The sequence below is a fragment of the Triticum urartu genome, chromosome 2A (assembly GCF_056163025.1).
Source record: "Triticum urartu cultivar PI428250 chromosome 2A, HENAU_Tu73, whole genome shotgun sequence".
Lineage (NCBI taxonomy): Eukaryota > Viridiplantae > Streptophyta > Magnoliopsida > Poales > Poaceae > Triticum > Triticum urartu.
The window spans coordinates 417,450,595-417,522,683 of NC_141874.1; the positions used below are offsets into that span (position 1 = coordinate 417,450,595).

Here is a 72,089-nt window from a genome sequence, read left to right on the forward strand (position 1 = left end):
CAGATGGCTCGAAAGGCGCCACAGTCGAAGCCGGCCCAGGGACTGCAGTACCCGGCCCGGGGACTGCGGCGGCGGGCTCGAAGACTCTAGAACTCGGCCCAAGAGCCGCGCCAGTCGGCCTGGGGACTTCATTAACCCAGCAAGCGGTTGTTGACTCCAACCTGCCGCCTCCCAGCCCAGCCGCCCTCGTCCAAGTCGCAGTTCTCGCAGTCGAAGAAATAGCAGCACCCTCATGGGCCCAGCCCATCCTCAAATTCCTGGTGAGCAAAGAGCTGCCGACTGATGAGACCTCAGCTCGGCAAGTACAACGCCGAGCGGCAGCCTACACCATAGTCAACAGAGAGCTGGTCAGGCGCAGCGTCACTAGTGTCTACCAGCGCTGCGTAGAGCCAGAGCAAGGCCAAGAAATTCTCAAAGACATTCATCAAGGCGAGTGCGGCCACCATGTGGCTTCAAGAGCACTCGTCGCAAAAGCCTTTCGACACGGTTTCTTATGGCCGACTACCTTAGAAGAGGCCAAGGAATTGGTCCAAAAATGCAAAGGGTGCCAGAAGTTCAGCTCCAAGCCGCACCAGCCGGCTTCTGCACTCAAGACCATCCCCATTGCCTGGCCTTTCGCAGTTTGGGGTCTAGACATGGTGGGACCATTCAAGACGGCACGAGGTGGCTTAACTCACTTACTTGTCACAGTGGACAAGTTCACCAAGTGGATAGAAGCAAAGCCAATCAAGAAACTCAACGGTCCGACTGCCGTGACTTTCATCTCCGATATCACAATTCGGTACGGCATACCACACAGCATCATCACCGACAACGGCACAAATTTTTCCAAAGGCGCTTTGGCCCGTTTTTGCGCAACACAGGGCATCGGACTGGACCTAGCGTCCGTCGCCCATCCACAGTCAAACGACCAGGTGGAGCGAGCAAACGACCTCATCATGTCCGGCATCAAGCCCCGGCTGGTCGAGCCTCTGGAGCGCTCGGCTGGCTGCTGGCTCGACGAGCTGCCAGCCGTCCTATGGAGTCTGCGCACGACTCCAAACAAGTCAACCGGCTTCACGCCTTTCTTCCTCGTCTATGGTGCCGAAGCCGTCATCCCAACGGACATAGAGTTCGACTCCCCGCGAGTCACCATGTACACCGAGGAGGAAGCAGAAGAAGCACGTCAAGACGACGTCGATCTGCTGGAAGAGGGCCGACTGTTGGCACTCAGCCGGTCCAGCATCTACCAGTAGAGCCTGTGCCGATACTACAACAGGAAGGTCAAGCCAAGATCTTTCCAAGAAGGCGACCTTGTGCTCCGGCTGATCCAGCGAACAGCCGGCCAGCACAAGCTGTCGGCACCTTGGGAAGGCCCTTTCATCATCAGCAAAGTGTTGGGCAACGACTTCTACTACCTGGTTGACACTCAAAAGCCCCGAGCACGCAAGAGGGACGACCCCGGCAAAGAGACAGAGCGGCCATGGAATGCAAATCTCCTCCGAAGATTTTACAGTTGATGCAGTATGTACCACGCTACCTTTTATATTAAAGTACCAAGACTTCGGGCCCCCCGAGACGAGCTCGGGGACTGCCCTCTTTTGTCTATATGATAAAAGTTATGCCTACGAGTATGTTACTCTTTGATTGTCACTTGGCACCGGGCTCGACAGGTCAGCCCGGGGACTTGCCGCCTTGCACTATGAAATTCTTCCTGTAGCCGGACAAGTAGTGTGTGGCGCCTAAGCCGCCTGTCAGAAGCCACAGCTCGCAGAGCGACTGTACGATGGGCAGGAGCAAGGTAGAATGGGCGTTCACATGAAAAATGGCTAAGGACTCAAAGCATAAAACATAGCTTAAAGCCGGCTTCCAGCCTTCCTTTTTTCTTTTCGCAAACCGACTATTAAGCAGTCGGTTCACCGCCTTCTATTCAACTTGCTAAAAAACTCTAAAACGGCTAAGTACTTGCCTTCCCAAAGTAGCCAAGCATTTGATCCAACGGCAGTCCACAGAGCGGTTGTCCAACTGGCAAGACAGGCAACTAAGGGAAGGCAGCAAGGAAAAGCCAAATGAGCAATGAGCAAGAAAAGATAGAATTCAGATAAATATTTACATAGCATAGGCCCTTGGCCGAATCTTTGAGCAGAAATTCAAAATACACCCCGCGGGTGGAATTGTGCAAATTAACAAGTTCTTTAAAGACTACTAAAGCAGATAAAATAAAGATAAGGCGGCAGCCTAAGATGCGGCAGACGGATTCGGAGGGTTGGAGGAGACGGCAGCGTCAGGCGTTGGGGCGGCCGGCTGGGCAGTCTCGACTCGATCGCCTCCCGCGGCAGTCGGCTCGGTCGCACGCGGCTCGTTGCTGGAGGCACGGTCGAGCTGAGGCTGGCCGTCCGCTCCGTCTTCTGGTTCTTCCGTCTCGCCTCCGTCCTCCGCCTCGCCTTCCTCCTCGGCGCTGGAACCGATCACCTCCGCCGAGTCCTCGCCGTAGTCTGGGTTCATCCCAAACCACTCCGGCGGTACCTCCTCGCCGTCTTCAGACCGCTCGGGGACGAAGATGTTGGTGTCGGTGTACTCAGCGATCGCCGTCGCACGCTTGACGAGGGCGTCTTCCGCAGCTGCCAGCTCCGGCCGGGCCTCTGACCGAAGTGTGGCCAGCCGGTCTAGGTCCAGCCCCGGAGACCATGCCTTGACGAACTCCAAGGCCCGGCGCGCTCCATATCAGGCCGAGGAACCTTTCCAGGCTTCAAGACGACCAGTCGCGACCTCCAGCCAGTCGGCAGTCCGACTGGGGGTGCGTGGAGCCTGCATGTCCGGCCACAGGGCAGCAGTCGCCTGGGCGCCGACACGTTGAAGCCGGCGCAGCATCCGATGAGTCGGCCGAAGGCGAGCCTCGATGCTCAGGATATGCTCATCAAGGGTTCGGGGGGCGTCGGCGGCGATCTCTGCACCTTCCGCCCTCCGACCTTCACGGTCAGCCTCGATGGCTTGGATGGCGGCCTGCGAGTGCCTAGGGAAGAAGTCTGCCAAGACGGAAGAAACGAAGAAACAAGTCAAAAACCGGGAGTCGGAACGATTTATAATCGGCAGCTCGAAGAAAGAAAGTAAAGAAACTCACCATCAATAATGAATCTCATGGAAGCCGGAGGCCAGCATTGCCTCTTTGTCAGTCCAGGAGGAGCGCTCGCTCGCGAACTCGGTCAGGAGGGCGGTTTCCGCCTCTTCCGCCTCCTTTTGCGTCTTCGCAAGCAGCTCCCTCTGCTCTGCCAATTGAGTGGCCAGCAGATCACGCTCTGTGGCGAGCTTGCTGCACTCCTCCCCCTTGGCGCGCAACGCGGAGTAGGCTTCGCTCAGCTGCTGTTGAAGAACAGCGTTGGCTTCTGAAGAGAAGGAAGAAAGAAGGCGTTAAGTCATCAGTAAAGAAGGTCGCCGGGAGATCTGGCCCGACTGCTCAGCAGTCAGCCCGAATCTCGGGGACTACAGCCCGCGGGTGCGCCAGCGCGCCCCCGCAAAGAAGAAAAAGGACTCACTCCAGCTCCCCGACAAGTCAGCGGTCCGCTTGCCCAGCTCTTCAACGTTACGGTTGAAGACAGTAACACGGAGGTTGTGGTAGTCTTGCGACAAAATATTTCAGACAAAAGTAAGTACCCGGAACTCACCAATTGGAGTTCCAGGCCGCCTGCTCAGCAGCCGGCCCGTAACTCGGGGACTACACCTAGTGGGTGCGCTGGCGCACCCCACAGAGAGGAACAAAAACAAGAAGAAAAAAAGAGGACCAAAGAGAAAGCATACCCGGACGGCTGCTCGCGACACCAGGTATGCCTTGGTGCAATTCTGGATCGCGTCGCCCTCAGCTCGTAGCTTCGTCTGGACGTCCAGAAGCGCCTGGTTCAGCGGCCCTGTGCCGCCTCCTCGCACCCACCAAATGGGCGCGGCGCTCGTCGCTTCGGCGTCGGGGATCGCCGAGCTGGCGGTGCCGGTCTCCAGGGGGCGTGGCGCCGAAGTCGCCTTCTCAAGACGGCGACGCGTTGGCGAGCCGACTTGAAGGAGTAGCCTTGCCGCGGCCTCATCTTCAGTCGGCGGCACCGACGGGTCCGCCGGCTGTTCGCCTTGCGCGCCCCCAGACAGCGGCGGAGGTGGCGGCGGAACGATCACATCCGGCGTGGAGGAGTCGCCGCCTTCCCTCTCCAGGATGGGGTTCTCGCCGTCGGCTTCCCCAGTCTGCCCCGTGAACTCCGGAGGCGGCGGCGAAGAGTTCAGCGGGGTGACAAACATCGCCGATTGGTGGTGCGCGGCCTCCTCAGCCTGCCGCTTCGTCGCGGCGATGACTTCGGCCTCGGCCAGTTTCTTCTTGGTGGAGGCCTCCGCCTTATCGGCCTCCACCTTCTCCAGGCGGGCAGCCTCTTCCTCGTTGCACTTCTCCTGCGCATTCTGCTCCATCGCCTCCCGGAGGTCGGCGGCGGGGTCAATCCGCTGAGTGGAGGCGGATGTCTCCGCTGACCCCATGACGGAGGCGGCGACGACCCTCTCAAGAGTGAGGGGAGCCCTGAAGCAAGGGAAGCAAGTAAAAGACTCAGACAAAGCCACAAAGAAAGAATAAAGCGTTGAGACGGAATACTCACGCGGAGACCAGTGGCGGCTTCTTCACTTCCTTACGGAAGCGGATGGCCTTCGCAGCCGTCTCGTCCCGCCGGGTCGCCGCAGCCGAACTCTTGGGCTTCTTCGGCCGACTACCGAACAAGGTCGGCACGGCCCTATGCTTATTCCCGCCGCCTGGAGCACCCGGCGCGGAAGAAGAGCCCGCGCCGGGGTGGCTGGCTCCTGGCCAATGGCGGGGGGCGACCTCCTCATCATCATTAGGCCAGTCCTCTAGGCTGGCCCCGAGCCGCGGGCCGCCTCCTCCCTCCGCGTCGTCTTCCAAAGCCGCCGCTCCCAGATCGGGGTCGTAGACGTCGCTCTCTGCCCGGTCGGCAAGGAACTCGTGGGCCGGCCCCGTGGTGCTGGATGGTGGACGGATGAGGGGATTCTGACCAAAGCCGACTGGTCAGGCCGCGCAAAACAAACTCGGCAAGAAAGAAGACAATCCAAAGAAAGAAAGAAAAGGCAACTCACTGTGGGTGGGGGGTTGGCGCGGGAGTACGACTCCTTGCCAAACCGCCAGTCCTCCAGGAGCTTGCTGTCCGAGAGGTAGTTCACCATGTAGGCCACCTCCTCGTGAGGCATGTCCTTGGTGCACATCTGACTCGGGTCACGGTGCCCACTCATTTGACATATCATGTGGGGGCGACCTTGGAGCGGGAGAACTCGGCGCGCCACGAAGGCGGCCAGCAGGTCTGGACCAGTCAAGCCCTCCGACTGCGCCAGCACTCGGAGTCGCGCGACGGCACCGGCTCCCGCAGGCGTCAGCGACTTGGCCCGGTACGACCAGTTGGGCAGTCTCCTAGCCGGCGGTCCGGCTTCGAAAGCCGGCAGGTTGACCCAATCGCCCCTCGCAAAGATGCTCTTGACGTAGAAGTACGATTGCTGCCACATCTTCACCGACTTTATTAGCTTGATGGTGGGGAAGGGGTTGTTGGCCCCCGATCTCCGCCCGGCGATGAACGCGCCGCATTGAGCCAACACGCCTGCAGCCTGGGTGCCTTGCTTGGAGTAGAAGAACTCCCCCCAGAGCTCGAGGGTGGGGAGGACTCCGAGGAAGCCTTCGCACAAGGCCACGAAGGCGGACAGCAGCACCACCATGCTGGGCGTGAGGTGGTGTGGCTGGAGGCCGTAGAACTCCAGAAAAGAGCGGAAGAAGCTGCTCGCCGGCAGCCCCAATCCGTGCAGGCAGTGCGAGCGGAAGATGCCCCGCTCGCCCTCCTCCGGCGCTAGGGAAATCTCCACCCTCGGCGCAAGACGCACCCGCACGTAATCTTCGCTGGGGAGCCGAGGAGTCTTGCGGAGGAACTCGATGTGGTCGTCGTGAACTTCGGAGCCGTCCCAGGTGACGGAACGCACCGAGGGAGGCGCGGCGGCAGAAGAAGAACTCATCATGAGATGATCGCCGCGGCATTTGTCAAAGCTTGGGCGCACGGCGGGGCGAGGAAGAAGAAGAAGGAGAAGAGCAAGGAGTAGTGGGAAGGAGGGGCGCGCGTGCTCTGCCGCGCCCCCTCCTCCCCCTACTTATAGCCTCATGGGCTGCGAAGCCGAGGGGGCGGTCGTGGGATTTACTACGCCCATGACCCCACGACCCCCACGTTTCCGCGACAAAGTTACTGCGCGTAGTAACTTCACAAGAATCCCAACCGTCCGAACGGGCCACAGCGGATCCGCTCAAGCGCTGAGGTGCGGTAATGGCGGGCCCCTCCTACGGGCCTGTCCCGTCACGCACATAGGCTGGCAGACTGGCCTGGCCGCGCGTTGCCACGTGACGGGCCTGGAACGGGCGGTGGCCTGGAAGCTTAGCCGGTACGCTACTTGGATCCCGCCATGACGTTCGAAATACTGTGCAAGTCAGAGTTCGGCGGGTCCGACTCCTAGTCGGCCCGGTGGAAATCAAGCAAGAACCATGTGTCAAGCACCCGGAAAGAGAAACTGCTGAGGCTTCTCGGCCGATCATCTGCGGCGCCTCATCAGCTTCGGGGACTATTATCAGAGTAATGGGCCACGGGTAGGCTAACCCGAGCCCCAGAACCTTTCAAGACATCAGGGCAGGCTGCGCCCCTCAAGATCCCAGGACACGGAGCCGCCTTTAGAGAAGTCGGCGGCAAGGCAACCGACTAGCCACTCGCGGCCGAGTCCCAGGAACGACTTCAGGATAAGCCGACTCCTGACTGCCGACTTCCCAAGAAGCCGACCTTGGGGAGTCGGACCGCAACTCCAACAAACCCCATATCCTCATCGGGAGGGACAGGACCGGGGAGTGGCTACAGTAAAGCCTGCTCCCGCCCCTTACCAGGGGCAGGCATGGCCACAACACGTCGTACCCGGGGAGATCTCCGTGCGGCGTGGCACTGTTGCCGTGCCGGCCCTGACATCAGCGCCGAAGGACCGAATCCTGCGCCCACGACAGCTTGTCTGTACGACCCTGGGGCGGCGGGTCCCACCAGCTAGTGGGACCCCAGGAGACGGCAAGTGCGCCATCAGTCGGCCCCCGAGAGTTGGCCAGACCCTCCCCCGGGGCCCACGCGCCATTAATCAAATGTGACGGAGAGTGGCAATAGTGATCGCCCGCCAGGCGGCGGGGCTGTTGCCACGACTCCATGACCAAGGCCGCATCATCAAAAGCACGGCTACAGTAATCAGCAGCCGGCAAGACCCGCCCACGGCGGACGCGCCTGTCGACTCCGTACCTAGCCAGTCGGCGGGGCCCACCAGTCGGCGGGCCCCTGCAGTCGGCGGAGAAGACGGAGGCCGAAGGCACTGACGGCTGGGCCCGCGTCCAGCCGGATTACCATTGTACCCCTGGGGGGTAGGCCTATATAAACCCCCCAGGGCACCCATGCAAAGGGTTGGAAACCATTATCTCTAGACCAGATCATATAGGAGGGACAGAGCTAGCCTTGCCCTCTCCTACCTCCAGGAAACAGCTCAAGGAGCAATCGTGTAAACCCTTTGCCATAGTGATCATGCGGAGACCCCGTAGAGCAGCAGTAGGGGTATTATCTCCCCGGAGAGCCCTGAAGCTGGGTACGATTCACCGGCGTGCATGTCTACGCCTCATCCCGTTTCCAGGCACCGGCGATGTTCTACTCGCCCCCACCATGATAAGCCATCATTTGGCATATATCGCACCCAACCCTGACAAGTAGCCCTCAAGGTGTGTATTGGTCTAAAACCCGAGATGCACCTGAAGGATGACGCAAGACCGTTGATCCCAGTAGCCACTGAGACTTAGGTTGATTTGCAAAATCGGCCTAAGGATCAAGTCCTAGCTCGGCAGAATACTTCGGGACACAAAAAGCGGCGTGCTCAGTCCTCGAGACTTAGGTTGGGTGCGGCCGACCAACCTGAGGATCAAAATCTCGTCGGCAACTATATTGCACTTTTTTTTTGCATTGAACATGCAATGCAATAGTCGCCGAGACACTGGTCGGGTGGCAACACCAGATCAGGGGATCGATGTGTCCCTTTAATATTTTTAAATAATAAGCCCGAAGCCCAGTAGCCCCCGAGCCTTAATGCGGGCACGGGTGGCCGAATTAAGGATTCATATCCATAGTAAAATCACAATTTATGTGTAATGACTCTGTGTATCCAAGTACTTTACATCATTAATGCTCGGATCCGCATTGTACAAAACTTTGTTGACCGACCATCGGCTTCCACCTCCTCAGCTAGTAGCCGAGGAGTGTTTGTCCTACTTTATAAAGCCTTTATGAGGGCAAAGATTTACGACAAACAAGGCAATCTGGCCATACGGTTTTATAAACAATGGTACGCAGAGAGATATGTTATATTACAGTTTAACATAAGAAATGTCTTCCAAAGAAAATAGTCCCGCTATTGGTTCCTTTTTTTGGGTTGTCATGCTAAGCATGATCATAAAACCTCAGCTCTAATGTAAGAGCAAAATATCGAGGATTTAGTTTGGGAGGCAGTTAATAGCCCCCGGTAGTGTTCGGCGACAGTCGAGGTCAAGCCGTGAACACTTCGGCCATTGTTATGAATGACCCATCATTTAACACAGTCATCGGATCGCTGACCAGTTGACGCTTATTGTGAAAGTTAGTTTTTGGCTTTCTCCACTGAGGTGCTTAACCATGTGAGCTAGAAGCACAATCGCAGTGGTTCTCCCTTTGCACACCTAGCCGAACAAAGCGGAACGTAGGAAGCAAGTGCAGGAGCCGGGCGACCCAACTATTGACCGAAGACACAATTCGAGACTGATGCATATATAGCAATATCCGAGAATGTTTTGCCGAATCTCTAAAGGTGTCCGGCGTTGCACTGCGAGACTTGTGCTGAAAACACACAAATAGTTTAAAAGTGCCATAAGCTTGGAAAACAAAAAAAACGTCAGTAAAAACATGACGTCCGAACAAGATCAAGTGTTCGGTGCCAATCCGAAAATTGGCCTTAGAAAAAAATGCTTCTGTCGTGCTTTAACATGACACATCCTATCTCAAGACTTCAAGCGGGCCAGCCTACGGCTTCAACCTCCTATCCTGAGGGCGGAGTACTTCTCATTAGGTCAGTTTAGCAAACAAAACTCTAGCGGCTTTGAGAGAGAAATTAGGCTCCCCGGCTAGTGACCACACGCTCGTGTCGAAAAAAGGAGTGATAAATAATAATAGTAATAAAAACTTTGCAACGACTAAGAAGAAGAACACTTATTATAAAACGGCTCATATAAATTTTAGAGCCCCCAAGTGACTTGGGTAAAAGAATTTTATGTATAATGATTGTATGTACCGAAGTACTAATATCATATCTTTGTTCACCCGAACTTTAAACACGTCTTAACCGACCGTCGGCTTCTCCCCCTTCGGTCAAGGACCGAAAAGTGTTATGTACTCCACCTGTCGAAATATCGACAGTGTTTCCGATAACCAGGCAACCGGGCCATAAGGTTGTAACAGACAAAGCGCGCTTAGGGAACTTATGCTATATTATAGACGAAGTGTAAGAAGGATCTTCGAAGAAAATAGTACCCCCACCGATACCTTTCTTCGGTGCTCATTATTACTATGAGACTTGTGCAATAGATTTTTTGTACTCATGGGTTCTGTTGTGTGCCGACCATGATTGAAAAAAAATAAGAGCGCTAGCTTTCGCCTTCACCCAGTCTGAGGTCAGAGCTCGGAGGATCCGGTCGTGACAATCGCAGAGGTGCACCCTTTACTCCCTAGCCGAACAATCGGGAACATAGGGGTAAGCACAGGAGCCAGGCAACCCAGCTTGCAAATCTCTTAAGTCAATATGGTGCATATTGTGGCGTAATACATGAACAAGGAACAAAGCCGTACAAGTATAATCATATGCAAGAGGAAAAGCTTCATAAAGGAAGCCCCCAAATAAACGGGGTATTTGAATTTGTGTGTCACAAACAAAGTTTGGACAAGGAAATTTTTTACAAGCAACTTTTTTCCAAAAAAGTATAATTCTTGGTCGAACCGAACACAAGTTAAAAATTTAAAACTTTGAGCATGAAGGAAACTTAGCTGGTTAATGTGTTCGGTATTGATGACGCAGCCCGAGCTTGATGCGGGACAAGGTTCCATCCCCCAAGCCGGCCCCAAGGTGGCAGAGCAAAGAGCTCGGCACTCCGAAGTGGTGACATAGCACGGTCAATGCAGGCCGACAAAGTGATGCCGAAGTCCCCGGCATGGGGTAATGAAGTGTTGACGAAGCCCCCCGTCCAGCCGAGGTGACGTGGTATGTCAGTACGCTGAGTTGACGATACTGCCCAACCTGGATCATTTTCCTGTGCACAAAAAATAGTGCAAAGCGGAGATAATAGCAATGATAATAATTATAAAAAATGTTGCATAATAAATAATTTATGCGAAGTGAGTAATAAAAGAAATATGGCCTGGCACCGAAGTCCATGTCGATGCAGGGCGTCGGCGTGATGCGGTAAAGGTGTGGCAAAGCCTGAATTCACAGGTCGGTCCGAGTTCCGGATGCGGAGTTTTCCGGACTATGTACGGAAACTGACCGAACCACCACGCGACCGTCGTTAATGCGGACATCATTCGATAGACCTATGTACAGGAACAAACCAGAGTAATAATTTCTTGGGAAAAATAAACTCCAACAAGCAAAAATTACTAGGATTAATAGCACTTGGTTTATTTGTTGTAGCAATCCAAAGAAAGGTGACTCCCAAAATTGGGACTCGATCCGCACACCCATTGCCTGATGGGCGATAAAGCGACGGCATGGCGATGTAGGCAAAGGTTGGCTTGCGGAGGCAAAGCCCTCGGTCCAGCTAACGTGACGAAGCTGGTCGGCTAGTGACGCTGAAATCTCCGGAGTAGGTTGATGAAGAGATGGCGAAGCCCCCGGTCTAGTCGAGATGTCGAAGCCTCGATGTCAGCCGATGAGTCGAAGTAGATCGGCATGATGGACATCAGCTTGAAGAAGCAATAGTGTGGCCCTGCCGATGCCGGTCGTGACGTGGTCGATGCCGGCTTGATGAAGTGACCGTGCGGCTATGCCGGTGTGCCCGCTCCGTGTAATCTATGGGGCGACGATGTTGGTGATGATTTATCCTTCGCGATGCCGGACTCTTGTTTGGCTTGCCGAGATGATGATCCGAAGAAGTTGAGCTTGGCTCAACAAAGAGACGACGTGTCTAGCGCAGGTCAGTAGCCATGGAGCAGCATTGCCGGACTGGTTTGATACCAGCATGATAGTGAAGATTACCTCAGATGAGGCTTAAAGTTTTAAGGGCACGTGTTTAAAAACAATGCACAATACCCTAGGAGAAAATTCCTTTAAGAAGATTGTCCCATATCACGTTCATAAAGAAACATGAATTCGGGTCGGATCCGTATTCGCGCAGAAAACAGACCCGAAAAGTGATGCACTAATCGGAAGGTTCCCAGAGTTTGGACGGTCGGATCGAGCTGAAATTGTGAGGGGTGTTAGATATAGGAATTCCGCAGCCGATCAACGGTTGGATTTTCCAAAGGACGTCCGAGCTACGTGCTGGAGACCACGCCCTAAACTCGTCCAGATTCCCATCCAGATTTGAAAGGGCTCCAGTATATCGTAGATGGCCGGAGATTCCTCCATTGGAACTCGACGAAATTTTGCATGGTTGTTGTAGACTCAATTCCGCACAATTCCACAAAAGGGATCGTCAAAGTGACGCTCTAAGAGGTGGTGGCAGCAGATACAAGTTCGCTGTTCGGAATAACAGCACGGTCGCCCGAGGGCAATGTTGACATTGAGCCCCCGAGCTCCATGGATGATTCCTCCATGATCTTGATAGAGATTGGAGTTGATGTTGATGAAGGCACTCATCTGAACATAATGATCGGAGGCAGGGCACAGTCCTCGGTCAAGTCAAGGTGACCAGTCGAGTCGGTGACGAAGATGTCGACGTCGCAGTTGATCTGCAGACGAGCCATCGATCCTTTTGCCGACCACACAACGGAACTCTCAATGAAAGCACCAATGTCGGTGTCAAAACCGGCGGATCTCGGGTAGGGGGTCCCGAACTGTGCGTCTAAGGCGGATGGTAACAGGAGGCAAGGGACACGATGTTTTACCCAGGTTCGGGCCCTCTTGATGGAGGTAAAACCCTACGTCGTGCTTGATTAATCTTGATAATATGAGTGGTACAAGAGTTGATCTACCACGAGATCAGAGAGGCTAAACCCTAGAAGCTAGCCTATGGTATGATTGTTGTATATGATCTATCGACTAGCCTGGCCTCGGTTTATATAATGCACCAGAGACCTAGGATAACAAGAGTCCTAGCCAAATACGCCGGTGGGGAGGAGTCCTTGTCTTGATCACCAAGTCTTGTGGAATCTTCCATGTATGCGGTAGCTGTCCGAACTAGCCCATGAGTATACGACCATGGGGGTCCTCAGCCCAATCTAACTGACCGGGAGACAACATGGTGAGTACCCCCTAGTCCAGGACACCGTCAGTAGCCGAACCAGTGAACCCTCGTACTCCTCTCCGCGTGGGCTTCCACTGCCGCGTCTTCCCCGGCTCCGCGTCGTCCCCTTCCTAGGCCTCGCCGTCGTCCACCACCCTGGTGCTCTCGGCACAGTGTGGTCAACGTGGTCAAGGAACGACTTCCATCGGAAGAGTACTATACGTGGAGAGGCTGACAGCTGGGTCCACGGCAACAGCAAGGAAGTGCCTCCTTATTACGTGGAAAATAATTATTCCTCCACCTGACAGCAGGGACCCACTAGACGGGCCATCGTATTTCGCAAAAAATATGTTTCCCCCTGACTGTTGGGACCCACCAGCTACATCTTCGCACACAAGGAAGTGCGTCCATATTACGGGCAAAAAAATGATTCGCCCCTGACTGCTGGGACCCACCAGCTATATCTTCACACACAAGGAAGTGCCTAACAGTCGGGACCCACCTGGTCGAAGCGTACGGAGCATTGTCATTCTGGTCGCGAACGTGTACGTACATACGATCGGTCTGTTTGCAGGCTGCAGCGATGAACCGTGGCCGTGTAAGGAAGGGCACGTGTCGTACTATAGGCACACACGTGTCGTACTATAGGCACACACGTGTCGTAGTAGAGGCGCGCACGTATCATGTACACGTATGTATAGCCAGGGTGCAAGAAAGTAAATACGGCCACGTACGTACATATGGGCGGGGTCTCGAATGCCTACTCGCGCATACGTACGACCATGGCTCGTGTACATGGCTGGGTCGGAACGGAGAAACTGTGTCGTCTCGTGTTCATGGGGAGGCAACGGAATGCATCGTGTTCATCGGGAGGCAACGGAATACGTCGTGTTCATTGGGAGCCAACCGACTTGGACGGAACAGCCGATCGAAACGAGGCCTGGCATACCGCAGAACGGAGGAAACGGCCTTGTGTTCGACCGGCCATGGTCGAAACGAGATCCTATTCATCGAGAAGGGTCTGCCGTACCACAAAACAGAGGAAACAGACTTCTCTTGGACCTCCTACGGTCGAAACGGGGTCTTGTTGATCGGGAGGGGTGTGGCGTATCGCAAAACGAAGGAAACAGACTTGTGTTGGAGTGCTACGGTCGAAATGGGGGTCCTGTTCATCAGGAGGGGTGTGGCGTACCGCAAAACGGGACTCCACGGGATACTGTTCATCTCCACCGTCGACCTCCTCCAGCCTCCACGGGCTACTATTCATCCACCGTCGACCTCCTCCAGCCTCCACCTACGACTGTTCATCCACGGGCTCTTGTTCATCCAGCCTCCACCGCTCCTCAACCGGCTACTGTTCAACCAGCCCTCTCCACGGGGTCCTATCCAACCACCCCTCCACAGGCTACTGTTCATCCAGCCCTCCACCGGGTACTATTCAACCAGCCCTCCCCGGGGTCCTGTTCATCCAGCCCTCCACGGGGTCCTGTTCATCCAGCAACAACGACCTCTACTACCATAGGGTCCTGTTCATCCAACCCCCCACCGGGAACTGTTCATCCAACCCCCCCCCCCAACAACGCTCAGTGTTCATCCAGAGGCAGCATCGATCGGCTTCAGTTAGCAGCAGTAGCGAAGGAATCACTCGGGTTCAGTTAACAGCAAGGGATCGATTGCTCGGGTTCAGTAACGTAGCTAGTGCAATCGCTCGGGTTCAGTTAGAGCCCAACGCCTCGCTCAGGTTCAGTTAGAGCGCAATGCCTCGCACACACACGCATATGTGTCCGAGAGAAACGCGCATCACTCGGCCCCCGACCACCCACCGTAACTGGAAACTCCCCGATATTTTCCTCGCCCTCGCTTCTACCATGGTTTTTTCCGCCATGGATGGCCCACAGAATGTCATGCAGCTGCGTCTCCGGCTCGCCCAGGACGAAAAGCCCATTTTCTATCATAGAAGTAGGAGCCCACCACATCTATGATGATACCGGGTTTTGTCACAATTATCGTCATAGAAGTGTCATAAGCATGACAGAAAAAAATTCCGTTCGGCCCAAAATGTCACAGATGTGTCTTTTTTGTAGTGTGAACAAGGCCATTCAGGTTGAGACTGGTCTGCAGGAACACCAAGGATCTCTCAAGCGCAAACATGACGCTGGCTCATCTTCGGTCCCATCATCGCAGAAGTGTAGGATATGGATTCCCCACAGCATGTACCGCCCAGCTGCCCTTGCACCAAGACAGTCCTATGTTACACCTCGTCTGCCTCCTCCACCATCGAGGCAGCCTCTTCGAGCTGCACCACCCCAAGCTCCTGTTCCCAATCCCAATGATGGTATGTGCTTCAAGTGTGACCGTCCAGGTCACCGTGCCAGGGAATGCTATCAGAACCAGAACCAGCTTGCACTTCCTCCAACTGGCCATGGTAACAATTAGCCCTGCAATAACAATGCTAGACCTTATGGTCGTGGTCAAGCTAACAACATTGATCTGAATGAAGCTCAAGACTAGCCTGCTACCGTGGTGGGTACTCTCCTTGTTAGTTCAGTACCAGCTTTTGTTTTATTCGATACAGGAGCATCACATTCTTTCATATATATCAGAAGATTTTGCATTCATGCATGGCATTAAATACAAAAGGATGCATATTCCATTAGTGGTAAACACCCCCGCAGGCCAATGTCGAACCACCATGGTTATCCACAACGTTGCCATTGAAATTGAAGGGTTAGAATTCCATGCCTCTCCCATTATTCCAAAGTCTTCCAATATTGACCTCATTCTGGGAATGGATTCGTTGAAAGCGCATACTGCTTCAATAGTTTGTGCAATTAAAACCTTTCACCTCCTACATCCTTCTAATGAGATAGTAAGCTACCATGCTCATCTTGTTCGAAATGTCGAAGCCCGGATTTATCTATTGAATCCATTGAATGCAACACCTCTTGAGGGAATTGAACACATTCCAGTCGTTCGCGACTTCCAAGATGTCTTTCTAGAAGAACTCACAGGGATACCTCCTGTCTAAGCTATCGAATTCATCATCGACTAGAAACCATGCACCATCCCTATTGCTAAACGACCCTACAAGATGCTGCATCATGAACTACTTGAGATTAAAGAGGAAATCGACAAATCTCTTTGCAGTGGATTCGTTCGTCCTAATTCTCTACTTGGGAGCACCTTCTCTCTTTGTCAAGAAGAAGGATGAAATGAACCGTTTGGTCCAAGACTACCGTCCTATCAACCAAGCAACAATTCAGAACAAGTATCCCCTTCCTTGGATCAATGATCTTTACGATCAACTTGCTGGATCCTTGGTCTTCTCTAAACTCGACTTGAGGTTGGGTTACCACCAGATCCGATGCGTGAAGATGATACTCCCAAGACCGCCTTTCTTACTCGCTATGGTTCATATGAGTGCACTTAGGGATGGCAAAGAGTACCCATTACCCACGTACCCTGCGGGTAAAAACCTATTAGGGTAAGGGTATGGGACAGAATGTTACCCATGGGTATATAAATAGGTAAATCTCAAACCCATCAGGTAGAGCGGGTACGGGTATGGGATCACATAACCCATACCCGCGTACGCATGTACCCTTATAAAATCTAACAAACATGGATAAATTACCTCTAAACTTTCTCGTGAGTTTCTCAACTTAAAATGTATGACTATGTCCTACTATTTATGACTATGTGTTGATGTTTTGTTTAAAAGAAAATGTTTGATTTTTATGGAATGTGTTGCTTTTTAGGATGTGTTGTTGTTTATAAGTACGTGTTGTTGTTTATAAATTATGATTATATGTTGTTTATAATTAAGTGATGCTTAAATTAATGTTATTCAAACGTGGGTATTTTTATTCATGGGTACCCATTTACTCTGTCGGGTGACGGGTATGGAAAAAAATTGTACCCACTAACGGGTATGGGTATGGGTGACGCGTAAGCTCAAATGGGACGGGTAAGGGTATGGGGTAGCTCCACCCATACCGAAACTCTGCGGGTGCCATCCCTAAGTGCACTGTTATGTCTTCCGTCTTAACCAGTGCTCTAGTGACATTCTCTCGTCTGATGAACTATATATTCATGGATTGCCTCGACAAGTTCATCGTGGTTTATCTGGATGATATCCTTGTATATTCCAAGAATAAAGAAGAACATGCTGAACATCTTTGTCTTGTTCTGGAAAAGCTTCGAGAGCATCAACTTTATGTCAAGTATTCCAAGTGTGCATTCTGGTTACCCGATGTAACTTACCTAGGCCATTTAATCTCCAAGGATGGTATTGCCGTCAACCCCAAACGAGTTTAGGCCATTCTTGACTGGACTCCCCTGAAGAATGTCAAGCAAGTCAGAAGCTTTCTCGGACTCGGTAGCTATTGTGGACGTTTTGTCGAGTACTTCTCCAAGATCACCAAGCCGCTGACTAATCTGTTTCACAAAGGTGTTAAGTTTGATTGGACTGGAAGTGTCAGCAAAGTTTCGAGGCACTCAAGGACAAGCTGACTTCTGCCCCGATGCTTGCTCTCTAGATTCCCAAAAGGATTTCATCATCTATTGTGACACATCTCATCAAGGATTAGGTTGCGTCCTAATGCAAGAGCGTAGGGTGATTGCTCATGATTCTCGTCAAGTGTGCCCTCACGAAGAGAACTACCCAGTTCATGACCTCGAGCTTGCTGCGGTTATCTATGCACTGAAGCTATGGCGACATTACCTTCTCGGTAATCGTTGCGAGATCTTCACGGATCATCAGAGTCTGAAATATCTGTTTACTCAGCTAGATCCGAACCTCCATCAGCAGCGATAGATGGAAGCTATTGCTAACTACAACTGCCATATATCGTTTACCCCTGGCAAGGGTAATGTCATGGCCGATGCCCTGCGCCGCAAGTCTTATTGTAATAAGCACATGGTTCATAAAGATCAACCATGCCTTCGTGAAGAACTTTGCAAATTGAACCTTCAAAATTTCCACAGGGTTCTCTAAATAACCTTGTTCTAGAACCAACTCTTCTGAAAGCTATTAAGTCCGCACAAGCCAAAGATGCTCACGTTGATCAGATGAAAAGGGATCTTGCCTTAGAGAAATCTAGAGATTTCTCGCTTGATGAAGATGGAACCTTGTACTTTAGGAATCACATTGTGGTTCCTCGGTCGAGCTTATGATAGAGAAGGTGACAAAAGAAGCACATGACACCCCTCTCTCTATTCATCTGGGAAGTACCAAGATGTATCTAGACATCCGTCAGAAGTATTGGTGGTCTAAGACGAAGCAAGACATTGCTTGATATATTGAAGAATGTGACATTTGCCGTCACGTCAAAGCAGAGCATTAGAAGCCGGCTGGACTTTGGCAACCACTCCCTATTCCTAAATGGAAACGGGATAAGATTTAGATGGACTTCGTCACTGGCCTTCCCAAGTCACAAAACGGTAACGATGCTATCTTTGTCGCCATCGACCAATTCTTGAAAGTTCCACACTTTCTGCCAGTCAAGGAGACAATCACTTCTAGTCAATTAGCAAACTTATATATCTCCAGAATTGTGACTCTCCACGGCATTTCGAAGGATAAGTTCAGACTGGGCTAGTATTTTCACTTCGAAGTTCTGGGATAGTTTCCAAGAGGCAATGGGAACTCATATAACCTGGAGCACTGCTTATCATCCCCAATCCCAAGGCCAAGTCGAGTGAGTCAATCAAATTCATGAAGACATGCTTCGGGCTTGTGTTATCTCCATTGGCAAGAAGTGGGAAGAATCTCTCCCTTATGTTGAACTCTCCTATAACAACAACTATCAGGCTAGCTTGAAGATGGCACCCTTCGAAGTGCTATATGGACGTAAGTGAAGAACACCTTTGAATTGGCCAGAAACAGGGGAACAAATGCTCATTGGTCCAGACATTATCCAACAAGCTAAAGAGAAAGTCTAAATTGTCCGGGATAATCTCAAGGCGGCCCAGCCCCGCGAGAAGAGCAATTATGACTGTAAACACTAGGGTTCAACTTATCAACCTGGTGAACAAGCTTATCTGCGTGTCACCCCTTTAAGAGGCACTCATCGGTTTGGTGTCAAGGGCAAGTTAGCTCCTCGCTACATCGGTCCCTTCCGTATTCTTGCCCATCGTGGACTTGTGCCATATCAATTGGAATTGCCACCTCAATTCTCTCACGTCCATGACGTCTTTCATGTGTCGCAACTGTGTCGTTACTTCAAGTACCTACACCGTGAAGTGGATCCAGAATTGATAGAAGTGCAAGATGATCTCACTTACAAAGAGCATCGGGTCCGCATTCTTGAAGAAGCTGAACGTCGAACCCGTCAGAAGGTTACCAAGTTCCTCAAGGTGCAATGGTCAAATCATAATGAAGATGAAGCCACTTGGGAACGTGAGGATAATCTTCATGCGGAATACCTCGATCTTTTCCCTTCTACCTCTTAATTCTCGGGACGAGAATTTATTTTAGATGAGGAGAGTTGTAACACCCCTGGTTAATGAGCTACGGTAATCCTCTGTGATTAAGCTAATCATTTGGCTAAACAATGCTTAATCACCTTTGATTCCATATGTCTGTTCATCATTCCACTTTGAATTCAAATTCAACTAATAAGTGAAATATATAAATTCACAAACATGAAAACTAAAATTTTCATCATGTGGCAAATAATCCATAATTAATTATGGTGGTGAACCAACATTTTTATAAAGTGTTTACATGCCCTAAAATAAAAAACAGGGGCTAAAACAATAATTTAATTCCTTTCTAAATTATAAAAATACTAAACTAATTTATTTAAATGCTAAACTTAATGTGGCAGTGGCCTAATTTATTATGCTGTAAGGTGCAAGTTTGATATTTTATAAAACTAAAATACTTTCTTTTAAAAAGAAAATCAGAAAACAATTTAAAAAATAGAAAATAGAAAAAGGAAAGAAAACCCCCCACTCTGCCCTGGGCCTTAGCCCACCAGCCGGCCCAACCCAGTGGCCCACACCCCCGGTCGTCTCCTCCCCCGTGTTCCACCGAACAGAAGCACTATAGGCGCTCGTCCCCGCCGGACCCGCCTCGTCGGCGACGCTCCGACGAGGATAAGGGTGCCACGCCCCTCTCCTCGGGCCTCACTCCCACTCACCCATCGCTCCTCTCCTTCCCCCAGGCACTCCCCTCCTACAGATCCACCGCAGCCAACGTGCCCGTCGCCATGGCCGCCCTTGCCTGTGTGCCCGCCGTCGCCCCGCGCCATGAGGAGGTGTCCACGAGCTTCCCCATCGTCCCCGACCGCCGGTCTGAGCTTGGAGTCCCCACATCGCCCTCGACATCGTCTTCTTCCACCTCTAGACGCCGAGCTCGCCGCCGTCATCTCGCTCCACAAAGCCCCTCCCACCCCCAGAGCCCACTCATGCACATCTTCAGGACCGTGGTGAGCACGCGGATCTTCCCTCGCTCGCTAGCTCGAATTAGCGCCCGTAGCTTGCCCCCGATGCCATGGCTAAACATGTTGCCGCCGATGAGCTTGTTGTCATGGCACACTCGCTGCCGGGCTCATCCGAGCATGGCATCATGCTCAACACGGTCCTAGCAGCCCAGCGTCATCGTCCGCTTGCCGTGTCGTGCCCCGCATCACTGAATCCACCATTGTCTGAACTACGACCCCGCCTCCACTTGTCGCTGGCGGCCTTTCCAGCCATCCCCCAGTGAGCCACCACTACCACGCGATGCGCCTCATCGCGGTCGTTTGAGCAGACCCAATAACACTCGGAACCGCGCCCCCTAGCCAAAACCCGTGGCCTCCCGTGGCCCTTCTGAAGGAAATATGCCCTAGAGGCAATAATAAAGTTGTTATTTAATATTATATTTCCTTATTCATGATAAAGGTTTATTATTCATGCCAGAATTGTATTGATCAGAAACTTAAATACATGTGAAAATACATAAACAAATACTGTGTCCCTAGTAAGTCTCTACTAGACTAGCTCATTGATGAAAGATGGTTAAGGTTTCCTAACCATAGACATGTGTAGTCATTTTCTAACAGGATGACATAATTAGGAGAATGATGTTATGGACAAGACCCATCCGTTAGCTTAGCATAATGATCGTTCAGTTTATTGCTACTGCTTTCTTCATGTCAAATACTTATTCCTTCGACTATGAGATTATGCAACTCCTGGATACCGGAGGAATACCTTGTGTGCTATCAAACGTCACAACATAACTAGGTGATCATAAAGATTCTCTACAAGTATCTCCAAAGGTCTTTGTTGAGTTGGCATAGATCGGGATTAGGATTGGTCACTCTAAGTATCAGAGAGGTATCTCCGGGCCCTCTCGGTAATATACATCATAAGCTTGCAAGCAAATGACTAAGGAGTTAGTCACAAGGTGATGTACTACGGAACGAGTAAAGAGACTTGCCGGTAACAAGATTGAACTAGGTACGAAGATACCGACGATCGAATCTCGGGCAAGTAACATACCGATGGACAAATGGAATTACGTATGTTGTCATAATAGTTCGACCGATAAAGATCTTCGTACAATATGTAGGAGCCGATATGGGCATCCAGGTTCCGCTATTGGTTATTGACTAGAGAGGTGTCTCGGTCATGTCGACATAGTTCTCGAACCCGTAGGGTCTGCACGCTTAACGCTCGTTGACGATGTAATGTTATATGAGTTATATGTTTTGGTGACCGAATGTTATTCGGAGTCCCGGATGAGATCACGGAGATGACGAGGAGTCTCGAAATGGTCTAGAGGTAAAGATTGATATATAGGACGATGGTATTTGGACACCGAAAGTGTTTCGGGACGTACCGGGAAGGAATCAGGTCACCGGAAGGGGTTCCGGGCAGCCCCCCAGCAAGTTACGGGCCTTATAGGCCAAAGGAGGGGACAGGCCAGCCCACAAGGGGGCTGGTGTGGCCCCTCCCTTGTTTGGCCAGCCCTAGGGACGGAAAAGGGGGAGGGCTAGCACCTCCTGTCGTTCCCTCTCATGGGAGAAAGGAAAGGGGGGGGCGCCACCCTCCCCTGCCTTTCCCCGCAATCCTAATAAGGAAAGGGGGGCGCGGCTTGGGAAGGACCCCAAGTAGGATTCCTCCTACTTGGGCGCCTCCTTTGGCTGCTCCTCCCTCCCTCCCACCTATATATATGTGGGAGGGGGGCGCCTTGCACACAACAGAACATTGTCCATGTGTGACGCCCCCGTCCACCGTTTACTCCCTCGGTCATATTTTCGTAGTGCTTAGGTGAAGCCCTGCAGAGATCGCATCACCATCACCGTCACCATGTCGTTGTCCTGCTGGAACTCATCTACTACCTCGCCGTCTTGTTGGATCAAGAAGGCGGAGGACGTCACCAAGCTAAAGGTGTGCAGAACGCGGAGGTGCCGTGCGTACCGTACTTGATCGGTTGGAGCGCGAAGAAGTTCAACTACATCAACCGCGTTGTTAAACACTTCCGCTTACAGTCTACGAGGGAACGTAGACACACTCTCCCCCTCGCTGCTATGCATCTCCATGGATAGATCATTGCGTGTGCGTAGAATTTTTTTGTTTTCTGTGCAACGATTACCAACACCTTCACCATGTTTTCTCGCATCGGCGGCAGGACGCCGGCCGCGCTGACGTGGCACCACCTAGGGCCCACCCATGGGCCACTGACTAGTGGGTCCCAGGGGGCCCAGCCGACCATTGACCCCGGTCAACAGGCTGACTGGGCAGTGCCTAGTCACTGCCAATGGCCCCCATAAATTATCTAATTAAGTTACTTAATTCAATTTAATTAACCTAAATAGTCACTCACTAGTGGGCCATATTAGTTAATTAACTAGTTTAGCTAAAATTAACCCGTTGTTAGTCCCATTGTCAATGACATGTGGGACCCAGCTGTCAGGTTTGACCTGAATCAGTTGGGTTGACTGCTGACATCATGCTAACGCAATAGTTTTATTTTTGAATTAGTTTAAATAATAATTATTTCAAAAAATATTTAAATATTTAAAAAAAATCATATAAAATAATCTATAAAGTCAGATGAAAATAATTTATATATAAAAGTTACTCACAAAAATATAGCGAATCTGAATATGCTATTTGTTCGTCTGTCACATGCCTCTGGCATGATGAACATGGATCCTTCCCCTCCAATTCATCTCTCCGAAAATGCCAAACGCTAGGAAAATATTCCCAGATGTTTTCCCTCTTCGTTTGTATCTGCTAGCACTGCGTTAGTTCACCCCTAGCACTACATATTGCCATGTCATGCATCGTGATGCACTTGTCTGCTTTATATTTATTGTTCCTCCCACCTCTTCTCTCTGGTAGACTCTGAGACCGACGTTGCTGCCGGGATCGACTACACTCCTGATGACCAGCCCCTTTCCACGGAGCTTCCAGGCAAGCAAACACCCTTGATCATTCCGATATCGCCCAATTCCTTATGTCTTATGCTTGCATTAGAATTGTTACTGTTGTTGTATGATCTGATTCTGATGTATAGCTTGCTTTTGTACCTTACCCGCTTATCCTAAATGCTTAGTATAGGTTGGTTAGTGATCCACCAGTGACCGCTCACCTTGTCCCTGTTTCCCCCGCATTGTGATCGATGACTCAATCAACGTGATCGACGTCCAGGGCCCGACACGGCACATCACACCCCCTTAGTTGTATGACAATGGAAGGTTACTATTAAGTGTCGAGGTTGATACCTCGTATAGCACTTTTGATGAGACCTCTGTAGTGTAGTTAATTGGTCGTGGTCTGCGGAGGGTGATTCCACCTTCGCCACTATCCAATAAAGACTCTATCGTACAACCATCAAGAGTGAACCATCGAGGGTGATTCCTCCAAGTTCACCTTGACAGTTACATCAAGTGGAACCCATCGAGGGTGATTCCTCGGACTCCCTTTGGTGTTTTGGACACATGATTACTTTGACTATACCACAGAACCATGATGACATTGGGTCGGCCCCGAGGGGTACCCGCGAGATTAATGTGAAGTCGGGTTGACCTGGAGGGTACCCACGAGATAACTACACGGCACGGCCGGGCACTCTTAGCCCTTGCCGTAAGTCCGTGAGACGAGGCAACGAGACCACACATCGTGGATCATTTATCATTACTGCGCACTCCCAAGACACTAATGGTTTGGACATGTGATCCGAGTAAGCCTCTGGCCTTGTCCCACTAACCACCACGCGGGAATAAGTATGGGCACTCTATGTCGTACATTTCTTCCGAAAGCTCACTAATGTGAGCGGTTTAGCAGCAGGTGCATGGGTGGTCCGCTTAAGCACCTGCTTTTTATAAAGAGGTAGCCAGGACTGATCCCGGTCGTCCTCGCAATGCGCAGGATTGCAAAGGATGATTGGCTCATGACCCCTTCGCATTTAGGATGTAGACCAGCGTGCTGGACTCTCTATTGAGCCTAGGTAGGACTACAGTGTGTCGATCGGCCGAGGCTAGGTATGATCTGATGGTGTTCTCGGCCAGAGTTAATCGAGCGTGTTGGGTAAGTTTGTGCACCCCAGCAGGAAAGTTAATCTATTCGAATAGTCGTGTCCATGCTAATGGGCGCTCGGAGTTGTATCCCGATCGATGCAACTAGAATTGGATACTGGAGATGTGAAATGGATATGATGGCTCCAGGATTACTTTCTTGCAAGGAGTCGAGAAAGGATCTCTGGGTGTGGATACTACAACATAATTATTACTTATGATATGTTACTCTTACCTGTTCTACTACTTCAAGATGCTAGTTGATACGTCTCCAACATATCTATAATTTTTGCTTGTTCCATGCTGTTATATTATCATTCTTGGATGTTTTACAATCATTTTATAGCAACTTTATATCATTTTTTGGGACTAACCTATTGACATAGTGCCCAGTGCAAGTTGTTGTTTTTTGCTTGTTTTTTACTTCGCGGAATATCAGTACCAAACGGAGTCCAAACACAGCGAAACTTTTTGGAGATTTTTTTGGACCAGAAGACATCTAGTGGGCCAAAGAAGTACCAAAGGGGGGCTCCGAGGGAGCACAACCCACCAGGGCGCGCCCAGGTAGGCTGTGCCCACCTCGGTGGCCTCCCACACCGCCTCTTCGCCCAATAAATACCCAAATATTCCAGAAACCCTAGGGGAGTCGACGAAACACAATTCCAGCCGCCGCAAGTTCCAGAACCACGAGATCCAATCTAGACATCATCACAGAGGGGTTCCTCATCCTCATTGGCGCCTCTCCGATGATGCGTGGGTAGTTCATGATAGACCTACGGGTGCGTAGGCAGTAGCTAGATGGCTTCCTCTCTCTCTCTTTTGATTCTCAATACAATGGTCTCTTGGAGATCTATTTTATGTAACTCTTTTTTCAATGTGTTTGTTGGGATCTGATAAACTTTGAGTTTATGATCAGATCTATATCCATGAATTTTATTTGAGTCTTCTTTGATCTCTTATATGCATGCTTATTTATAACCTTGTATTTCTTCTTCGAATCTTTGGTTTAGTTAGGCCAACTAGATTGATTTTTCTTGCCATGGGAAGAGGTGCTTTGTGATGGGTTCGATCGCGCGGTGTTCTTTCCCAGTGACAGAAGGGCAGCAAGACACGCATGTATCATTGCTATTAAGGATAACAAGATGGGGGCTATTCCTACATGATTAGATCTCGTCTACACCATGTCATCGTTCTTATTGCATTACTCCATTTTTCCATGAACTTAATACACTAGATGCATTCTGGATAGCGTTTGATGTGTGGAGTAATACCAGTAGATGCAGGTAAGAGTCGGTCTACTAATCTTGGATGTGATGCATACATATTGATCATTGCCATGGATATCGTCATAATTATTCGATCTTCTATCAATTGCCCAACAGTAATTTGTTTACCCACCATATGCTATTTTCTCGAGAGAAGCCACTAGTGAAATCTACAGCCCCCAGGTCTATTCTTTATCATATTTGCTTTGAGATCAATTTTTATTTGATTTGATTTTGTTTTCAGATCTATTATTCCAAAAACCCAAAAATACCTTGCTGCACTTTTTTGCTATTTATTTTATTTCGCGTTTTATCGAGATCTATTTATCCAATCTATCACAATTTTATCCCGTCAACTTGACAATATCTGGTGCCATTACCCGAAAAAGGGATTGACAACCCCTTATAAGCGTTGGGTTGCAAGTATTTGTTCTTTATGTGCAGGTACCGTTTACATAGTGGTGCTTGATTTTCCTACTGGATTGATACCTTGGTTTCATAACTAAGGGAAATACCTATCGTAGCTGTGTTACATCATCCCTTCCTCTTTTGGGAAGTACCCACGTAGTTCAAGCGACATCAAATGGAATTTATCACGCCATTGCCAGGGAGACATCATCAACATCTATTAGGTTCATAATCACAAATATCATCTCCTTGCAATTTACATTATTTGCCATTTGCCTCTCGTTTTCATCTCCCCCACTTCACAAAAAATTGCCTTCTTTTCCGTTTGCCTTTTTGCATGTTTTCTTGTTTGCTATGTTTTCTTATGTTGCCATGTGCCTTCTATTTGCTTGCATCTTCGCTTGCTAAAAATCTATTGTTATGGATCCTCCTCCACTTGCTAATCTTTTTAAAAGATCCAATTATGATGAACCAATTGCTAGTGATTTGAGTGCACTAGATTGTCTTTATGAAGTTTTGCTTGAGATTCATGAATCTAAAACTTGTGATGAAGTGTTAAACGAATTTTTTTATAAAGTGATTCATGATAACTCCTTGAAAGAAAAGGATGATTGCAGTGGTGTTATTATAAATTCTATCAATGTCAATTGTGCTAATAATATGCAAAACCCCATGCTTGGGGATGCTAATTTTGATATTTCTACTACTCATTGCAATGATCATGATTGAGGTGATAATGTTTCTTATGATCTTGAAATTTATTCAAGCCTCATGATGAATATGATATTGATAATAATGTTTTCAATAATATTGAAAGCGGGTTTGGAAGAGCGTCAACTTTAGGTAAACATAATTCCACATATTTGGAGAGTGTTCAATCTTATGAAATTTTTAATAAAAGTGGGTTTGGAGAGGTCATGACTTTAGTTGATGCTAATCCCACTATCTTGGAAGATTAAAGAACCTTTATGCATGTGGATCATGAAGAGAATATGTTCTACAATAGTTATATTGTTGAATTTGATTATGATCCTACGTGTAATTACTATGAGAGAGGAAAATATGGTTCTAGAAATTTTCATGTTACTAAATTACCTCTCGTTATGTTGAGATTGTTATTGTTTCTTTCTTCTTCCTTGCATATGCTAGATATTTCTTGTCTTGATAATTTGTTTCCGTATAAAATTACTATTCATGGGAAGTATGTTAGACTTAAATGTGTTTTTAACATGCTACATGATGCTCTCTTCATGTTTCAGTTATTATGTTTCATGTGAGCATCAATAAAATCCCAATGCCAAGCTAGTGGCATAAAACAATAGCGCGTGTTGGGAGGCAACCCAATGAATAACTTTTATTTTTGCCTTTTTCTTTCTGTTCTTGAGTGTTTTCATAATTATGCTATTGTTATGATTGTGTTTTTTATTTTTTAGTTAGTGTTTGTGCCAAGTAAAGCCTTTGGGATCATGTTGGGTGATAGTTGATTTGATCTTGTTGAAAAACAGAAAATTTGTGCGTCAGTAGAAGAATTTTGTAAAATCACAGAAGCACGATAAAATCCTGATTTTTGTAACAAGATTTATATAAAAATTGCCTACATTTTCCTAATTTTCAGAATTTTATGGAGTTGCATAACTATACGAAGTTTCTAGATTACTATAGACCGTTCTGTTTTTGACAGATTCTGTTTTCTTTGCGTTGTGTGCTTATTTTGATGAATCTATGGTTTGTATTGGAGGGTATAAGCCATTGTAAAGTTGGAATACATTAGATATAATGCAAAAATAAAATATGAACGGGTTTGCAACAGTACTTAGAGTGGTGATTTGCTTTGTTAAACTAAGGGATCCCACGAAGGTTTTGTTAAGTTTTGTGTGATTGAAGTTTTCAAGTTTTGGGTGAGATCATGATGGATGAAGGAATAAGGTGTAAGAAGAGCCTAAGCTTGGGGATGCCCCATGGCACCCCAATATAATATTCAAGGAGAAACAAGCAACTAAGCTTGGGGATGCCCTGAGTGGCATCCCCTGTTTCTTCTAATGACCATTGGTATTTTACTTGGAACCATATTTTTATTCGTCACATATTATGAGTTTTGCTTGGAGCATCTTGTATTATACTATTCTTTGCTTGTTTTGCTTTTTAGTTTGTCACAAGTATCTTTTCTGGACACACCTATTTGAGAGAGCCAAAATTATGCTATGATTTGTTAGAATTGCTCTTTATGCTTCACTTAAATTTTTTGAGCTATGGAATTGCACTAGTGCTTCACTTATATCTTTTTTAGCATGGTGTGCTTTAATATTTTGAAGAAGTACTCTCATTCTTCACTTATATTTATTTGAGAGTTATTAGATTTCTAAATAAATTCTCTCATGCTTCACTTATATTATTTTGAGAGACGAAAAATTTTATGCTCATGTTCTTCACTTAGATTTGTTTGAGCTTGTCAAAAGCAATTGCAGTATATGAAAGTAGTCCCAAAGTGATGAATATTCAGTAAGGATATAATAAGAGCTTTCATGAAGATCATTGGACAAAATAAACTTGATTCTTTGAAATAGTTTAGAGATATGATGATAGTAATATGTGAGTCATGTTGGTGAGTAATTATGCTTTAGTAAGAATATTGGTGTTCAGGTTTGTGATTCCCTATGCAAGCACAAAAATCAATAGTTATGCAATGAAATTATATCCTACTTGTGGTGCATTATTTGGTGTTAGTTATGCTTAATGCTCGCTTATGTGATTTTTCGTTTCTTGGTTGGTTGCTTCTCAATCTATTTGCTAGCCTCCACTTGTACTAAGTAGAAACACTACTTGTGCATCCAAAATCTTTAAACCCAGTTTTGCCATATGAGTCCACCATACCTACCTATTTGCGGTTTCCCGTGCCGTTCTAAGCAAATTTGTATGTGCCGTCTCTAATTTTCAAAATAAATTTTCTTTTTGTGTGCTCGTACCGCTCATGAAGCGATAGGGGATGGCCAATATTTTCCATCCTAGATGTGTTATTCTCAAGATGAGTGTTTATTAACTTGTCATTGCATGAGAGTACGGCTGTAATAGGGATGCCCAGTCCCGAAATGAAAAAGAAATTTACTTTATGTTGTCAAATAATAAATTTCTTAGAAAGTGTTGGTATGGAAGGCACCCGTGGATACGGCTAGCCATGGATTGTGAAAGAATGGTGGAAAAGGAATAAATTTATTTTCTTTTCGGGAACCACCTAAGATATATCTACCATGGAAAGTGTTGGGTATTACTCGGTCATTTTCGTTGACGGGAAAAGTATGCTTCTCAAAAAACTTAATTTCTCAATATAAGCTTTGAGCTCTGGCACCTCTACAAATCCCTACACCCCTCTGCGAAGGGCCTATCTATTTACTTTATGCAATTTTTCTTTTATTTGAGTCTCCATCTTCTCTTATAAAGCACCAACTAAGGGGCACTATGATCGTACTTGAGCATTGGATGTAGCTAATATGCGAGTGTGATTCATGAATGGATCAAAGATTGAGCATGTTGGGCTAGGTATAACTTTCTTTAGTGTTGATATTTTGAAAGACATGGTTGCTTGTTGATATGCTTGAGTATTGAAATCTTCATATCAAAACTAGACAATTGCTTTGAACCATATAAAAGTCCAAATGTCCATGCTACAAAAGAAAAGAATATGTGATGAACGTGTTAGGCAGCATTCCACATCAAAAATTCTATTTTTATCATTTACCTACTCGAAGACGAGTAGGAATTAAGCTTGGGGATGCTGATACGTACGTCTCCAACGTATCTATAATTTTTGCTTGTTCCATGCTGTTACGTACGTCTCCAACGTATCTATAATTTTTGCTTGTTCCATGCTGTTATATTATCATTCGTGGATGTTTTACAATCATTTTATAGCAACTTTATATCATTTTTGGGACTAACCTATTGACATAGTGCCCAGTGCCAATTGTTGTTTTTTGCTTGTTTTTTACTTCTCAAAATATCAGCACCAAACAGAGTCCAAACGCAGCGAAACTTTTTAGACATTTTTTTGGACCAGAAGACATCTAGTGGGCCAAAGAAGTACCAGAGGGGGGCTCCAAGGGGAGCACAACCCACCAGGGCGAGCCCAGGTGGGTTGTGCCCACCTTGGTGGCCTCCCGCACCGCCTCTTCGCCCTATAAATACCCAAATATTCTAGAAACCCTAAGGGAGTCGATGAAACACAATTCCAGCCGCCGCAAGTTCAAGAACCACGAGATCCAATCTAGACACCATCACGAAGGGGTACATCATCCTCATTGGCGCGTCTCCAATGATGTGTGAGTAGTTCATCATAGACCTAAGGGTCTGTAGGCAGTAGCTAGATGGCTTCCTCTCTCTCTTCTGATTCTCAATACAATGGTATCTTGGAGATCTATTTGATGTAACCCTTTTTGTAGTGTGTTTGTTGGTATCCAATGAACTTTGAGTTTATGATCAGATCTATATCCATGAATATTATTTGAGTCTTATTTGATCTCTTATATGCATGATTATTTATAGCCTCATATTTCTTCTTCGAATCTTTGGTTTAGTTAGACCAACTAGATCGAATTTACTTTCCATGGGAAGAGCTGCTTTGTGATGGGTTTGATCGTGCGGTATTCTTTCCCAATATATTTGTGTTCTTGATCTGATATTGTAAGTTGTAGTCACCTACTACATGTTATGATCCGGCAAGCCCGGAGGGACAATAGTCAGGACACTTCCTGGTGATGACCGTAGTTTGAGGATGAAAGTGCAATCATGCCTTTACATCAAGTTTTGATGTTGATGACAATATACATGTAGGGGACTAACTATGTTTGTCAAGTGAATCTCAGGTGTTAGTCCCCGGTTCATCGAAAGTGTGCGGATCATGAACATACTAAGTTGATTTTACTCAAGGAAGAAGTATACAAAAGATTGCATATTTGTTTTCTTGGGTATAGGATCCCGCACTATTAAGAGGGGATCGGTAGGGTTAGTAAAAGACTTGCTCATGACACAAAACTCCGTCCTCAAGTCTTTGGATCTATCACTATATTCTTATGCTTGTTCTGTCTCTGGCCTTGCCGGATGTCCGTGCTGCATGCCGGATGTCCGGGCCACCTGACGGATATCTGGCCCGCACGCCGGATATCTGGACCCTGCTATCCAGAGATCACTATGTGCTGGTGTCTTCTTCCGGATGTCCGACCCTCCATGTCAGATGTCAGGGCTCTCTAGTCTCGCCGGATTTCCGGGCATCCATGCCGGATGTCCAGCTCAAGCTATCCAGTAAGCGTTTTCAATTCTGTAAACTAGCCGGATGTCCGGTCACTTGCCAGATGTCCGGGTCTTACAATCACGCCGGATGTCCGGCCCTCTGTCTTGTACTCTCTTTTCTATTTCACTTCACATATACTAAGCTAGGTTGGATGTCCGGCCCCTGTCCCCGATGTCCGGCCTACCCTGTCACTTACACTACAATGGCCATATTTGCACCCATGCTATATATAGCACTCTTCCCCCGCAGGAGAGGGTTGACCAGTCACTTTGAGCAAACCGTAGAACACATTTCACTCTCTCTCTCTCACTCTTCCACACCAAATCTTAGATTTCTAAGGGATTTGAGAGCAATTGAGAGAAGTTGTCCGTCCAAGTGATAGATCCACTCCTTCCCCTTCTTTGCACCTGTGGCGCCCCCGATTCAATCGTACACTAATCATACATGCAAACGTGTACGATCAAGATCAGGGACTCACGGGAAGATATCACAACACAACTCTACAATTAAAATAAGTCATACAAGCATCATATTACAAGCCAGGGGCCTCGAGGGCTCGAATACAAGAGCTCGATCATAGACGAGTCAGCGGAAGCAACAATATCTGAGTACAGACATAAGTAAACAAGTTTGCCTTAAGAAGGCTAGCACCAACTGGGATACAGATCGAAAGAGGCGCATGCCTCCTGCCTGGGATCCTCCTAAACTACTCCTGGTCGTCGGCGGCGGGCTGCACGTAGTAGTAGGCACCTCCCGAGTAGTAGTAGTCATCATCGACAGTGGCGTCTGGCTCCTGGGCTCCAACGTCTGGTCGCAGCAATTGACTATAGAAAGGGGGAAAAGAGGGAGCAAAGCAACTATGAGTACTCATCCAAAGTACTCGCAAGCATGGAGCTACACTACATATGTATGCATTGGTATCAAATGGAATAAGGGTATCATATGTGGACTGAACTGCAGAATGCCGAAATAAGAGGGGGATAGCTAGTCCTATCGAAGACTACGCTTCTGGCCACCTCCATCTTGCAGAATGTAGAAGAGAGTAGATGGTAAGTTCACCAAGTAGCATCGTGTAGCATAATCCTAACCGATGATCCTCCCCTCGTCGCCCTGTGAGAGAGCGATCACCGGTTGTATCTGGCACTTGGAAGGGTGTGTTTTATTAAGTATCCGGTTCTAGTTGTCATAAGGTCAAGGTACAACTCCAAGTCGTCCTGTTACCGAAGATCATGGCTATTCGAATAGATTAACTTCCCTGCAGGGGTGCACCACATAACCCAACACGCTCGATCCCATTTGGCCGGACACACTTTCCTGGGTCATAACCGGCCTCGGAAGATCAACACGTCGCAGCCCTACCTAGGCACAACAGAGAGGTCAGCACGCTGGTCTAAATCCTATGGCGCAGGGGTCTGGGCCCATCGTCCATTGCACACCTGCACGTTGCATACGCGACCGGAGAGCAGACCTAGCAACCTCCATTACAAAGGAAGTTGCGTTACGCGGTCCAACCCAGCGCGCGCCGCTCAGTCGCTGACGCCACGAAGGCTTCGGCTGATACCACGACGTTGAGTCCCCATAACTGTCCCCGCGTAGATGGTTAGTGCTTATAGGCCAGTAGCCAGAGTCAGATCAAATACCAAGATCTCGTTAAGCGTGTTATTGTGAAATAACCACGGACGCCAACCAGGGCCAGGCCCACCTCTCTCCTAGGTGGTCTCAACCTGCCCTGTCACTCTGCCACAAAGTAACCGTCGGGGGCCTTCGAGAACTCAGGCCCACCACTACCTGGATGGAACCACCTGCCCCTTCAGCCCCCATCTCTGAACTATAACCTAAGTATGTAAAAGTATATAGTATTTGTACCCGTGATCACCTCCTGAAGTGATCACGGCCCAGTAGTATAGCATGGCAGACGGACAAGTGTGTAAGGCCACTGATGATAAACAAACATCCTATACTAAGCATTTAGGATTGCAGGTAAGGTATTAACAACTGTAGCAACAATGACAGGCTATGCAGCAGAATAGGATTAACGAAAAGCAGTAACATGCTACACTACTCTAATGCAAGCAGTAGAGAGAAGAATAGGCGATATCTCGTGATCAAAGGGGGGGCTTGCCTGATTGCTCTGGCAAGAGAGAGGGGTCGTCAACTCTGTAGTCGTACTGGGTAGCAGCAGCGTCGGTCTCGGTGTCTAGCGAGAGAGGAGGGGGGAAGAAATAATAAATATCAAGCAAACAGATGCATGACAAGACAAAGCGTGATGCTAGGTGTGCCCAAACGCGGTATGAGGTGGTACCGGTGAAGGGGGAAAACATCCGGGAAAGTATTCCCGGTGTTTCGCGTTATCGGACAGATGAACCGGAGAGGGAAAGTTGCGTGTTCGCTATGCTAGGGATGCGTGGCGGACGAACGGGTTGCGTATCCGGATTCGTCTCGTCGTTCTGAGTAACTTTCATGTATGAAGTTTTTCCATCCGAACTACGGTTTATTTTATATTAATTTTCAAAGTTTAAATAATTTTCTGAATTTATTATTAATCCGAATTACAACAGTAAGTTGCTATGGCTACCCGTTATGGACTAGTCACAGTGGCTTACAGGTGGGGGCAGTGGGCCTAGTTGACCCAGTCAACAATTGACTGGTCAACAGGTGAATAGTAACAGTGGGTCCCGCATGTCATAGGCTTGGCCATTTTCAATTAGATTTAACCTTCTAATTATCAGCAGGGTCCACAGGTCATAGGGTACAACTAAAACAAAACTAAAATAGTCTAACAGGAGCTTGTTTTAGTAGGGGATTAGCACCTAATCTAAACAAAGGGGCCGGCCCCAACGTGCATTAGCCAAAGGCCATGGCTGTGACACACGCACGGGCACAGAGGCCACGGCGGCCAAAGCTAGCAGTGGCAGTAAGCTAAGAAGCAGCAATGCTAGGAGCGACGATGGCGTTAGCATCAGAAGCAGTCCCGGCAGTAGCGGCAAGGCAGCAGCCGGCCAGGCGCGCGCGCAGCAAGCAGCAGTCAGCAACAGAAGGCAGCCACGGGATGGGGTAGGCGCACACGGAGGGGGGGACGCGGCTGACTAGCAGGGTGCACGGGAGCACATCCACGGGCGCGCGCGGCCACGGCGACCTTTGGCTACGGCAAAATAACGACAGATTGGAGGGCGAACGAGGGGAATGGCAGTGGTGCTCACGAGGGGAGGCGGAGGACGTGGCCGGCGTGGCGATGGAGCTCCGATGAGGTAGATCGGGTGCCGGGCAGCGATGGCCGTAGGCGAGGAAGACGCGTCGATCCCGTCGGTGAGGTGCCGCCGAGCTCGATGTGGTGGTCGGAGAGGACGAGGCGGACGACGGCGAGGCTCCTGACGCGGTCCTAGGCGGCGGGGGCGACAGTGAGCACGTAGACGACGACCATGGTGACGGTGGCGGCGGTCTCACGCGGGGGAGGAAGAGGGTGACGCATGGGGGGATGAGGTAGCTAGGGTTCGCAAGGGGGTCCATGGCGTCTTATCCATCAGGTGAATCGTAAGATGGCCGACACGCATGCCCAGCGGCGGCCATGGTAGTTGGATGTGTGCCACGATCTCTGTCTCGTACAGGGAAAATGGATGACCCCCATTGGGCTGGGCCAGTGCATAGTAGCGGTTGGGCTAAAGTGAAAGAGAGTCTTTTCTTTTCTGATTTGTATTTTCTCAGATGTTTTGCATATAAGTTGTGTACTTAAATAAATTTTGCCAGGGTTGAAACTTGGCACATAAATACTAGATGTTATTCTTGGACTACACAAAAAGTTTGGGCTCAAAAACAACTATCTAAGTTTGTGTTTGAATTTAAAAGGTTTGTTTTAGTGATGTTGGACCACTTAAATATTACTAGGGATTTATCTGTGAGTCAAATGATGCTCGTTTCTACATGATAATTCCTTGGTTAATATTTGCGACCCATCGAACATTTTTGTTTTACCGTTACCAGAAATAATAATTTCACTTGCAATTTAAATTTGAATTTGACTTTGATTTTTGAACCAGTGGAAATTTGCATAGTAATCACGATGACATGGCCACCATTAGGGGGAGATTACTATAGCATGATTCTCGGGGTGTTACAAATCTCCTCCACTTCAAGAAATCTCGTCCCGAGATTTAGGAGGTGGAGTAAGGGAGAAAGATCTGGTTATGAAATTCTAACGAATCTTCTCGGTCTTGGTTTCCCTTCTCGAAGAGGTCGACCCATAGCGTCGATGTCTTCATTCCTATGCATCAATGCAACATGATGAAGTTGTCGTCCTTTCTTCGGGGTCTTCATCGTACTTATGAATAGGTAAGGGCAGCTCGGCAACGATAGAATGCTAAGAGGGTATTCATCCGGGCTTAACCCATGAATGAACATATTAGTATCTCTCGAGTTGGAACTCAGAAAATGCATCGAGAGAAATAATAATAGGCATGAGAATTTTCAAGCGGGTAGGCAAACGTTTGATGCCTGAAACGGAGTGAGAGAGGGGTTCAGAACAATGGAATATGTATGGCGTCTGATACCAGAAAAGAGCACTAGGAAGGTGGCACGTGAATTAAATACGAAGCCAAGCGTGAGGAATAACCATTAGAAACAGGGTTGAACAGGAGAGTCAGGTTTCAATCCTGTGGAACTGTGGGTTATGGGTCCACCATGTGGTTTAAAGTAGAAAGGGGGCCGACATCTTGCACGATCACGATAGAAAGGCATGTCAGAGGGTAGCCTGTCAGTTATGTCGGCAGCAACATCGATACCAAGGGCGAGGGATGAAGAGAACTATTCTCCTGCTCGTTTGAACGAGGCGGACCAATAGGTAAAGTTCTCGTCCATCGGTGGTTATCGGAATGTCATCAACAATAGTAACAGGGTCTTACCGACATGAATGTACACTGAGGTGTTTACATAGGTAGTAGACTATAACTGCTTAGATCATATTGATCACAAGAAAGGTTAAACCAAACAATGAAAAGGAAAATGTGATTATCAGATTAAACAGAACAATGGAAAGGAAAATGTGTTTAAACACATATTTCAGGGGTATATCCTTCCCAAGGACAAGCAGAGCATGATATCCATGTCAGGATATAAAGTAGAAAACCATTTAGGAATGGGCGAGAAATTTCATGACATTACCCATACAACGGTGTTTGGATAATTGATAAGGAAAATTTAGCATTTGTGCTCCCAGTGTTTTTATTGAAAATCAGAGTACCACTGACATGCTTCGAGATAGCATTAACATGGTCTTCAAGCAAGGTCGGACCTTGGATATACAAATGATTCATCAGGAACAACTTATAGAATAAGTCTTAAAATTTCCTCACAGAAGAATGGTTAACTTTGCTAAAAAGAGAGAACTATAACAATAGGTCCTCCGGCCAGGGGTGCTAGGCATGACATCACCTTACTGGGACATTTAAAGACCAATGTTAAAACTCTTGCAAATATGTTCCAGCCATTATCTCTGACTGAGATTCAGATCTGATTGGTGTTGGGATACCTCAGGCTCAGGATGCCTGAGAAGAAAAGGTGCGACACAAATTAACAAGGTGACATCGTAAGACTCTCGGGGAACGAACTATGGAAGAGAGTTCCGAAACAGGAGTTCATCATTAAACCAAGGAGAGAACGAGGGGTGGCTGAGGGTTTCAGCGACAATCCTCAAGATTTCCAAAAAGATGGATTCCCACAATTATGTGAACAAGGAGATAACATTTGTCAGATCAAATGATATAATGAGTTATGCTCGAGGAAAACATTCACAATTAAACATTGTTTGAAAGGTGCCCCCGAAACATGGGCGTAGGTAGCATGACCGATGTTATAATGGTGATTCGATAACCAATGGTCTAAGAATGAAATGTCAACCATTAACTTCAAAGAAATAGGGTTGCTAGAAGGAAGGAATCCAAACAGCACCGTTCACTTGTTGGTATCCCGGTTAGAATCAACACGGGAACCAACAAAGAATGGTGATGGTGAGAAGTATCACTATTTCAAGAATTTTTAAGGGGTGGAGCAATTCTCATAATCTCCTTGACGTAAAAGTTGGCAATACTCCAAGGTAGAACATAACATAAGCTGGATAGCAAGGAACTCAAGGTACTACACGAAAAATGAACAAGTTTGTGTTGGAGGGAGGGCAATAAAGATGCCGATGATAACACAAATCATTGAGGGGCAAGGATGGTATTTCTCATCAAGAATTCGATAGATATCCCGGAAAGGGTCAAAATGTTGATGATCATCACGATACACTTGTCGAGGGGGTTTCACGAGGATATAATCAATCATCGATGACATCAAGCAAAAGGAAGGGTGAAGCAAAAGTTATCAGAACCATGGGTATGAAACAAACTCGAAATCAAGTTTGCTATTCAAGGAGAAATGATATGACCAGGAAGATCGACGTAAGATTAGCTCACTGTCGAAATTTGTGCTCCATGAAGAAGGACCAGGTAGCACAGTTAAAAATTAGCCCAATAATGGTATAGCCGATCAGACTAGGAATGATTTGAAGGATTATTAAACTCATAAGCAACAAAAATTAATTAGGGTTATCGAACCGAAATGCGGAATCGGTTCACATATCGGTGTTCTCGGTTGATGACAACCCAGAACCCAAAAAAATTGGAATCGGTGAGAAATAACAGTTAATGAAGAACCCATAATAAGTTATGCAGTCCCATAACATTATCAAGATATCATAGTGTAATACTCGACATTAGATCAAAGTAAAGGTTGGACAGGTGCAATGATCTGCACAATACAAGTACTCCAACTTGTCCGAGAAATGGTATTAAGGGGAGAATATGGTCGGAACCTTGATTGCAAAGGACCAAACATAGATACAGGACGAACTTATAACAAGGGGATTATTATCATTTTCAAGAAGCTTCGATGATGAGTTCCACATCGGGTCCATGGGCATGAACGCAAAGGCTCAAGGTCGTCTCCCACTTCTTCAATGCATAACCTTTCATTTTACTTCTCTCTTTTGATGAGGCTGTAGTGTAGAAATTTTATCTGGCGAAACAACAGAAGAGTATGACTCACGAAAACTTTCGGGTTCATACGGTTTGGGGAAGTCATAGCTTCAACCCATCAAGGCATCTTAGGAGCATATACCACAATTTCAGGAATAAATAACATAAGCTCGATAGTAGAGCACACTAGAGAAAGCAGATGATACAATTTACCAAAGGCATTATGTATCTGAGGAAAGGCTCACAAGCTTATAGGATATGAAGGACGCTGTCGGATAAAATCCAACAAAGGATCTGGTGGTCCACAAGGGATCTAGTGTGAGCATCGATACTCAACCAGAGGAAGAAGGAATGCATGCAGATCATTTTATAGAAACAACTGACTAACTCAAAGCTCAAATGCAAATGAATTATCAATTCCAAGACAAGGGATCATAAGTAATGCTCTGATTAGGGATGGATAAGTTGAATAGCCTTAGAGTTACAATCGATGGCAAAATTTGATTGGTCGAGATCCAGCTCATGTTTAAAATGGCGTCTGAGCCAGAAGGATGAATTCTAGGATCTGATTAAGGATTGCGAGCATTCGCAACTTATTGAACCAATGGACTCAAAATGATAATGACAAGGGATGCCAATAAGGCTACGAGACTTCTGGGATTAACCATAATACAGGAAGGCAAGGAAATCCAGAGCAATGGGCTGCTCAGGATTTCTAGAAAATCGAATGGTATTTCGAGGACTTTTGTGAAACACATGAACAACTAGGGATGAGCGGATACTCGGCAAGTGCAAGCAATTATCCGTATATGTATTAAAGTAGAAATGGAGCTACAAGGCAGCAGGCATAATGGATTCTCGAGATATTGGAATGTTTCAGGAAATCTTGTAATAACAAGAGCAATTGGGGATGAAGGTATGAACGACAATTGCAGGTAGTTATTCATAACGATTTATCGGTGGTAGGGATGGCAATGGCAAAGGGCACCAGGGTCTCGGGAGAACATCAAAGAGTATCTTCGGAATCTTCTGGCGCAGCAGGTGATCCTCTGTAATAAGGGGCTCTCCGGGAGGAAGTAGTTACGAGAACCTAGAGTCAGATTTAGTAAAACCATTTAACCCGAATAGGAGAGAGATCAGAGTCCCAGAGTATATATGAGGAGCCAAAGATTCTAATACCACCCAATGGCGACGTGGGCCCATGGGACGCACAGCCATGTTAGTAAAACAGTTTTCATCGACTAGACTCAACTTTGGCAAGGAGTGTGGAAGGGGGATTCCTACAGGCAGTCTGCTCTGATACCAACTTGTGATGCCCCCGATTCACTAATCATACACGCAAACGTGTACGATCAAGATCAGGGACTCACGGGAAGATATCACAACACAACTCTACAATTAAAATAAGTCATACAAGCATCATATTACAAGCCAGGGGCCTCAAGGGCTCGAATACAAGAGTTCGATCATAGACGAGTCAGCGGAAGCAACAATATCTGAGTACAGACATAAGTAAACAAGTTTGCCTTAAGAAGGCTAGCACCAACTGGGATACAGATCGAAAGAGGCGCATGCCTCCTGCCTGGGATCCTCCTAAACTACTCCTGGTCGTCGGCGGCGGGCTGCACGTAGTAGTAGGCACCTCCCGAGTAGTAGTAGTCGTCATCGACAGTGGCGTCTGGCCCCTGGGCTCCAACGTCTGGTCGCAGCAATCGAGTATAGAAAGGGGGAAAAGAGGGAGCAAAGCAACCATGAGTACTCATCCAAAGTACTCGCAAGCATGAAGCTACAATACATATGTATGCATTGGTATCAAATGGAATAAGGGTATCATATGTGGACTGAACTGCAGAATGCCGGAATAAGAGGGGGATAGCTAGTCCTATCGAAGACTACGCTTCTGGCCACCTCCATCTTGCAGAATGTAGAAGAGAGTAGATGGTAAGTTCACCAAGTAGCATTGTGTAGCATAATCCTAACCGATGATCCTCCCTCGTCGCCCTGTGAGAGAGCGATCACCGGTTGTATCTGGCACTTGGAAGGGTGTGTTTTATTAAGTATCCGGTTCTAGTTGTCATAAAGTCAAGGTACAACTCCAAGTCGTCCGGTTACCGAAGATCACGGCTATTCGAATAGATTAACTTCCCTGCAGGGGTGCACCACATAACCCAACACGCTCGATCCCATTTGGACGGACACACTTTCCTGGGTCATGCCCCGCCTCGGAAGATCAACACGTCGCAGCCCTACATAGGCACAACAGAGAGGTCAGCACGCCGATCTAAATCCTATGGCACAAGGGTCTGGGCCCATCGTCCATTGCACATCTGCACGTTGCGTACGCGGGCGGAGAGCAGACCTAGCAACCTCCATTACAAAGGAAGTTGCGTTACGCGGTCCAACCCGACGCGCGCCGCTCAGTCGCTGACGTCACGAAGGCTTCGGCTGATACCACGACGTCGAGTGCCCATAACTGTCCCCGCGTAGATGGTTAGTGCGTATAGGCCAGTAGCCAGACTCAGATCAAATACCAAGATCTCGTTAAGCGTGTTATTCTGAAATAACCACGGACGCCGACCAGGGCCAGGCCCACCTCTCTCCTAGGTGGTCTCAACCTGCCCTGTCGCTCCGCCACAAAGTAACCGTCAGGGGCCTTTGGGAACTCAGGCCCACCACTACCTGGATGAAACCACCTGCCCCTTCAGCCCCCATCTCCGAATAGTAACCTAAGTATGTAAAAGTATATAGTATTTGTACCCGTGATCACCTCCCGAAGTGATCACGGCCCAGTAGTATAGCATGGCAGACGGACAAGTGTGTAAGGCCATTGATGATAAACTAGCATCCTATACTAAGCATTTTGGATTGCAGGTAAGGTATCAACAACTGTAGCAACAATGACAGGCTATGCAGCAGAATAGGATTAACGAAAAGCAGTAACATGCTACACTACTCTAATGCAAGCAGTAGATAGAAGAATAGGCGATATCTCGTGATCAAAGGGGGGGCTTGCCTGATTGCTCTGGCAAGAGAGAGGGGTCGTCAACTCCGTAGTCATACTGGGTAGCAGCAGCGTCGGTCTCGGTGTCTAGCGAGAGAGGAGGGGGGAAGAAACAATAAATATCAAGCAAACAGATGCACGACAAGACAAAGCGTGATGCTAGGTGTGCCCTAACGCGGTACGAGGTGGTACCGGTGAAGGGGGAAAACATCCGGGAAAGTATTCCCGGTGTTTCGCGTTATCGGACAGATGAACCGAAGAGGGAAAGTTGCATGTTCGCTATGCTAGGGATGCGTGGCGGACGAACGTGCTGCGTATACGGATTCGTCTCGTCGTTCTGAGTAACTTTCATGTATGAAGTTTTTCCATCCGAGCTACGGTTTTATTTTATATTAATTTTCAAAGTTTTAATAATTTTCTGAATTTATTATTAATCCGAATTACAACGGTAAGTTGCTATGGGTACCCATGATGGACTAGTCACAGTGGCTTACAGGTGGGGGCAGTGGGCCTAGTTGACCCAGTCAACAATTGACTGGTAAACAGGTGAATAGTAACAGTGGGTCCCGCATGTCATAGGCTTGGCCATTTTCAATTAGATTTAACCTTCTAATTATCAGCAGGGTCCACAGGTCCTAGGGTACAACTAAAACAAAACTAAAATAGTCTAACAGGAGCTTGTTTTAGTTGGGGATTAGCACCTAATCTAAACAAAGGGGCCGACCCCAACGTGCATTAGCCAAAGGCCATGGCTGTGACGGACGCACGGGCACAGAGGCCACGGCGGCCAAAGCTAGCAGCGGCAGTAAGCTAAGAAGCAGCAACACTAGGAGCGACGGCGGCGTTAGCATCAGAAGCAGTGCCGGCAGTAGCGGCAAGGCAGCAGCCGGCCAGGCGCGCGCGCAACAAGCAGCAGTTAGCAACAGAAGGCAGCCACAGGATGGGGCAGGCGCACACGGAGGGGGGGCGCGGCCGACTAGCAGGGTGCACGGGAGCACATCCACGGGCGCGTGCAGCCACGGCGACCTTTGGCTACGGCAAAACAACGACGGATCGGAGGGCGAATGAGGGGAATGGGAGTGGTGCTCACAAGGGGAGGCGGAGGGCGCGGCTGGCGTGGCGATGGAGCTCTGATGAGGTAGATCGGGTGCCGGGCAGCGATGGCCGTAGGCGAGGAAGACGCATCGATCCCGTCGGTGAGGTGCCGCCGAGCTCGAGGTGGTGGTCGGAGAGGACGAGGCGGACGACGGCGAGGCTCCTGGCGCGGTCCTAGGCGGCGGGGGCGACAATGAGCAAGTAGACGACGACGGCCATGGTGACGGTGGCGGCGGTCTCACGCGGGGGAGGAAGAGGGTGACACATGGGGGGATGAGGTAGCTAGGGTTCGCAAGGGGGTCCATGGCGTCTTATCCATCAGATGAATCACAGGATGGCCGACACGCACGCCCAGCGGCAGCCATGGTAGTTGGATGTGTGCCATGATCTCTGTCTTGTAGAGGGAAAAGGGATGACCCCCATTGGGCTGGGCCAGTGCATAGTAGCGGTTGGGCTAAAGAGAAAGAGAGTCTTTTCTTTTCTGATTTGTATTTTCTCAGATGTTTTGCATATAAGTTGTGTACTTAAATAAATTTTGCCAGGGTTGAAACTTGGCACATAAATACTAGATGTTATTCTTGGACTACAAAAAAAGTTTGGGCTCGAAAACAACTATCTAAGTTTGTGTTTGAATTTAAAAGTTTTGTTTTAGTGATGTTGGACCACTTAAATGTTACTAGGGATTTATCTGTGAGTCAAATGATGTTCGTTTCTACATGATAATTCCTTAGTGAATATTTGCGGCCCATCGAACATTTTTGTTTTACCGTTACCAGAAATAATAATTTCACTTGCAATTTAAATTTGAATTTGACTTTGATTTTTGAACAAGTGGAAATTTGCATAGTAATCACGATGACATGGCCACCATTAGGGGGATATTACTATAGCATGATTCTCGGGGTGTTACAACACCAAAGGAAATCGTGATTTGAGCAAGTCTTGAGCTTTTCCCCATCGTTCTTGTTACTCTTGGAGGTTGGAGACTTCTAGGCGGTAGGAGTATTTCGGAGAGGAATCGACCATTGTGATTACCCCCGGAAAGTTTGTGAGGGTTTGGAGACCACCCCAAGGTCTGCCACTAGTGGTTGAGAAACACCTTCGTGGTGTTGTCTCAAAGGGAGAATAGGGTGAGCCTTTGTGGCATTGGTGTGCCTTCATGGTAACATCCACCTCTCTAACGGTGAAGTAGCTTCCCTCCAAGGAAGTTAACATCCGCATACATCCTCGTCTCTCGATGTTGCGGTTATCCCTAACCCTAACTTCCTACTTGTGGTTACTTGTCTCTTAGGCCCTACTTATATCATATTGTGCTTGCTTACTCACATAGTTGTGTTACTTGTTTACCTTACTTAGCTCTTAGCATCATACTTGCAATTGTTAGGCTCACTTTCATATTTCGCATTATTGCCTAAAATTACTAAGTAATAATTAAAATTTGTAATTGTACCTATTCACCCCCTCTAGGTCCATCTTGATCCTTTCAATTGGTATCAGAGCCTCGTGCTCTATTCTTGTGGCTTAACCACCCTAGAGCAAGATGAACCCCGATGGTACTCCCCTTGTTGCGGAACCAAAGAATACGGGCACGGCTTCCACGGAAGTCAATTCCTTTACTTCTGAGGATCTGGAACAGGCGCTTGCTAAGAAAAAGGAGGAGCATGATGCTTCTCTTGAGGCCTTGGTCCAAATGAGACTAGGCACACTAACCACGATGCTTGCACCACTTTCTGGTGGTGCGGCCTCGAGGCCAGCTATGCCTACTCCTTCACTTGGCCGGCAACCTCCTAGTAATGAATACTCCAGTGTTCCTTGGCTTTATGTAAGACCTCCAATAGAGAAACCAAAGTATAACCCTCAAGGCAAACCTCCTTTACTTGATGACACTACCGATTTTGCTTTGTGGAGAGTTGCTACGCAGGATCATCTTTGATATGGAAATGATGAGATGTTGGTGATCTTGGAGTATTCCTACCAAGCTGTTGACCCGAAGAGTCTTACTCCAAGAGAGGTATATGACAAGAATCTCAATGACACAACAACCATGTGCATAAGGAGAGGTATGATTGACAATCAAAGGAGACCATACATACATATCACAAGTGCCAAGGAATTATGGGATAGAATTGTGAGGACCAAGACCGGTACCTCCACTCTTCAGCTTGCTCAATATGAAATTGCCAAGGGTCAATTGCAAAAAAAATTTATGGAGAAAGGTGAATCTCCCAAGCAACTCCTTGAGCGTCTCATGACTCTCACCGCTGACATTGAGTCTTGTGAGTGTGACAAGACACAAGACGGATTCAACTTGACTAAGCAATTTCTCGTGGACAAGTTGCTTCATGCTCTTGCTCCATATCATCATCAAATGGTGTGGGACATAAGACACCACCATGGATTCAAGTAAATGACTCCGCATGTCATCATATCCACCTTCCAACTATTTGAAGAGTCAAAGGCAAATGCTACAAAACATCTTGCCATGCATGGTACCTCAACATCAAAAATCAATCTTGCATTGAAGGCCAAGCATGTATATGAAGAAGAGAAAAGTGAAGAAGAGGAAGTTGATGAGGATGAAGATGGTGATGAGATTGACTCCGATGAGAGTCCTTCATATGAAGACATTGCTCTCTTTGTCAAGAAGTTTAGTGTGGGAAAATTCAAGGGGAGATTCCGGAAGAACAAAGTGAGAAAATGCTACAACTATGAAGAAACCAATCACTTCTCCAACGATTGCCCTTATGAGAAGAGAGAAGATAAACAAAGGTATGGGCTTGTCATTGTTGATGATTACTCAAGATATACATGGGTGTTTTTCCTCAAGTCCAAGGGTGAGACGAAGATCACCTTCATTGATTTTGCCAAGCAAGCACAATGCAAGTTTGACAAAGAAATCTTGGCAATAAGAAGTGATAATGGCTCTAAGTTCAAGAACTACACCTTGGAAGAATTTCTTAGTGATGAAGGGATTGAGCATCAATATTCAGCTCCATACACTACTCAGCAAAATGGTGTAGCCGAAAGGAAGAACCGTACACTTGTGGAGATGGCAAGGTCCATGTTGGATGAATACAAGTCGCCACATAGTTTTTGGGCCGAGGCTGTCAACACCGCATTCCATGCATCAAACCGTCTCTTCCTCCGCACAATATTGGAAAAGACTCCATACGAGCTCCTAACTGGGAACAAGCCAAATGTCAAGTACTTTCGTGTATTTGGGTGCAAATGTTTCATCCTCAACAAAAGAAAACTGTTAGGAAAATTTCAATACAAAACAATTGAGGGCATATTTGTTGGCTATGGATCAAACTCTCACGCATATCACTACAAAAAAAGACACATCCATCACATTTTGGGCCGAACTAAATTTTTTTCTGTCATACTTATGACACTTCTATGACGATAATTGTGACAAAACCCGGTATCATCATAGATGTGGTGGGGTCCTACTTCTATGACAAAAAATCATGACATAAAATTGGCTTTTCGTCTTGGGCGGGCAGGAGACGCAGCTGCATGACATCCTTTGGGCCGTCCATGACGGAAAAAACCATGGTAGAAGTGAGGGCGAGGAAAATATCGGGGAGTTCCCGGTTACAGTGGGTGGTCGGGGGCCGAACGATGCGTGTTTCTCTCGTACATACGCGCGTGTCTACTAGGCATTGGGCTCTAACTGAACCAGAGTGATTGCATTGCAGGCTACGCATTACTGAACCCGAGCGATCGATCGATCCCTTGCTGTTAACTGAACCCGGGTGTGATTCCTTCGCTACTGCTAGTAACTGAAGCGGATCGATGCTGCCTCTGGATGAACAATGAGCGTTGTTGAGGGGGTTTGGATGAACAGTTCCCTGTGGGGGTTGGATGAACATGACCCCATGGTAGTAGAGGCAGTTGCCGTTGGATGAACGGTACCCCAATCGATCGAGTCGGTGGATGAACAGGACCCCGTGGAGGGCTGGATGAACAGGACCCCGTGGAGGGATGGTTGAACAGTAGCCAGTGGAGGGCTAGATGAACAGTAGCTCGTGGAGGGGTGGTTGAACAGGACCCCTTGAAGAGGGATGGTTGAACAGTAGCCGGAGGAGGAGCGCGCGGTGGAGGCTGGATGAACAGGAACCCATGGATGAACAGTCGTAGGTGGAGGCTGGAGGAGGTCGACGGTGGATGAACAATAGCCCGTGGAGGCTGGAGGAGGTCGACGGTGGAGATGAACAATATCCCGTGGAGTCCCGTTTTGCGGCACGCCACACCCCTCCCGATGAACAGGACCCCTGTTTCGACCGTAGCGCTCCAACACAAGTCTGTTTCCTCCGTTTTGCAGTACGCCACACCCCACCTAATCAACTAGACCCCATTTCCACCGTATGAGGTCCGTTTCCTCCGTTTTGCGGTATGCCAGACCCCTCCCGATGAACAAGATCCCGTTTCGACCATGGCCAGTCGAATACAAGGCCGTTTTCTCTGTTCTGTGGCACGCCAGGCCTCGTTTCCATCACCTGTTCCATCCAAGCCGGTTGGCTCCTGATGAAAACAACGACGACACAGTTTCTCCGTTCCAACCCAGCCATGTACACGAGCTCTGGCCGTACGTATGTGCGAGTAGGCGTTCAAGACCCTGCCCGTATGTACGTACGTGGCCGTATTTACTTTCTTGCAACATGGCCGTTGTACGTACGTGTACATGCTACGTGCGCGCCTCTACTATGACATGTGGGCGCCTCTACTACGACACGTGCCCTTCCTTACAAGGCCACGGTTCATCACTGCAGCCTGCAGATAGACCGATCGTATGTACGTACACGTTCGCGACCAGAATGACAACGCTACATATGCTTCGACCAGGTAGGTCCCGACTGTCAGGCACTTCCTTGCGTGCGAAGATGGAGCTGGTGGGTCCCAACACTCAGGGGGGCAAATCATTTTTTTTTGCCTGTAATATGGACGCACTTCCTTGCGTGTGAAGATGTAGTTGGTGGGTCCCAATAGTTAGGGGGAGAAAACATTATTTTTTTAGGGTAAAAAGGATGTAGTTGCATGCATGCGTCCATGGGCGTGGTGCATCCCCACTGTCAGCCTCTCACGTACAGTCATCTTACGATGACTCTCGGTTGTTGACCATGTTGACCACACCGTGCCGAGCGCACCAATGCCGGTGGACGAGGGCGAGGCCCCAGACTAGAATGACCCAGAGATGGGGAAGACGCGGCAGTGGAGTCGCAGATGGAGAGGAGTGGGAAACTTGACGGGTTCGGGTGCGCGAGAGCACTGCCGCCCACGGGAGACAGGAGCAAGAACAGAGGTTGAAGAAGGAGCATGGCTGTTGGATTAACATCCAACGGTACGGCTGCTAGAATCATTTGTTGATTAAGTTGACAAAGCCCTGCGTACATGTCTGCTTAGTAGGCCAACAAGTCAGCCACCAAATCTGCCGGGTCCTAGCTGTCATCGGGAGGAATGATTTTTTTCGCATAACAAGGAGGCACTTCCTTCTGTGCGAAGATACAGCCGTTGGGTCCCAGCTGACAGGGGGAGGAAACATCTTAATAAGGAGGAACTTTCCTTGCGTGCGACCATGGACCTCGTGGGTCCCAGCCGTCAGGCTCTCCAAGTACAGTCCTCTTCCAATGACTCTCGTTTGTTAACCACACCGCACCAAGCGTAGAGAGGCGATGGACGACGGCGAGGCCCTAGACTGGAACGACTTGGAGATGGGGAAGACGCGACAGTGGAGTCGCAGACGGAGAGGAGTGGGAAACTTGACTGGTCCGGGTGCGGGGTGGGCCTACACTCGGCAGAGAATAACAGGAGGTGCGGAGTGGAGGGATGGCCTAGCCATCGGCGGGGTAGTGTTTCACTGAGGCGCACAAAAGAACACCGCTGGATGCCGGAGGCTGGAGCAGGCGGTCCCGGCAGCGCTGGGAGAAGACGAGAGATTGAAAAAGAATGTCGGTCGTTGGATGTAAATCCAACGCCTTGTGAGGCTTCGACCTACTGGCCCACATGCCAGCCAATCCATTTGTTTTTTTGGTCCATTTGGTGGGCTGGGTGAAACAATGATGTAGCATCTATGCAGCCCGTTTATATATATGGTAGAATTTAAAGCCCATTTGCATTTTTCTTGAAATCTACGGACTGGCTGGGCTAGGTGAAAATATCATGTTGTGCTGGACAGAGAAATGTTATAAAAACATAAACACATGATTGCACGTATATTACTGCATTGGTTAGTAAAATCTTTGCAAGCTTATGTACGCAATCACTAGGAGTTAACTTGCCAAGTTATATATAAACAATTATTATTATTATTATTTTGTAAGAACTTTCAACTTACGAAATAAAATATCATTTTAATTTGATGAGTTAATAGGACGTGGGGTATTTTTTTAGGCTAGACGTGGGACAGTTGAGTTGGTTCTAGGGAAAAGTACTGGGAGAAAACTCAGTTTCCATCGAAAAATAAAGTGGGAGAAAAGTCAGATATAGGATTAATGAAAACAAAAAATAAAGGGAATGGGAAGGTCTATAAAATGGTTGGACGAATGGCAGGTTTAACGAAACCTTATGTTGTTTCTATTATATATATGTAATAAAATAAGATATAAATATAGGTTCAGTTTTGCATCTTATAGAAAACGCAGGTTCAGTTTTGCATTCTTATAGAAAAATAGAACTGAGCTGTGCGTCATCTTGAAAAAACAAACATAACTTGGGATGCTGATGTTATAGACAAGCTAGGTTGGGAGTCCCAGAGGCCGCTTGATATCTGCTGGATCCAAAAAATGTTGAAACATGTCGTGGGCTGCCCATGTTAAACAACAAAACCTAGGCCATGGACCTGGTGGGCCTGGGACTGTCAGCCTCTCGATGAATAGTTGTCTCCCGATTCCTCCTGTTTTGCTGACCATGTTGGGAACGACATATGGCAGCGCCGCGGCGAGAGCACCAAGGCAGAGGACGACGTCGAGACCTCAGACCGAACGAACCGGAGCGGGGGAAGACGCAGGCGGAGGGGAATATGAGGGTTGACTTGTTCGGGTGCAGGGTGGGCCGTTGGAGCTGCCGCCGAGCGGACAGTGTGTGGGAGTAGAGGGATGGCCAGCCGCTGTATAGGAAGAGGACGAAAGATTGAGAAAAATAAAGAACTACAAATGGAGAGGTGGTTGGTCCCATATGTCTGTGTATGAGACCTTCTGGGTCCACCTGAGAAGGGGAATATGTTGGCAGGAAGGAGATTCAAAGCACGGCAGCCAAGCGAACTAGTTTTCTTTAAAACGAACAAGTGAACTAGTTACATACATAAGAAAATAGCCACTAAAAAAAGCAACAGGTTAATGCATTCTTAAAAGAAATATTTCAGACAAAACAGATAATTACGACACATAGGCTAATGCATGAAACACTCAGATGATAAAGGTGCTTATAAATAGATAAAGTACAACATCTAGACCTTCCTAGCACGCTTGATCATGACGCTGCGGCTGTCCATGTACTCATCGGTTACGGAAAGCAGACACACCCTCATGTCCAAGATCCGCATGTACATGTCGTAGCTTGCGTATGCGTCCTTGGCCGCGTAGGTTATGTAGGCTAGATTCAGAGGTACCTCCCACGTGTTCAGGTCCTTGGTGTCGTTGTCTTCTTACATGTTGGCGTATCAGGGGTCGATGATGGTCTCGTCAAGGTCAACCACAGAGTCCTTCTCCTTCCCGTTGCCGATGATCTTGTATTGCTTCTGGATGTCGACAAGCTTGTTGCACCAGATGGTCAAATCGTCACGTTCTTCCTTCTCTCCATCGTAGCGAAGGTGCAGTCGGCGCTGCTGATGAAACGGGCGAATGCTCCAGAACCTCTGATGGCCCTACAGTAGTGGTAGACGACAACCTCGTCCCGCACACATACCTGGGCGACGGCGATCCGCTAGTCCTTGTCAGGAGACGGATGGATGGGCACAAGGTCTAAGTCCTGCGACCTTGTCCTTTCCCGTCTTGTAGGTACTGCTTGAACTCGGCGAGGCAGAGCTTCACCGATTCCGGATTGTTGGTGTACATCACATTCAACTTGGTGCAGCAACAGGACTGAATGACGAACTCAAAGGGGAACTCCTTGCTGAAGTCCATATCCAGCAGGCTCACCCCTCAGATCGCCGTTGGAGTCTCTTCAAGTGAATGAGTGGGTAGGCGGCGACAACAGTTCGTTTTTCAGCTCTTGGGGAAATGGATTCAATAGTAAACTGAGTATGTACAGGCGACAATAGTTACTACCCATCCCTCGCTTGCTACACGTCTGGCAGAAGATGCACCATCGGCGCATTCAAACGCCTCCATTAAGAAATCTACTCCAGCCACATGTCGGTTCACGAGCGGGTCTGTATTGGCACTTTCACGTAGATAATACTACCAACTTTGAACTGTTTCTTATGGTTGTTGTCCTCTGCATCATCATGCCGTGTTTCCCAGCTTGCAAGATTCAGAACCAACAAATAAGATCCAAATAATAAGTACAACAAAGTTTCCTACACATCTCATTGATTCCCAGCTTGCAAAATTCATAACCAACAAATAAGATTCAAATCATAAGTACAACAAATATGCCTACACATCTCATTGATTCCCAGCTTGCAAGATTCATAACCAACAAATAAGATTCAAATCATAAGTACAACAAATATGCCTACACATCTCATTGATTCCCAGCTTGCAAGATTCAGAACCAACCCATTAGAGCCTTTTGATAAAGTGAATATCGGGATTAAATCCATCTTGGCTAGCCGTGTCATACAACCGAAGAACTTGGTGAATGCTCTTGACCGTCACAACATCTGTAGTTGAGTATTACTATTTGCACAGCACAAATAAGAAGAGCCTGATTACTATAATTGTGGCACTCCTTGAACTCAACCTGCAGCTCCACTCGGAAGAGGCCTGCCTGGACTTCTACGATTCAATTCATACGCCTTTTTCTACAGTTCACCTGAAATGAAGCAAAGATTGCATCATTCAGCTAGCAAGAAGTACTTGCTCTCATGAGCTGGCATGTTCTTTAGTAGTTGCACTAAAATTGAGGAACATTAAGATTGGTTGTCCTACTCATGTAAGGTGCAACTATAATTTGCTAATCCTTTTGTGCAGTTCCACTAAAATAAAGTGCCATTGTGGTGACAGTGATGGCTCATCTTGCAAAGGCTAATAAAATGTTGCACGAGATTACCAGCAGAATTTGACGGAGATTTTGGAAACTCCAATCACCATTTTGTGAAGTTCCACCAAAATTGAGAGATGTTGCCCACGTGACATTTTAGTTGAACTGCACAAGACACTCATTCCAAAAAACAGCGTTTTGTCTAGTTCACTGTCACATCCCTAGTTCTGGTATGACCTAGGTTTGCTTTGTGCATCATGTTAAGTTTCAAATGAAATTGAAATGGGGATGTTTCAAACCCTAGCACCAAAGCAAATTCAAATAGGTTCAAATTAAAATTGGAATTTCAATAAACCCAAAATGCTCTTCAAAAATGTGCATGGACTTTGGAAAATGTTGCAAACAACAACCAGAGGTGATGCACATTTTTGCTAAACATTTTGGATTTTTGAATGAACCCATATTTGAATTGGAGCTGTTTAAAATAATATAAATATTTTAAAGGCTCCAAAAATGTTGGAATTTGGTGAGGGCCTCTGGTATATTATAACTAGTGGTCACAAGGAATCTCAACCTCTTTATTTTGTGCTAGTATTTATTTTAAGTCAAAAACAAATGTCAGAAATAGAAAAGAAAACAAAAAAGGGAAAAACCCTTACCTGGGCCACTTACCTGAGGCCTGACACTATGCGGCCCAGCTGGACGGCCCTGCCAGTAGTCTTCTCCACCGCGCCAGGAGGACGCCGAGCGCGTGGCCGATGCACACCGGCGCACGTCCGGCCACCTCCTGCTTGCCGCCTCCCACTGGACGTCCCTGGAGACGCCACGCAGCCTCCCCGACCCCCTCTCACTCTCCTCGTCCCCGTCTCCTCCTCTGTCACCCTCTCCCGCGACAGCCGAGGCGCTGCTGTCGCCGCAGCTCACCGCCGACGCGCTCTCCGCCGTCCCCTCGCCCCTCCATCGTGTCCACGCGCTCCGCCGCTGTGGGCTACGCCTCCTTGTCGAGACGCATGGCGTCGGATGCCCTGGAACGCCGCCATCGCCATTGTCTTCCACCTCAGGCTCCCCCGTCCACAACCGTCGATTCGCCGTCACCAGGCCTCCCCCGAGCCCGCCGTGCTGCTTCGCGTGATCGTCGTGAGCATCTCCCTGTTTCCCCCCTCTTCTCCCCCTCGTTCCCGCGTCGCAGCCGTTGTTTCCACCCCAGCCGAAGCCATCGCCACCGCAGCCCCTCGCCATCGTGGCCACAGCCGCCGCAGCTCGCAACCGAGCTCACCGTTGCACTCAGTGCACTCTGGCGAGTCGAGCGGACCGGCTCGCAGCTCCTACCATGCCCAACAACACCCCGCGCACACCTGGCCAAACTCCGACCGCCACAAACTTCGTCGCCGGCCACGATTCCGGCCACCCCACGCCCAGCTGCGTGCTTCCCTGGATGCGCGCGAGTCCCAGCACCCCATAGCTGCGCTCCGCGCGCCAAATGGCGCCCTGTAGCACATTTCTGTGCCGCGCCGCCGCGTCTGGCCTCGCCGGCGTCGAGCCGCCGGCAGGTTTGCTCGGTTGACCAGGGGATTTGACCTCCCCTGGGTCTATGACATGCGGGCCCCGCCCGGTTAATTACTCTAGTTTAGGTTTAAAACTAATTAGTTTAACCTAGGTTAGTGCTAATTAAACTAGGTTAGCTTAGTTAGTCACTGACCGGTGGGTCCCACAGGTCAGGTTTGACCTGGGTCAACCCAGTTGACCTGCTGACGTAGTGCTGACCTCAAGCTGACGCAATAATTGATTTCTGGAATTATTTTAACTCAGGAAATTCCAGAATATTGCTTAAACTTCAAAAAAATCATAATAATTCAACCGTAGCTCAGAATGAAAGAATTTATATATGAAAAATTATCAGAAAAATGCAAGGAATCCATTTATGCCAGTTTCATGCATGAAAAACCAACTTATACATGCTGTATAAGTGAAAACATAATATGGGCATTTTAAATGCTTCATTTTGAATTTACATTTGAATCTTTGATTCAAATGGGCTTCAACCAATTTGGTAGCATCTTGCATTAGCCCAAACACTAGCATTTGCACATGTCATGCTCATGCATCATTTTTTTGCATTTGTTTGTGCGTTGATCGCCACACCACTTCTTCTCGATAGGTTCCACTCCGGAAGGTGTTCCCGAGTACCTGTCATAGGAGTCGTACCCCTTCGTCGTTCTATCAGGCAAGCAACCCCCCTTGAGCATTCCGATAAATCCCACTCTCTCGCTCTTGCTCCTTATACTGCATTAGGATAACAACGATTCAGCTGCTACTTTTGTGCTGCGGTAGTTGAACCCATTCCTCTGCATGACCTATCATTCCCACAGTAAATAGTTGAAACCCACTAGCATGAGTAGGAGTTGCTTGAGCCTTGATGTGCCTACTTATCCATGCTTGTTTTCTTTATGCCAGCTATGCTTAGAGTTGTGTTAGGTCTTATTCATCAGGAATAAATCGGAGTGGTGAACATGTCCTACCGATAAAGGCTAAGTGTGTGAACACGTTTTGGTAAAGGTAGCGATGAGAGGCCATGTAGGAGTACATGGTGGGTTGTCTCATTGGAACCATCCTTAAGCACTGAGTTCTGTGTATGTTATCCAAGTCCAGTTACTACCACACATTGGGTTCCGGTTATCCGTCCCCTCTCGACTTATTAATCCACTTGATCTCTGTCCAGGAGTTGCAACTAGTTTCTGGCGTTTGTAGGTAGTGCTACTTTTCTACCAGGTGGTGTCTGACGGGACGGGCTTGGGACAGACTAGGCACCGTGGCACGGTGTACCAAGTGGCACCCGGATGGTGGGCTTGGGAACCCTGCACACATCGTTTGGGGCCGTACTGGAGACTTTGGCCGGAACTCCTTGCGGATGGAACTCGAATAGGCGATAAACCTGGACGAGAGACTGGTGTGGTTAGTTAGGTCGTGGCCGACACCCTCGCTCGGCTTCCGCTTGAAGGTTGCCGAGGTACATGACGTGTACAGGGCGATAAGTGGCAAGAGCGTGTGTGAAGAAGTACACCCCTGCAGGGTTAACATTATCTATTCGAATAGCCGTTTTCCTCGGATATGGAAACTTGGAGGACTTACGTAGTACATAGACAACTTGAAGTGGATACTCTAAAATCCGCAAGATAAGCGTGAGTGCTATGGATGGCCTTCTCGTAGGGAGACGGGAACGGATCCATAGTGGAGTATTGATATGGTGAATATGTGGACTCGTGTGCGCCTTCTCACCTCAAAGAAGTTTCTGATACTCGTAGTATAGGTTAGCCACTGAGTCAAAGCTGGCTTGCTGCTGTTAAGACTCCACCACCCCCTTTGTTGATAATGTTGCATATGTAGATAGTTCTGATGTAAGACTTGCTGAGTACCTTCGTACTCACGTTTGCTTATTTATGTTTTGCAGTTGGTTACACTAGTGACCTCGACGAGTAGCTTGTATCCCAGCTACGATCTTGTACCCTTGGGAGGGTCGTGTTTAGTCAGGCTTCTTAGTCTTTTCCTTTTTTAGTTATCTGTACTCAGACATGTAATGCTTCCGTTGCTTGTATGCTCTGAATGATGGGTCATGAGACCCCTGTTTGTATTGAATGCTATGTGGCTCTTCTGGGCCTTTATCTATATGAGTTTGAGTTATGTTGTGATGTCATGTTGTGCAGCACATACTTGCATGTTATGCGTATGTGTGACGTGTATTGCTATGTGTGGGATCCGACAATCTAGTTGTTTATCCTTGGTAGCCTCTCTTATGGGGAAATATAGTCTAGTGCTTCCACTGAGCCTTTGGTAGTCCGCTACAGCCCGGTTTACTGGAGTCCTGCTAGCCCAGCACTACTGCTCCGTAACACTTAGACCGGCCGGCATGTGAGTCACTTTGTTCCTGTATCTGTCCCTTCGGGGAAATGTCACGCGGAGACATCCGGAGTCCTGTTAGCCCAGTTGCTACAGCCCGGATTCATACGCTGTTGACCGACATGCTCGAGGTTGATTCATGTATGCCTGTCACTGTAGGTTAGTGCCACTATGGGTTCATGACTAGTCATGTCGGCTCGGGTTCTCTCTCATATGGATGCTAGCGACACTATCATATACGTGAGCCAAAAGGCACAAACGGTCCCAGGCCAGGTAAGGTGGCACCTATGGGATACCGTGCGTGAGGCCGCAAGGTGATATGATGTGTTACATGCTAGATCGGTGTGACTTAGGATCGGGGTCCCGACAGCATTGGTATCAGAGCCTGACTGACTGTAGGATTACCAAGCCAAACTGGTCGAAGTTGAGTCTAGAAATGCTTTAGTTATATAAGGGAATTGATTGTGGAAGGGAACGTAAGGCTCTTTTTACTCCTTTACCTCATGTCATTATTTCTGAGTCAGCCTCTTCTTTTCTACAAGGGTTAAGGCCTAGGCTTCTCCTCTATCTCTCAGGGTGACAGGATGACGTGTTACTAAACCGTAAAGTCTTAGGATTGTTGGGTTGTGTCTCCGTACAATTCTACTACTTCTGTGTGTCATCAGTTGACGCTGAACCTTGATATTATGATGCTGATTGATTATGCTATTCCTTTGATGAATGTCTCAAAATCCTTTTGAGCATTTACAGCCGTTATGCTGCCGAAATTGCCCTAGGATTTCAAGAGTTTCCAATGCTTTTGCATTACATTCCGCATTCTCATGTCGATGCTAATTCCATCCTTGTTTCCTTGGTTTATGTGCCAGGACGTCGTCTGCTAACCGAGGTTCAGTTGCCCATAGCAAGAACCACGGAGATGGTAGGGATGAGGATCCTCCTGACCAGCCTTTGATGGCAGAGTTCTTGTTAGCATCCGAGAGGAACAAGCGTGAGACTAACCGCTTGCTGGCACATATTGAGCAGAACACCGCACATCAGCGTAAGAAGTTGGTTTCCATCATCGACTTCATTGGTCTGAAACCACCCACCTTCCATCATTCCATTGAGCCACTCGATGCAGATGAATGGCTCTGGAGCATCACTCACAAGTTGCATTCTGCGAACGTAGCTGAAGGTGAGAAGGTCACCTATGCTACCTATCACCTGGAAGGTCCTGCTAGTGTTTGGTGGCAGAGCTATGAGGTTATGCTTCCAGCTGGTCAAATTCCTACCTGGAGGGATTTCACCGACGCTTTTCGTGAGCACCACATTCCTCAGGCTCTCATTGACCACAAGAGGGAAGATTTCTGTAGTTTTACCCAGGGTAAGCTGCCTGTTGATGCTTACAGTAGAGAGTTTGGAAACCTCACCCGCTATGCTACAGAAGAAGTGTCCACAGACGCCAAGAAGCAGGCTAGGTTCCGGAAGGGTCTCAAACCTAAGTTGCGTCGTGATCTCCACCTACATCATTGTGATACTTTCCAGGCTCTTGTGAACAAGGCCATTAATGCAGAGACATCTCAGCTCATTTACGAGGAGTCTCGTAAGCACAACCGTGATCTGGGTTCTTCCTCCCGCTCTGGCTCTCAGAAGCGACGGATTTGGATTCCGAACTTAGCTCTTTCACCTGGATATGCACCGAGGCCATTCGATGTGGCGCCTCACCCAGCTCGGCAACATGCTCCACCCAGGCCTATTAGTGGACCACTTGTCAATGTAGGTCCACGTCCTGCCTCAGGAACTTGCTTCACCTGCGGAGAACCAGGACACTATGCACATGACTGCCCTCAGTCCAGTTATACTCCACCCCAGTCTGAGAGGTCTGTTGGCTAAGCCATCAGGCAAAATGATCAGTACCAAGCCAGCCTCCATTGAACGAGCATGTGTGCACCATGTCTCAGCTACAGAAGCTCAAGATGATCCCGACGTCGTACTGGGAACGCTTCTTGTCAATTGTCACCCAGCTTCAGTTCTGTTCGATACTGGAGCATCTCACTCCTTCATATCCGAAGGTTATGCTCGGTTGCACAACATGTCATTTTGTGATATGCCAACTCCACTAATAATCCAGACTCCTGGTTCCAAATGGCAAACCTCCAAGGTAAGCTAGGGTAATGAAATCCTTGTTGACAGACTGGTATTCCTTGCTTCTTTGATATCTCTCAAGTCTTCAGATATTAACATCATCTTGGGCATGGACTGGATGACAGCTCATCATGCCAAGATAGATTGTTACACTAGATCTGTTCAACTTACACATCCATCTGGCAAAATAGTCACTGTCTCCACTAGAGTTGCAAGGCGTCAACTCTATTCTCTTAATGCCAGCCCTCTTCCAGACCTTGAAGATATTCCGGTAGTCCATGACTTCCCAGATGTCTTTCCAGAAGAACTGCCAGGTGTCCCACCTGGCAGAGATGTAGAGTTTGTCATAGAACTTATCCTAGGAACTGTTCCAATCTCTAGGAGACCATACAAGATGGCACCTTTGGAGTTAGCCGAGCTTAAGAAACAGCTTGATGAGTCCTTGCAAAAGGGTTTCATCCGTCCCAGTTCTTCTCCTTGGGCTTGTCTGATCCTCTTCATCAAGAAGAAGGATGGTACGGATTGGATGGTTGTAGATTATCGTCCCGTTAATGTGGTCACAATAAAGAACAAGTATCCGCTCCCCAGGATCAACGACCTGTATGATCAGCTCGCTGGATCCTCAGTATTTTCCAAGATGGATTTGAGGTTAGGCTACCACCAAATCAAAATCAGAAATGGGGACATCCCCAAAACAACCTTTGTCACTTGTTATGGTCAATACGAGTACACCGTGATGTCTTTCGACCTAACCAATGCTCCAGCTACTTTCTCCCGCTTGATGAACTCGATCTTTATGGAGTACTTAGATAAGTTTGTCATGGTCTACCTCGATGATATTCTTATTTACTCGAAGAATGAGGAAGAGCATGCCAAACATCTTAGACTTGTGTTAGAAAAACTCAGAGAGCACCGCCTTTATGCCAAGTTCTCCAAGTGTGAATTTTGGTTGCCAGAAGTGACCTATCTAGGCCACGTGATCTCTGGTAGGGGCATTGTTGTCAATCCCGAGAGAGTTAAAGCCGTTCTCGATTGGAGTCCACCCGAAACGGTCAAACAAGTTAGGAGTTTCCTTGGTCTAGCCAGTTATTGTCGCCGCTTCGTTGAAAACTTCTCCAAAGTGGCCAAACCCCTCACAGAACCTCTCAAGAAAGATAAAAGGTTTGAGTGGACCCCACAGTGTGAGCATAGTTTTCAGGAACTGAAAAGACGTCTGACTTCAGCGCCCATACTCGTGCCACCGGATTTCACTAAAGACTTTGTTATCTATTGCGACGCTTCGTGTCAAGGACTGGGTTGCATTCTTATGCAGGATCGTCATGTGATTGCCTATGCATCTCGACAGTTGCATCCACATGAGGAAAATTATCCTACACATGATCTAGAGCTTGCAGCCGTAGTCTATGCACTTAAGACTTGGCGACATTACCTTCTTGGTAACCGCTGCGAAATCTACATTGACCATCAGAGTCTCAAGTATATCTTCACCCAACCGGATCTGAATCTCAGACAGAGACGTTGGTTGGAGTTGATCTCGGATTACGACTTAGGAATCACCTACACCCCAGGCAAAGCCAATGTCATGGCTGATGCTTTAAGTTGTAAATCCTATTGCAACAACCTCATGTTGCAACAATGTCAACCACCCCTCCATGAGGAATTCTGTAAGCTTAACCTTCACATAGCTCCTCATGGTTCCCTTTCTACCTTGATGGTGAAACCTACCCTTACGAATCAGATCATAGAGGCTCAGAAGCATGATACGGGAATCTCCCGGATCAAGAAAAATATTTCCAAGGGAGTTGATGGTTGTTTCTCTATGGATGAATGAGGTGTTTTTTACTTTGGAAACTGTTTGGTGGTTCCCAAATGTCAACAGATGCAGCAACTGATCCTTAAGGAGGCCCATGAATCTCCCCTCACGATTCATCCTGGTAGTACAAAGATGTATCAGGACCTACGCCAGAGGTTCTGGTGGACTAGGGTGAAGAGAGAAATCGCTCAGTATATTGCCAACTGTGACGTTTGTCATCGCGTTAAGGCAGAGCATCAGAGACCTGCTGGCACACTTCAACCTTTAGGTATTCCCGAGTGGAAATGGGACAAAGTTGGTATGGACTTCATCACCGGCTTTCCCAGGATCAAGAAAGGAAATAATGCTATCTTCGTAGTCATTGATCGTCTTTCCAAAGTGGCTCACTTCCTACCTATTCGAGAGAGAATCATTGCTAGTCAGCTCGCTGACTTATATATCTCCCGAATAGTGTCACTCCATGGTGTTCCACTAGAGATCAATTTAGACCGTGGCAGTCTTTTCACCTCTCATTTCTGGGAAAGTTTCCAGAATGCCATGGGAACCCATCTTTCTTTCAGTACCGCTTTCCACCCTCAATCAAGTGGTCAGGTGGAAAGGGTCAACCAAATTCTCGAAGACATGCTTAGAGCTTGTGTTATCTCATTTGGTATGGATTGGGAGAAGTGTCTTCCTTTCGCCGAGTTTGCTTATAACAATAGCTGTCAATCCAGTCTTAGGAAAGCACCCTTCGAGATTCTGTATGGACGAAGATGTCGAACACCTTTGAACTGGTCAGAAACTGGAGAAAGACAATTCTTTGGACCGGATATGATTCAGGAAGCAGAAGAGCAAGTTCGCATCATTCGTGAGAATGTGAAAAAGCCCAATCTCGTCAGAAGAGCTAGTATGACCATCGTCATAAGGAAGTGGCTTATGAAGTTGGCGACAAGGCTTACCTTCGGGTTACTCCTTTGAAGGGTACCCATTGTTTCGGTATCAAGGGCAAGTTGGCTCCTCGTCACATTGGTCCTTTTCGCATTCTCACTAAACGAGGAGAGGTTGCCTACCAGTTGGAACTACCCCCACATGTTTCTCAAGTTCATGATGTCTTCCACGTCTCTCAACTCAGGCGTTGCTTCTCGGATCCCATCCGCGGAGTGGACCATGAAACGCTTGATCTCCAAGATAACCTCACTTATCGAGAGTACCCCGTTTGCATTCTGGATTAAGCAGAGCGTGTCACTCGATGTCATAACATCAAGTTTCTCAAGGTTCAGTGGTCTCATCATTCCGAGAGAGAAGCTACTTGGGAGTGAGAAGATCATCTTCGACTTGAGTACCCCGCTTTCTTTCCGCCGACTCCTGAATCTCAGGATGAGATTCTTCCGAGTGGGGGTGAGTTGTCACATCCCTAGTTCTGGTATGACCTACGTTTGCTTTGTGCATCATGTTAAGTTTTAAATGAAATTGAAATGGGGATGTTTCAAACCCTAGCACCAAAGCAAATTCAAATAGGTTCAAATTAAAATTGGAATTTCAATAAACCCAAAATGCTCTTCAAAAATGTTCATGGTCTATGGAAAATTTTGCAAACAACAACCAGAGGTGATGCACATTTTTGCTAAACATTTTGGATTTTTGAATGAACCCATATTTGAATTGGAGCTGTTTAAAATAATATAAATATTTTAAAGGCTCCAAAAATGTTGGAATTTGGTGAGGCCCTCTGGTATATTATAACTAGTGGTCACAAGGAATCTTAACCTTTTTATTTTGTGCTAGTATTTATTTTAAGTCAAAAAAAAATGTCAGAAATAGAAAATAAAACAAAAAAGGGAAAAACCCTTACCTGGGCCACTTACCTGAGGCCTGGCACTATGCGGCCCAGCTAGCCGGCCCTGCTAGTCGTCTTCTCCATCGCGCCAGGAGGACGCCGAGCGCGTGGCCGATGCACGCCGGCGCACGTCCGGCCACCTCCTGCTTGTCACCTCCCTCTAGACGTCCCTGGAGACGCCACGCAGCCTCCCCGACCCCCTCTCACTCTCCCTCGTCCCCGTCTCCTCCTCTGTCACCCTCTCCCGCGACAACCGAGGCGCTGCCGTCGCCGCAGCTCACCGCCGACGCGCTCTCCGCCGTCCCCTCGCCCCTCCGTCGTGTCCACGTGCTCCGCCGCTGTGGGCTACGCCTCCTCATCGAGACGCACGGCGCCGGATACCCTGGAATGCCGCCATCGCCATCGTCTTCCACCTCGGGCTCCGCCGTCCACCACCGTCGATTCGCCGTCACCAGGCCTCCCCCGAGCCCGCCGTGCTGCTTCGCGTGATCTCCGTGAGCATCTCCCTGTTTCCCCCCTCTTCTCCCCCTCGTTCCCGCATCGCAGCCATTGTTTCCACCCCGGCCGAAGCCATCTCCACCGTAGCCCCTCGCCGTCGTGGCCATAGCCGCCGTAGCTCGCAGCCGAGCTCGCCGTTGCACTCAGTGCACTCTGGCGAGTCGAGCGGACCTGCTCGCAGCTCCTGCCGTGCCCCACAACACCCCGCGCACACCTGGCCGAACTCCGGCTGCCGCAAACTTCGTGGCCGGACATGATTCCGGCCACCCCATGCCCAGCCGCGTGCTTCCCTGGATGCGCGCGAGTCCCAGCACCCCGTAGCTGCGCTCCGCGCGCCAAATGGCGCCCTGTAGCGCATTTCCGTGCCGCGCCGCCGCGTCTGGCCTCGCCGGCGTCGAGCCGCCGGCAGGTTTGCCCGGTTGACCAGGGGATTTGACCTCCCCTGGGTCTATGACATGCGGGCCCCGCCCGGTTAATTAGTCTAGTTTAGGTTTAAAACTAATTAGTTTAACCTAGGTTAGTGCTAGTTAAACTAGGTTAGCTTAGTTAGTCACTGACCAGTGGGTCCCACTGGTCAGGTTTGACCTGGGTCAACCCAGTTGACCTGCTAACGCAGTGCTGACCTCAAGCTGACGCAATAATTGATTTCTGGAATTATTTTAACTCAGGAAATTCCAGAATATTGCTTAAACTTCAAAAAATCATAATAATTCAACCGTAGCTCAGAATGAAATAATTTATATATGAAAAATTATAAAAAAAATGCAAGGAATCCATTTATGCCAGCTTCATGCATGAAAAAACAACTTATACATGCTGTATAAGTGAAAACATAATATGGGCATTTTAAATGCTTCATTTTGAATTTACATTTGAATCTTTGATTCAAATGGGCTTCAACCAATTTGGTAGCATCTTGCATTAGCCCAAACACTAGCATTTACACATTTCATGTTCATGCATCATTTTGTTGCATTTGTTTGTGTGTTGATCACCGGCACCGATTCTTCTCGATAGGTTCCACTCCGGAAGGTGTTCCCGAGTACCTGTCAGAGGAGCCATACCCCTTCGTCATTTTATCAGGCAAGCAACCCCCCTTGAGCATTCCGATAAATCCCACTCTCTCGCTCTTGCTCCTTATACTGCATTAGGCCAACAATGATTCAACTGCTACTTTTCTGCTGCGGTAGTTGAACCCATTCCTCTGCATGACCTGTCATTGCCACAGTAAATAGTTGAAACCCACTAGCATGAGTAGGAGTTGCTTGAGCCTTGATGTGCCTACTTATCCATGCTTGTTTTCTTTATGCCAGCTATGCTTAGAGTTGTGTTAGGTCTTATTCATCAGGAATAAATCGGAGTGGTGAACATGTCCTACCGATAAAGGCTAAGTGTGTGAACACGTTTTGGTAAAGGTAGCGATGAGAGGCCATGTAGGAGTACATGGTGGGTTGTCTCATTGGAACCATCCTTAAGCACTGAGTTCTGTGTATGTTATCCAAGTCCAGTTACTACCACACATTGGGTTCCGGTTATCCGTCCCCTCTCGACTTATTAATCCACTTGATCTCTGTCCAGGAGTTGCAACTAGTTTCTGGCGTTTGTAGGTAGTGCTACTTTTCTACCAGGTGGTGTCTGACGGGACGGGCTTGGGACAGACTAGGCACCGTGGCACGGTGTACCAAGTGGCACCCGGATGGTGGGCTTGGGAACCCTGCACACATCGTTTGGGGCCGTACTGGAGACTTTGGCCGGAACTCCTTGCGGATGGAACTCGAATAGGCAATAAACCTGGACGAGAGACTGGTGTGGTTAGTCAGGTCGTGGCCGACACCCTCGCCCGACTTCCGCTTGAAGGTTGCCGAGGTACATGATGTGTACAGGGCGATAAGTGGCGAGAGTGTGTGTGAAGAAGTACACCCCTGCAGGGTTAACATTATCTATTCGAATAACTGTTTTCCTCGGATATGGAAACTTGGAGGACTTATGTAGTACATAGACAACTTGAAGTGGATACTCTAAAATCCGCAAGATAAGCGTGAGTGCTAGGGATGGCCTTCTCGTAGGGAGACGGGAACGGATCCATAGTGGAGTATTGATATGGTGAATATGTGGACTCGTGTGTGTCTTCTCACCTCAAAGAAGTTTCTGATACTCATAGTATAGGTTAGCCACTGAGTCAGAGCTGGCTTGCTGTTGTTAAGACTCCACCACCCCCTTTGTTGATAATGTTGCATATGTAGATAGTTCTGATGTAAGGCTTGCTGAGTACCTTCGTACTCACGTTTGCTTATTTATGTTTTGCAGTTGGTTACACTAGTGACTTCGACGAGTAGCTTGTATCCCAGCTACGATCTTGTACCCTTGGGAGGGTCATGTTTAGTCAGGCTTCTTAGTCTTTTCCTTTTGTAGTTGTCTGTACTTAGACATGTAATGCTTTCCTTGCTTGTATGCTCTGAATGATGGGTCATGAGACCCCTGTTTGTATTGAATGCTATGTGGCTCTTCCGGGCCTTTATCTATATGAGTTTGAGTTATGTTGTGATGCCATGTTGTGCAGCACATACTTGCATGTTATGCGTATGTGTGACGTGTATTGCTATGTGTGGGATCCGACAATCTAGTTGTTTATCCTTGGTAGCCTCTCTTATGGGGAAATGTAGTCTAGTGCTTCCACTGAGACTTGGTAGTCCGCTACAGCCCGGTTTACCGGAGTCCTGCAAGCCCAGCACTACTGCTCCGGAATACTTAGACTGGCCGGCATGTGAGTCACTTCGTTCCTGTGTCTGTCCCTTCGAGGAAATGTCACGCGGAGACATCTGGAGTCCTGTTAGCCTAGTTGCTACAGCCCGGATTCATATGCTGTTGACCGACATGCTCGAGGTTGATTCATGTATGCCTGTCCCTGTAAGTTAGTGCCACTATGGGTTCACGACTAGTCATGTCGGCCCGGGTTCTCTGTCATGTGGATGCTAGCGACACTGTCATATACGTGAGCCAAAAGGCGCAAACGGTCCCGGGCCAGGTAAGGTGGCACCCGTGGGATACCGTGCGTGAGGCCGCAAGGTGATATGATGTGTTACATGCTAGATCGGTGTGACTTAGGATCGGGGTCCCGACATTCACCAAAAGGTCACAATAGCAACAAGGTGAAATGGATATCCCTACCTGCACAAAAAGATAGAAAGTAAACAGTTGCTGGTCAATAATAATATATGAAACATACATGAAATGAAAAGAAGCATCTTAATTATGTTCATGGCAATCACGCAAGGACAGTAGAAATTTTAAAACGTCAGCAATGCTTCATGTTACCGGAAGCTTTATGATCAACAATGATATTCGTCAAATATGGGATTACTTTAATGGTGGCATTGCTTGTTTACCAGATACAGTAAATCAGCAATAGCTAAAGTGTTGGTTTAAGGACATGGGACCGTGGGGACACCAGGATACTCAGCAGCGTAAAGGAGCAACTTACTTATCACACTGGGGAAAACAGCAGGAGTACCATTTGTAACACAATTTAATTGCATCATATCACTTGAGGCATTAGATTAACAATAACACTGGTTAGACATGTCCCTAAGGTAACACTTTGATCGCTTCATTTTACATGCGCCCTTACATTAACAACAGCAAAAGGTTGGTTTAAGGACATGCGACAGTGGACGCATCAGCACAATATACCTACAAGGAGGCATAAAGTGGTGATGCCGAGTTTGTTCATGCTCTATGAGGGCAGCAAATCTAATCCTGGAGACCTTTTACTATGTGAGGGCAGCAAATCTAATCCTGGAGACCTTTTACTATGTGAGGGCAGCAAATCTAATCCTGAAGATCTTTTACTATGTGAGGGCAGCAAATCTAATCCTGGAGACCTTTTACTATGTGAGGGCAGCAAATCTAATCCTGGAGACCTTTTACAATGTGAGGGCAGCATTCAAATCCTAGTGACCTTTTACTATGTGAGGGTAGCAAATCTAATCTTGGAGACTTTTTATTATGTGAGGGCAGCAATTCTAATCCTGGAGACCTTTTACTATGCGAGGGCAACAAATCTAATCCTGGACATCCTCTGTTGACTTGTCCACCAGCCGCCACTTTCTATCCTTTTTTAACCAATAATAGATCTGTTCCTTATCCAGTTGTACTGCGTTTTCCCATTATTTCCCATTTCAACCAAGAGACCGGTTGGGTATCCGATCTCTACTACTTTCACCATATTATTTCCTCTTTAATCAAGTCCTAGATTCATGCTACAACTTTCCCCCTTTCTTCGTTGTTTGAACCAAGTCCTAGATTCGAATCTATAGTCAAAATTTGACACAATATACAATGGGGACCAATAAACTAGGACGGAGGTAGTAGTAGTAGTAGTATTGTTCACTTGTGCTCCCCGGCCCTCCATTCATTGACCAACCCCACGAGTGAATAAACATATAATACTAGTATTTATATAGAACGAACAAGCTCGAACTATTTTCGCATAGTTAAAAGTTGAGGGCGGGGCTTTTCCCGGGCAGTATGTGCGGCAGTTTTTGTGTAGGCGGTTTGACAGAGAGGCGAAGAGGGTGAGGGAGTAGCGGATTCAACTTACTTACTGCTGGAAGGGTCGGGCTGTCTGATTTGACGGCGCGTTACTGCTGGAAAGACTTGTGATATGACTACTCACTATAGTCATGAATTACTGGCGGTAAGACCGGGGTGATGCCCCCCTTCCGTTCCGCACTCTAATCTGGTGCATGACACGTCGACCCGGATGCTGGCTCTCCCACATGTCGGTGAAGTACATAGGAGGAGTGCGAACCATGGTAGAGGAGTGTGAACCACGGTAGCCCAGTGAATCAGTAGTAGAAAACAATGTGCTGATATGGCCATAAAAAATAATGTGCTACGGTCCAGACTGTAGCATGTATAGTACTACTCCTCTTTGTTTGGATCCCTGAGTTAGAGCTAGTTTGGGTTGAAATAACCTCAAATTATCTAAACATGAGGGGTTAGTTTGAGCTAGTTTGCTCTAACCCAGCTAAAAAACTAGGGACTAGGAACTTTTTAGTTGGGACTAGAAAAAGTCCTAGGACTTATGAACCAAACAGGGCCTCAAGCACCTATGGAAGCGACTGCCGCTCGCGTCTATCGCGTGTCAGGGACGTTCTCATTGATGATGAGGTGCCTATGGTGCCTATTGTGCACCGCGACCAAGGCGGAGAGGAAAACGAGAGAACTACATATTTATTTACGGTGTAGATTCACTCATTTTGCTCCATATGTAGTCCGTCTCGGTGTAGTCTAGTCACTTGTTGAAATCTCTAGAAAGGCAAATACTCCTTTCTGGTTTACAGGGCTATACTAGCAAGTAATAGTGGGCTCACATAGCAATTTTGTCTCATGTAAGAGCCTGGCTATATGCGTGCTCCAAGGTTCGAAACTGCCACGTTCGGGTTGCGCTTGGCTCTTCGCCTCTTCGAGAAGACGAACAATTATGTTACTACTTCTGCTTCTACAGTATCAAATCCACTGTTGCATGTCCGTCCACTGCGAGCGGGAGGGATAGCTTGTTGTAGTACTACTATAAGCAAAAGCCCATCCTCGTCTGTGAGCCACCGCGCGCATGGGCGAGGGAGAAGACGAGTAGTAAAATCAAGCTTCTCCTCGTTGTATGAGTTGACATACCCGCAGTGTACAATAGTCCATTTGCTGCAACCTCTAACATACCCCACCACAAATTAAAATATATATTCCTGTCTTGACCAGATGAGAATGCAAACTACAATCACCAAGATGACAGGTAGGGCCAGAAGATTATTTTAATTAAAAAAAACATGGAGCCGACCCCAACGATTTTAAAGCTTACAGGCACGGTACACGCTATCCTAGACTACTCTACACATGAAATTGCCACACGAGCGTCCGGGCTGCGCTTGGATCTTCGCCTCTTTGGGAAGTCGAACAATGATGGAGTACTACAGCAGTGGAGGAGTACTACATTATGCTTCTGGCCATCTGACACCGATTGAACTGCTGCACGTCCACCGCGTGCGGGAGGGAGAGCGTGTAGCGAACGAAAGCTTCTCCTAGTCCTGCCAGCCACCACGCTCATGAGCGAGGGAGGACGCAGCTTCATTGACTTACTGCTCCTGCCTTTGCGTGTATAGGGGTCATCTCGGTCTACTTTAGCTTAAGAGATGGCGGGCTTTGGTGGCGATGCAGCAATTACTTCGACATCATATCAGCAGTTAAAGTAATTTCCAACAGTCGAACGGATATTTTGTGTCTGTTGGATATAAAGATCCTTTAGGTAAGAAGTATAACTGCTTATAAGAAGTAAGTACAATAGCTTATATGCTTGTTTCTTCAGGAAGTGTTGCATACTTGTGCGAGTTGACGTGACACATCAAAATAGTACTACTAGTAGTACTCCCTCCAATCCTAATTTCTCTGTGCATGAGGCCGGTCATAGTGGGAGTAACATAGGTAGTAACATAGATGCCACATAAGAAAAAATGATGAGGTGTCAAGTAATTAATGAGGAGAGAGGCAAATAGAGAGTGGGGGGTAACTTAGACTAGTGTTATGCATATGACACTAGTCTAAGTTACCTTCATAATGCAAAGTAACATAATAGTAGTATCGTAGATGGCTTCATTTATCTTGTCTTGGAAAGCGCTATGTTACAATAACATATTATGTTACCACCTCTTATTAATTACTTGCCACATAAGCAGAATTTTCTTGAAGTGTGCTATGTTACTACTCCCTCCGTCTAGGTGTATAAGTCATCTTAGGTTGTGCACCGTGACCAAGGCGGAGGGAAAAACTAGAGAACTTAATGTATTTTTGCTAATTAATAGCATTGCATGCAATGAACTAACCACTGCATGTCATGTTTGTTAGTCTCAAGTCATTAAAAGCATGCACGGCCCACATCTCTTATTGGTTGATACGTCATGAAACAAGAGACGAGAAGGGACTTAATTACCGTGCCTAAGTGTTTTGGGTTTATTTCGTTTTCGTAAGGTGACTTACACACCTAGTCGGAGGGAGTAGTTAAGTTACTCCCATTATGACTAGCCTAATATGTTACCATCACATAGCGCTTTCCAATGCAAAATGAGTCTACAAAGTAATAAATGAAGACATGTAATACTATGTTATCACATACAGTATATGACACTACCCACTGTGAAGGTACTAGTAACATAGGCTAGTAACTAGTCTATGTTAATCTCCACTATGACCAGCCAAAGTCGAGGCACGGGTACCAATGAGGGCCTGGTTGTGTCTATACTTGGACAACTCACTCGACTGCATGCGCACCAGGCAGATGAAGCTCGTGTCGTGTTGGTGCCGTGTGTGGCCCACACTTTAACCAAAACCTCATGCCTCCATCTTAGCCTCCGCATTTTAAACTTCTCAATGTCAAGGCCAAGGAGCAACGTGAAACCTATGATAGAGCCAATCGGATGGTTGAGAACACTACAATTCGTAGCTACAGATGCATGTGTGAGAGAGGACGAGTGCGTGTGTGCACCTCTTCTCTTCCTGTATAACGTACTAAACTCGGAGTACAAGTGTATGTGGGTGGCATCGACCTAGGGAGCAGTGATGGTGCGTGCGAGAAGTCCCGGGAGATAGGTATAATGCGTCTGAAAAAAAGACTAGTCTATAGCTCGCCACGAGGCTATTCTTGTCGAACGCCAATCGTAAGATATGTATCCGACGGTGCCAGTTTTTGCATGTACACAACAGTAGAAAAAGAACTAGTACCATGGCATATGCTACACCATGATCGAGAACACGTGCCTACGTCACGCCATCCTGGAATAGTGCCGCACTTCGAAACTAGAACCGTCAATAAATTTTGAGCGCGTCTCATCACATTCCAAATTACTACTACTACCACGCTATATTTAATTGCAAACCTATTCACACGATCACAACCTAAACGGTTTCCCACTTAGGAGCATATTAGTAGTACTCGGTTTTAAATACTACTATGCCAAGATGACTGCGCATTCCTCCTCAACTCCTCATCCACAAAAAACTATAAAGTCAATCAAGCCATGGCCAACGTGAGTTCTGGGTCGAGAGATTTCCACCAGGGAGAGGCGAGCATGGAAGAGGAAGCACGAGAGATGTCCCGCCTCACCGTGAAAGCAGCCGACATGTCCAGCCGTGCAGCAGTAGCAGCACAGAGGTCCCGCCGCGCCGCCGAAACAGCACGAAGGTCCCGCCGCACCTTTGATGTAGCAGACTGGTCCGGCCATGCCGCGGAAGCAGCAGAGATGTCCCACCGCGCCGCCGAAGCAGCACGGAGGTACCGTCGCACCGTGACGGCCTGGGAAAATTTCTTGCAGGCAGGCGAGGACTCTTACAGGCGCATGCATGCGATGGTCCATAGCCAGATGGATCAGATCTCCGGCTGGGCGAGGTTGCAGGAAGAGGCTACCGGCGTCATCCAGCAACTAGGGGAGGACAATGCGAAGCTCCGGGGCGAGCTCGACCTGCAGAGGGTGAAGATCGCCGGAAGGGCGAAGCAGGAGGAGGAGACCGTTGCCTTGTTGCAAAGGACGGGCGTCATCATCAAGAAACTTATGGACGAGAATGCCATGCTCCGCATCAAGCGCAACAGGCTGGTGGAGGAATCCATGGATGCTGCCAAGCAGCGCATTAAGGACATGAAACTGATGAAAGAGATCATCACCCGCCATGAGAACTAGTCTCTGCGACCTGCAGCGCATAAATAAAGTACAGATCGGCGAGCCAGATCGTTATATGCGTCTTCCTTCCTCTTTTGCCCTTGTGTATTTCGGGCGTAGCCGCATGTGGTTTTTTTAATTATCTTCCTAATTATGTAAGACAATTATTATCCACTCTCGTCGTCCTTACATATATTCATCAGTCTTGCTATATAGGTCCGTCGGATCTTACATCAAGATCCGTGCAAAATTTTCTTTTCAGATTTTCTTTTCTCTCTCTTAAATCTTAGTCGAGTGAGACATTGCCACGCCATTAAACAGAGGCATTAATGGATACCTTGGGAGATAGGTTGATAGCAGATGGAGGTCAAAGGGCTCTCCTTCCGATAAGCATGCGCAGGGGTCTGATCGTACGCTTCCCGCACTCAAATAGCTACCCTGCACGGCGCCTCCTAGCTAATAAAAAAAGGGGACACATGGCGGCACGTAAATGCTAAATAGAACGCCCACGGTTTCAATAATACTTGTGTTTCCGATTGTAACGTGACAGCACTTGTTCCAAAATGACTTTGTTGATTGTTAATGTGTGCACCTTCGCAAATCAGACAGCAAAATTACCACAGCATGTTGGTGCCATGTCATGACACCAAGCCAAGTTTCATGATTTTCATGCGTGTTTCGTATTTACAGGAATTAAAAAAAAACAAGTTTCTCAATGTTTCCACCCGAGCAACGATGCCCAGATGTCTGAATTTCATTCCCATTTCTTGCATGGGACCTAGAAATTTACCCAAGGACACACATGTGATTTTTCAACCAGCTTTGGTGCACTGGAGCATGTGCTTGTATTTCAAATTTGAATTATGCACACAAAGGTGACACGTTCCCTCTTAGAACCACGAGCCTTCTTGAGAGAAGCTCCGGCTTGCAAGAAACTTATACCAAAACTTGTTCCTATTCTGCCAATTTTTTTACCATAGCATGGTAGTACCATGACATGACACCATGCCATGTTTCATGATTTTCAAGCATGTTTTGGATTTACAAGAATTTTAAAACCAAGCTTCTCAATGTTCTCGGCCGAGCCACGATGCCCAGATGTTTGAATTTCATTCCCATTTCCTGCATGGGACCTATAAATTCACCCAAGGACACACATGTGATTTTTCAACCAACTTTGGTGCACAGGAGCATGTGCTTGTAGTTCAAATTTGAATTATGCACATTAAATGACCGGAAACTAAATTAATGTATAAAAAGGCCAAATGAACCCGGAATAATTCCAAAATTTAACAGGGCACTCATGTAGTTCTATGTTGCCTCTGTAAAGAAACTCAAGGGGGCAGCTTATATTGTTCCGCACTCAAAGGTGACATGTTGCCTCTCAGAACCATGAGCCTTCTTGAGAGAAGCTTTGGTTTGTAAGAAGCTTATACGAAAATTTCTTCCTATTCGGCCATTTTTCTTTACCAGGGCATGGTAGTAGCATGACATGACACCATGCCAAGTTTCATGATTTTCAGGCGTGTTTCGGATTTACAAGAATTTTAAAACCAAGTTTCTCAATGTTCTCGGCCGAGCCACGATGCCCAGATGTTTGAATTTAATTCCCATTTCTTGCATGGGACCTAGAAATTCACTCGAGGATACACATGTGATTTTTCAACCAACTTTGGTGCACATGAGCATGTGTTTGTAGTTCAAATTTGAATTAGGCACATTAAATGACCAGAAACTCAATTAATGTATAAAAAAGGCCAAATAAACCTGGATAATTCAAAAATTTAACAGGGCACTCATGTAGTTCTATGTTGCCTCTGTAAAGAAACTCAAGGGGGGCAGCGTATATCGTTTCACACTCAAAGGTGACACGTTCCCTCTCAGAACCACGAGCCTTCTTGAGAGAAACTCCGGTTTGCAAGAAGCTTATACCAAATCTTGTTCCAAATCGGCCCAATTTTTTACCACAGCATGGTAGTGCCATGACATGACACCATGCCAAGTTTCA

The 72,089-nt window shown here is 47.6% G+C and overlaps 1 long non-coding RNA gene across 1 annotated transcript; it reads right to left on the bottom strand.

Moving 5' to 3' along the window:
- Nucleotides 1–31,472: 31,472 nt before the first annotated feature.
- On the bottom strand, nt 31,473–34,568 carry LOC147985317 (uncharacterized). Its single transcript, XR_015616594.1, has 3 exons — nt 34,188–34,568; nt 33,110–33,184; nt 31,473–31,794 (listed from the first exon to the last, which is right to left on the bottom strand). It is a non-coding gene; the product is annotated as an uncharacterized LOC147985317 (long non-coding RNA).
- Between the last annotated feature and the right edge of the window lie 37,521 nt (nt 34,569–72,089).